Below are 72,089 nucleotides of genomic sequence, written 5' to 3'. Positions count from 1 at the left end.
ATAGTTCCTTTATGCCTCCATTAAGGAACAGTTTATTTCTCTATCTTAGCTAATTTGAATAATGCTACAAGAAAAAATGGTAGATGGCCTTGGGTAATTCCTGATGGAAAATGCTTAAGCTTATATACTTGGTATTCCTACACACCTGTTTTTATGGATGAGTCATTTATGAGAATTAAGATAATAAGAATTGGAAAAACAGAAAACTAGAAGTAAACTAGACCTTAATATGAAATTGAGCCTATTTATTAAATATTTACCATGTCCAGACATCACAATCTAAAATAGAAGGAAATACTATTATTTGTGAAAACATGGATGAACCTAGAAGATGTTATGCTAAGTGAAATAAGCCAGGCACAGAGGGACAAATGTTACATGATTCCAGGTATAAGAGACATCTAAAATAGTGAAAATTACAGAAGTGGGAAATTGAATGGTGGTTGCCAGGAGATAGGGGAGGAGAAAATGGCAATATGTTATTCAATTAATATAGAGTTGCCGTTATACAAGATGAATAAGTTTAGATATCTGCTATATAATATCGTTTTTATAGTTAACAATATAGTGTGCATTTAAAAATGTTTCGAGGGAACATCTCATGTTAAATATTGCTATAGCAAAAATATTAAAAAACAAAGAAGCACAAGAAAATGTTCAGAGGTGATGGATATGTTATCTTGATTGTGGTGATGACATCACGGATATATGCATATATCCAATTTCATCAAATTGTACAGATTAAACATGTGCAAGTTTTTATATATTAATCATACCACAATAAAGGTATGAGATCTATATATATATAAAAATATATATAATATATAAATATGCAACATATAAATATATAATATATATTAACATATATTTATAAATATATACATATAATATATAAGTTTATACATACATAATATATAAATATACATATAATATATAAATATATAATATAATATAAATATATAATATATAAATATATTATATATAACAAATATATTATAAATATATATTATATAAATACATAATATAAAATATAAAAATATATTATATATGATATATAAAATACATTATATATAATATATAAAATATATATACATATAAGGATATATAAATATATATATAAATAAATATATCTCACCTGGCTAATTTTTTGAATTTTTGTATTTTCATAGAGATGGGGTTTCACTATGTTGCCCAGCCTGGTCTCAAACTCCTGGATTCAAGCAATTCACCCTCCTCAGCCTCCCAAAGTACTGGGATTACAAGCATGAGCAACTATGCCCAGCCAATAATTATAGATAATATTAATAAAATACCATTACAAATATTTAAGGCAGAAACATTATCCTCATTTTATAGAAAATGAAACTAAAGTAACAGTAACATCATCATCAAAAATCCCAGTGAATACTAAAAAACACTTTTCAAGCACTTAGCCTAATTTTATTTGCAAGGTTACCTTAAAATGGTTAAGCCGCATATTTTGAAGTCATAGAACTATTATGTGACAGACTGAGATTCAAACTCAGATTGTTCTTACACAGAAACCCTTACTTATAACCACTGTTCTGTAAACACAATCTGAGGTTTTCCTGCATATTCCCGATATTTTATCAACCAGATTGTAAAAATGTCTCTGTTCCACTAGAGAACAAGAATTTAGGAATATATAAATGAAAACTATCAAGGAAACAATCTTATCATGATATCTGAAAGTTTATGAACAACCCATTGCTCCAGGCTGGAGAGGATGAGCCAACACTCATCACTGAAGCCCAAGTCCTGCTTTACAACATTTCTCTCTACTGCATCCTGGGCAGCATGAAACAATGCAATTGACCTGAAAAGACTAGAATTGGCAACAAAAATTCCCAAGTGGCCAGGTTACATGGAGAGGAAGAGAATTAGAATTTCTGGATTCATTGTTTCAAACAAGTATCCCTACTAGAAAAATGACAGAGGACAACTAAGACAACTGTTTAATCAAGAGAAAGTGCGGACAACATTTCCGCACAGGATGAATGTCAACTCTGAGAGTGAATGAATAATTATGAGGTATTACAATGAATCAGAGTGAAAGCTTCCCATGTGCCTACTGTGAGAAGCCTTGAAATAAAATGCTGTCTTCTTCTATATGTGCACTTCAATTCTTTCCAGTTGTCAGCAGTGGAAACTTAGAACATGAGAAATTCTCTCTTCCATTTGCCCAGTCCAAGTATGCACATGTTTTGATTAAATAAACTTGTATTTTATGCACCTACTTGGTGTCAAGCACTATGAGAGATGAATAGGTGTACAAAAATATAAGAGGAACACATGACTACTCAAAAAAACTACTAAACTGGCAGCCTGTACAGCTGAGAAAAGAATTCAGAAAGTATAGGAAAAGTCACATAGGTGATGAAATACAATCAGTGCTGTAATGAAGGTCTATATAAATCATCCACAAAACAAAACAAACAAGGAATTAGATGTCATTTTATTAAACTCAAAGTGCTTCCATTTTTATGGAATACTAATACTAACCTAGGCCTCAATGAACTTGGTTTCTCTTATTTTCATGTTTTCCTGTTGCTGAGTAAGCTTAAAGTATTAAGTGGTTGGTTATCTGTTTCATGTGTGTACTATGTTTTTTCCATAAGGTCATAAACTAGAAAGAAAAAGGCAATGAGTTCATGTGAAATCAAAGTAAGTTAGGGGATGGGGGAGATAAGTATGATGGGGATCAACAAGCAGTGATTGCCAGATCAGGACCAGAATGCCTTGGGCTCATTTGGATTGACTGTATTCCAGACTGACGGGAGTCTGATTCATGTAAAAGCTGAGGGTAGAATTAGATACGGAGGATCAAGGTTCTGAGAAGCCTTTAACAAGCCACAGAAAAGTGATTGAGTTCTGCTGTTCTGATAAATCATTGGTAAATGTGTCTTATCTTTCAATATAGATACTTGCATATCAAAATTGGAGTGGGACAAATCAAGGAATGAAGCCAAAAGGCAGTAATAGAGGCAGGCGACAGCCAAATGCCTAGGCAGATAGGAAAGTGTCCCTGGAGAACCTCTGACCTGTCCAGGTCATTATCCACAGGGAGCTCGCCTAAACATGCCCATGGTGAAAAATTCTGTCCCTTAACACATTGGCAGCAACGGAAACAAATCAATGTGGAGTGGTTCAGACTAAGCCCACATGCACACTGGGAGACCTGGGTGCAGCCACCAGGAATTCATACTGTGTGCTGGGGAGGATCCTAGCCTCTTCAGCTCATGTGTGGGAGCACTGGTATTCAATTGTGAGGTGGAAACCTACCCGCAGGACCCCTCTCTTTGCTGAGAGCTTTCCTTTTGCTTAATAAATTCCACCCTCCTCACCCTGCAATGTGCCTGTATGCCTATTTTTTCCCAATCATGAGACAAGAACCCAGATTTAGCTGAACGAAGGAGCAAAAAATCCTTCATCAGTAGGATTACAGACACTAATTTAGGCTATGTTGGAAGATATTTTTAAAAATTCTTTGTTTGTATCTCCCTCTTTGCCTTACATCAAACAGTGTTGGCTCATCTAACACTCAAATTACACATCCTCCTGCTTTGCTTGGGCCATTCTCTTATGTGAAGAACTATGTGGTTCTATGTCTTATTGTGATATGGAATGCTAGGGTGTAGAAATAGTTTTGAATTCAATACAGGTCTTAAAAGTACTTTTCATTTGGTAACAGTCCTTACAATGTTCAAACTGTTTTTGAGATAGCCAACAGAGGTAGCTATAAGAATCAAGGTAACATTATTTCACATCTTATTTTCCCTAAGTACGATGATAGTATCTGTTCAGAAACCTTCCACCTCACCCTACCTGCCCACTCCCCTACCACAACCAATGAGAAAGAAGAAAAGAGAGCAACTCTGTCCCTGCACATTACTTGGGTCGCCTTGGAAATGACTGCAGTCCCTGACAGGAAGAGTTTTACCTTTAGAGAGTAATACCATCTCTCAATATAGTGGCTATAATTTCTGAAGAGGAAGGGGCAAGGCAGAAGAATGAACTTGGTTTTACATTCTGGAAATAAGGTAATGTTTGGATTGCAAAATTCAGTTTCAGAAAGAAAAATAGATGATTCTCTAAGCATATTTCTTGAAAATATGCTCAGCAGACATCTCAGGCGAAGGGAACCTCAGAGTATTTTTTGAAGTCAAAGTTTTTTTTGTTTGTTTGTTTTTTTGTTTTTTTGTTTTGAGACGGAGTCTTGCTCTGTCGCCCAGGCTGGAGTGCAATGGCCGGATCTCAGCTCACTGCAAGCTCCACCTCCCAGGTTTACGCCATTCTCCTGCCTCAGCCTCCCGAGTAGCTGGGACTACAGGCGCGCGCCACCTCGCCCGGCTAGTTTTGTTGTGTTTTTTTTTGTTTTGTTTTTCTTTTTTGTATTTTTTAGTAGAGACGGGGTTTCACCATGTTAGCCAGGATGGTCTCGATCTCCTGACCTCGTGATCCGCCCATCTCGGCCTCCCAAAGTGCTGGGATTACAGGCTTGAGCCACCGCACCCGGCCTGAAGTCAAAGTTTTAATCTCCCCTGGGTACAAGGGGTATGGAAGATTTTGCTGCATTACAGGTACACGTTTAATAGGCAAGAATTCTACTTTTTGAGAATCCAAGACACATTCATGAGTATGAAAAAAGTTATGAGTATAGCAGGGACTCCTCTTAGAGTTCAGCTGGGCCCAGCCAAGCATGAAAATAAAGGAAAATCTTGATTTTCTTCAAGAAAGATTTGAGGCACTTGTGTAGCTTTGAAAAGTAAATGAGAAACCTGATAAGCAAGAAGGTAGTAATCACTTAAAATCATTGCCAAGGAAGTTAGAGACACAAAATGTTTGTTTCCTTGTAGAAACCAAAGTTAACATCTTAACATATGTTCCTGAGTTTTCAGAGACCTGGACCCCCTCCAATTGGAAAATGCCATCTGCTGACCCAATGTTCTAAATTTCTTCCTGAGAGGGCTGGAGGAAGTAATATCCATAAGCCAGAACTTAACATTATTTCTGCTGACTCCAAGTTTTTAGACAAAGCTTTACTTCCTTAACCAATTATAAATCAGAGACTCTTTATATCTCCCTATTACCTGTGATGTTCTGCTTCAAGATGTCCCATATTTTTAGGTCAAATCCATAAATGGCCTCCATGTGTTGGTTTATAACTTTGCCCATAACCTCTGCCTCCCATCTTTTAACAATCATTACATTTAAACCATTGCGGGGAATTAGAATCTTAAGCATTAGCTACCGTATTCTCATTGCTTGATGCCCTACAAGAAATACCTCACTTTCTCTCAGTGCAAAATCTCGATGTCAGCATGCGGCTTTGCTGCACTGGGCGGGCAGGCCCACATTAGGTTCAGTAGCAGTTATTCAGTAGCAGTTATGGGTCCTCTCTCTAGGAAAAAAAAAATTATATGCACCTACCTGTAGAAACTATAATATAGCAACAAAAACTAATATGCAAATATTAACATTGGTTTAACATTCACAATTCTAAGGTGTAGCTTTATGAGACACAGAAAGTTAAAGTAACTTGTTCTGCTCCAACACACGGTTGGAAGAGAGCAGTGCCAGGATTCCGCCTAAATCAGTTTGGCTAAAGAGATCAAGCTCTCAATCCAATAATAATCTATGGCCTTGTTAATAAAATGTGCAGGTGATAATATTTTTCTCAATATAATGGAAGTGTTTATTATAATTTAGCTGTTTCACCATAGAAGGAACACTTCATTCAGAAGTAAATTCAACATTGGAAGCAGTTCAATAAGAGTATGATGTTCTACAGAAGGAGTTGGCAAGCTTTCTCTGTGAAGAGATAGATAGTATTTATTTTATGTTTTACAGACTCTGTTGCAACAGCTTCACTATATAGTTATTAGGGTAAAACCAGCCATAGACAATCCATAAATGAATGAATGTGACTATTTCAATGAAACTTTATTTATGGGCACTGAAATTTGAGTTTCCTATAATTTTCATGCATCACAACATATCATTCTTCTGATTTCTTTAAACCATTTAAAAATATGAAGGCAATTTTTAGCTAGAGAGACATGCAAAAGTAGACAGCTAAATTTCTAGATTTGTGAATTGATGCTTTCATATTGTCACAGAACCTCTTCTAGAAGCTATGATTTTCATTTTATTTGAACCACAAGTTAAAAAAGGAAATTACAGTATGGAGTCAGTGAGTAAAGAATTTCAAAACTATTGTACTGTAAATCTATAAATAATTATATCAGTTGCCAATTAAATATGTTACACATTCTTTCAAAATATATTCTATAAAATACCTACTATGAGGTTAGGGACTAAAAATAGGAAGTTGACATGTGTTGGTGAGTTGAAAATAATTCGTATTTCTTGGACTTTACAGTCTGGTGAGGAGTGTGTGTAGATGGGTATAGACATTAAACCATGAACACACACACACACAATTACACATAGTGTTAATTTCAACAAAGTAATACTACAAGTTTCAGTTAAGCAAGATAAATATGCTCTGGAGACCTGCTATGTAATATTGTACCAATGGTCAACAAAAATATATTGTGTCCTTAAAAATTTGTCATGAGAGGAGATCTCATCTTAAACATTCTTTCCACAGTTACAGAGAAGAAGAAAAGGCCAAAAAACACAGTGCATTGGAAAGAGATTGTTCTCTCTGCCTTACGTTGGTTTGTTCCTGTTGCCATTCTCAGGTGCTATGTCAATGTCCATGGTGAGTGTGCTGATAAGCCAGCTACTGGGAGAGAGGAAACACGTTGCAAATTTCCCTGGTGTAAATATTCCCACTACAGCTGATTTAAAGTCCCCCAAATGGCATCACTAAATGCGAGAGAACAACACTCAAAGTCTTATTTTATAGGTGGCAAATCTGAGATTCAAAATTTGATTTTTCTTTCTTTAAGGCTTGTGTCCATTCTCTATGAAATAAGACTGTGTGTTTCCAGATGGACAGATTCTTCCATTTAAATAATTGTTTCCCTACATGTCAGTTAAAGAATATAGAGCTGTTGTCACCCTGTTGCTTTTTATTCCTAGCCCTGATCATTATGTTTTAACATCCAATTTTTTGCCCTTGTTTCTTGTGCATTCATTATTATTATTTTTTTAACAGCCATCTCAGGGTTTAGATAATCTATGAATACAAATTTGATGGTATATGCCACCTATTTACCCAGTCCTTAAACTATATCCTCGTGTTCTTGAATAATTATCTCCTGTTCAAGTAAGTCTAGAGTCATCCCAGTGATTTATGTTGTCAAACCAAAAATTCCTTTTTAAAAGTATTACTTAATAAAAAAGTATCTGATAATTTATGTGTTCTATGCATACTTAGTGTACACACACACAGGCATAAAAGATAAGAATTTGAAAACAAACTACCAGAAATTCATACTATATATAAGAAAAGTAGGCATGGGAGTAGAAAAGGAGAGGAAAATAGATATATACTTTAAAAACTGAACAAATGAAACACAGCATACAGCAAATTTGTATTCATGGATTGTCTGAACACTGAGACAGCTGTTAAAAGACCATCAATAATAAATGACACATGGAATGAGGACAAAAATCAGATATTAAGAGGTAACGATCAGACTATGAATAAAAGTATCAGGATGACAACAGCTCTACATTCTGTAAATGACATGTGGGAAAACAATGACTCATACATTATACAGATGCAAATTAAGTCGAAGGAAGGGTAATGTAAAACACTGAGGAATTTTAATTCTACCTGCCATTTTTGGACATATCAAAGGCTTTTGAAGATCTTTTCTTCTTTTTTAAGCAATTTCAAACATATGGAAATAGTAACAAGAATCATACCAAGAAAGTGCTTTTTTTGTTTTTTTTGATGAATAGCTTGAGAGTAAAGGCTCTCGTTACCCCCAAAGACTTTAGTGGGGATTTCCTACTAACAGTGGCATTCACTGAGAGAAATTTGATTGATCTTTGCTTTAATATCTTATACGTCTTGAAGTTAAAGTTCTTCAGGGGCAGAGATATACATGTTTTGTCTACTTATTGATACGTTCAACAAATATGTATTTAGCACATGTATGTTGGGGCAGAAATCTGGGGTGCTGTTAATGCACAGTTACTTGATGTGAGTCCTGCTTACACGACTGTGTGCAGTCGATGAATTATCAAGCTATATGCTTATTCTATATGGACTTTTCTATATGCATTTAAACACCAAAAAAAAAAAAAAATCTGAAAATGTGATGCAGCTACACCTAAAATAAAGCTTTTGTGACAGCTGCACAACAATGTGAATGCATTTAATGCCACTGAGCAATACACTTAAATGTTGTTGCAATGGTAAATTTTATGTTGTGTAAGTTTTACAATAGAAAAAAATAAATTTTATGAGTGTTGTACAAAACAGACAGCGAGAGAGAACAATTTCAGTTATTTCTGTGGGCTTATTGAAAGGATGTACAGGCTTTTTGAAAGGATGTGTAATAAAGGATACATAGTAATAAGTTCAGTTTCTACTGTAGAACTAAATGAGCTCTTTGTTTAGAGGCTTGCCTGCTATTCTCAAATTCTGCATTATGTTCTATCTTAAAAGACAGTCATTTGATTACTTGAAAAACATCTGGAATGATTAAGATCGTACACAATATGTAAAAGTAATTTTTTTTTGGGGGGGTCAAGGTATCTCTTATGTTTATCATACCTTTATTCACAATATCCCCAGATGGTGAAAGAAATGAGACACATCCCCCATATATCTCCCAACTTCCTGAGCCCAGCACAAACACATTCCTCCATATTTCTTTCAAACTTCAGAAAAACACCACCTGGGAAATCTCCGATAAGGACGCAGCGGGAACCAATAAAAAATGCTAAATGTATAATATTAACCAATTATAATGCTGTAACCGAGAGAATTACCTTGTTCCCCTGTAACTTTACATATCCTGTTTACATTGGGCTATAAAAAGCAAGCACTCGCATTGTTCGGGGCCCTCCTGTATGCTGTGGAATGGAGGGACCAAGTTTGAACTTGTAGTAAAGATCCTTGCCACTTGGCTTTGACTCTGGACTCTGGTGGTCTTCTTTGGGGAACAAACGGTCTGGGCATAACATCTGGGGGCTCGTCCTGGATTCCCCAAGCCCACCAGACCCCTGGTCAAGGGATCTACTAGGATCGATCTACTGATAGGTGAGCCGGCTCATCTCCGTTTGTCTGTCTGTGTCTGTTCTGAACCTGAATCTGTGACTCGCGAGGTCTGAAACTGAAGCTGGTGCAGTCCTGGCGGACGCACTATAGGACGGCCAGCGGAGACCGGTGGGAGACGTCCTCTGGCTCTTGTCTGATTTTTATCCGAGCGGCTGACTCTGACCCGGGTTACTGGAGCGCGCTTGCGATCTGAGCTGCCGGAGCGCGTTTGCGATCTGGGCAGCGGCTGACTCTGACCCGGGTTACCGGAGCACACTTGTGATCTGAGCTGCCGGAGTGCGTTTGCGATCTGGGCAGCGGCTGAGTCTGACCCAGGTTACCAGAGCGCGCTTGCGATCCGAGCAGCTGACTCTGACCTGGGCTACCGGAGCGTGCTTGCGATCTGTGCTGCCAGAGCGCATTTGCGATCTGGGCAGCAGCTGTTTCTGACCCAGGCTGCCAGGGCGCGCTTGCGATCTGAGCTGCCGGAGCGCATTTGCAATCTGGGCAGCAGCTGTTTCTGACCCGGGCTGCCGGGGCGTGCTTGCGATCTGAGCTGCCGGAGCACGTTTGCGATCTGAGCAGCAGCCGTTTCTGACCCGGGCTGCCAAAGCGCACTTGCGACTAGATATCATTAATAAGTCAGATTTCCTTCACAGGGATTCTAACCCACATTCCTTTACAGGAAGAAACTACAAATTATTACAGGATGGGTAATAACCAGAGCACTCCCCTGTCTCTCAAGTAATTTCAAAGATATAAGAACAAGGGGCCATGATCTTAGTTTGGAAATCAGGAGGGGAAACTCATTACCCTATGCCACTCCAAATGGCCTGCCTTTGATGTGGGGTGGCCACCCGAAGGGACATTCTGACTTGCTGTCATCACTAAAGTTCAAGATTTTCCTACCTGGGCGTGCAGGCCACTTAGATCAAATCCCATATATCCTCATATGGCAGGACCTTGTTGAGAACCCGCCTCCTTGGCTGTCACCTTTCCAATTAGCCCCTGAACCTTGTAAGGCACTGGTTGCTCGGCCGCTAAAATCCAAGCAACCAACTGCCCCCCCCATCCTGTTCTACCTGATAGCAGGGACCCACTGTTCACAGAACCCCCTCCGTACCCCTCCGGGCCCCAGGACCCAGCCCCCCGGGCTGAGCTGCGGGAAGGAGCAGGTGGATGGGAGGCGGACAATGCACCCGGACCCACCCCCTGGGCTGAGCCGTGGGAGGGAGCAGGCGGACGGCAGGCGGCTGACACACACGAGCCCGCTGAAAGGGAAAGTAACTTTGAAGGGCCGCGGGGCGGACGCGAGGGCGCACTTTGCAGGCTAGCCCCCCCCCCCAGCCGCCTGACTCCACGGTGGCTTTACCCCTTCGGGAAATAGGACCCCCAGATGACACGGGAATCCCCAGGCTCCAGTACTGGCCATTCTCTACCAATGATCTGTATAACTGGAAGACCCAGAGTGCTCGGTTTTCAGACAACCCCAAAGATTTAATGGCTTTACTGGATAGTGTCATGTTCACCCACCAGCCCACTTGGGATGATTGTCAGCAGCTCCTCCGAATCTTGTTCACAACAGAGGAGCACGAGAGAATACAGGTAGAAGCTAGAAAGCTGGTCCCGGGGGACGACGGTCAACCGACTGCCAACCCCGACCTCATAAATGCGACTTTTCCTCTGACCAGGCCAGCGTGGGACTACAACACGGCAGAAGGTAGGGGACGGCTACGCCTTTATCGCCAGACTCTAATGGCGGGTCTCCGGGCAGCTGCTCGCAAGCCCACTAATTTGGCTAAAGTATACTCTGTTCTTCAGGGAAAGACAGAGAGCCCAGCTACCTACTTAGAAAGATTAATGGAAGCTTTTAGACAGTACACCCCCATAGACCCAGAGGCTCCAGGAAGTCAGGCAGCTGTTGTAATGTCTTTCGTAAATCAGGCAGTCCCAGACATTAAAAGGAGGGCAGCGCTGGTTAACTGACGCCCGGAAGCAGACTGTTCTGCAGATCACCAGGCCACAATCTACCCGACAAGTGAGGGAATTCCTGGGGTCAGCGGGATTTTGTAACTATGGATACCTGGCTTCGCAGAACTGGCTAAACCCTTGTATCAGGCAACACGGAGGCAGCAGCCATTTAATTGGACAGACGAAGCCGAGTCAGCTTTCCAACAGATCAAAACCGCCCTACTCTCTGCGCCTGCACTGGGACTACCTGATGTCACCAAGCCCTTCCACTTATACGTGGACGAGAGTAAGGGTGTCGCCAAGGCGGTAATAACTCAGAACTTAGGTCCCTGGTGGAGGCCGGTTGCCTACCTGTCAAAGAAGTTAGACCCAGTGGCTGCCGGGTGGCCCCCTTGTCTCCGAATGATTGCGGCCACGGCTCTGATGGTGCAAGATGCTGATAAACTTGTCATGGGTCAAGAATTGCGGGTTGTTACTCCACATGCCATCGAAGGTGTACTCAAACAGCCACCTAATCGATGGATAAGTAACGCCCGGCTCACCCACTACCAAGGAAATCCTATCAGGATAACCTTCCTGCCCCCAAAGACCTTAAACCCTGCCTCGCTGCTGCCCAACCCGGACCTGGACGTGCCACTCCATGATTGCACCAAGATACTGGCTCAGGTGCACAGAGTTCGAGAGGACCTGCAGGACCGCCCACTCCCTGACGCTGACCTCGTCTGGTTCACTGATAGGAGCAGCTTCATGCATCAGGGCCAGAGGTACGCTGGAGCGGCAGTGACTTCAGAGACTGAGGTAATCTGGGCGGAACCCCTGCCCCTGGGGACATCGGCCCAGAAGACCGAACTGATAGCGCTCACTCAAGCTCTTACCTTAGGGGCAGGGAAGAAGCTGACAGTATATACAGACAGCCGATATGCTTTTGCTATGGCGCACATACATGGGGCCATTTACAGGGAGCGAGGGTTACTAACGGCTGAAGGAAAAGAGATAAAAAACAAGCAAGAGATCCTAGCCCTGTTAACAGCGCTATGGAAGCCAGAAAAGTTAGCCATTGTGCATTGCCCAGGGCATCAGAAACCAACCACTCCAACTGCTCAAGGCAACTTTCTGGCAGACCAAACTGCAAGAAATGTGGCAAAGCCTCCCAGCCAACTCCTTGCACTCCAGCTCCCTGACCTGGGCCCCCGGGACTTGCCATATTTCCCTGATTATTCAGAACAAGATCTCCAGTGGATTGACAAGCTTCCCCTGAAACAGATTCAGAATGGGTGGTGGACTGATACTAATGACCAAACCATCCTACCAGAAAAATTAGGACAACAAGTGTTAGAACACATCCACCGAACCACCCACCTGGGTGCTCGGCGGATGATAGACCTGATCAGACGCTCCAAGCTCAAATTCAGACATACAGCTGAGATGGCCAGCAGCACCGTGACAAGTTGCAAAGTCTGCCAGCTCAACAACGCCTACCCCCAGTCCCAGGCTGCAGCGGGAACAAGGCTTAGGGGAACCAGGCCCGGTATCTACTGGGAAGTAGATTTTACTGAAATAAAGCCAGGAAAGTACGGGTATTGGTACTTACTTGTCTTTGTAGATACTTTTTCAGGGTGGACTGAAGCATTCCCAACCAAAAGAGAAACTGCTCAGGTCGTAGCAAAGAAAATTCTGGAAGATATCTTTCCCAGGTATGGCTTCCCCGTCCAGATAGGGTCAGATAATGGGCCCGCCTTCGTTGCTAAGGTAAGTCAGGATTTGGCTTCCAAACTTGGGGCAAATTGGAAACTACATTGCGCTTACAGGCCCCAGAGTTCAGGACAGGTAGAAAGGATGAATCGGACCTTAAAAGAGACCTTAACTAAATTGACTATGGAGACTGGTGCTAATTGGGTAGTCCTTCTCCCCTACGCTCTGTTCCGGGCCCGTAATACCCCTTACAGACTGGGGCTTACCCCTTACGAAATCATGTATGGCAGACCCCCACCCCTGGTTCCCAGTCTAAAAGATGATCTGCTCAAATCTGAAACAGAAAATGTCTCTGAATTCTTATTTTCCCTACAAGCCTTGCAGAAAATTCATCAAGAAATCTGGCCCAAGCTGAAGGAACTATATGAGACCGGTCCCCCACCGACACCCCATCCGTACCAGCCGGGAGACTGGGTCCTGGTTAAGCGACACCGACAAGAGACCCTAGAACCCAGGTGGAAGGGACCACTCCAGGTACTCCTGACCACACCCACCGCCCTGAAGGTAGAAGACATTGCGTCGTGGATCCACTACACCCACGTCAAGCCAGTGGACCCAACCTCCGACCTTCTGGGACCAATCACGGCAGCGGCTGAAGCACCGGCCACGTGGACTGTGGACAGAGCTAAGAACAACCCCTTAAAACTCACCCTGCACCGGCAACATAGCTCTCTGCAAACATGCAGTTAGGTAGTCTAGCCCTAACGCTAGCCGCCCTAGTGGCCGCTGGGGAAAACACCAAACCAGCATCTAATCCCTTTGTCTGGAGATTCTGGCTTTATGAAAACCGAACCCACCCTGGACAACCTCATAAGCCCGAGAAATTATTGGCCAGTGCTGATTGCCCCTCCTCAGGGTGCAATAGCCCAATCTTACTAAATTTTACTGACTTTCAAATAGCCAAACCAGTGACACCAATAATATGTTTTGAGTTTGATCAGACTGAATATAATTGTAAACACTATTGGTGGCACCAAAATGCCGGCTGTCCTTATAACCATTGTAACATCCATAGGTCCCGTTATTGGGGAGAGGAAGAACAGTTGGACCCTAAGTGGCCCTTCCATCATAGACGGGATGGAGACTTTTCATATACGTGGATAGTTAGAGACCCCTGGAACTCCCGCTGGACCACGCCTCAACATGGGGCTGTATACTACTCCCCCTCCTCCACATGGCCTAGTAGTCACCTCTATCTGTGGCGAGGCCTAGTGCAGGTACTGCCCCCGGTCCATGGGAATATCCAACGGCAGGAAAACAGACTAACACAAGACTTACGTCCTTTCTCCCGGTTAAAATTATTACAGGAAGGACTAGAGCTTGCTAACCTTACAGGACTTCACAGCCTGTCTGGCTGCTTTCTGTGTGCCACCCTAGGGCGTCCACCGCTAACCGCTGTCCCTCTGCCATGGGGATCCTCTACCTCTGCCCAAGCTAACAACCTCCGAAACCTCTCATATGCCCCTATCCTAAACGTGCCCCTATACCTAAACCCCAGTCAGGAGAAGTTTCCCTACTGTTTCTCAGGAACCAATTCCAGCCTCTGCAGCATCACTGCAGTGCCCCCTAATATCACCCTAAGGGCTCCGCCGGGCATATTCTTCTCGTGTAATGGGACATTATCCAAGGACCTATCTAGTCCCTCTGTTACCAACCTACTGTGTCTTCCTGTCACATTAGTTCCCCGGTTAACTCTACTAACTGCTGGCGAGTTCCTAGGGTACACCGGTAACTGGACTAGTACTGCTATTCACCCAGTCCCTAGACCGAGACCTGCACGAGCCATATTTCTCCCCCTCATTGCAGGAATCTCCCTCACCGCATCCCTCATTGCGGCCGGGATGGCGGGGGGAGCCCTAGGTCACACCCTCATAGAAAGCAACAAGTTGTACCAACAATTTGCCATTGCTATGGAGGAGTCAGCTGAGTCCCTTGCCTCCCTTCAGCGGCAGCTCACGTCCCTAGCCCAGGTAACCTTGCAGAACCAGAGGGCCCTAGACCTACTCACTGCTGAAAAAGGTGGTACATGTATGTTTCTGAAAGAGGACTGTTGTTTCTACATAAATGAATCAGGGCTTGTAGAAGACCGGGTCCAACAGTTATGCAAGTTAAGCACTGAAGTAAAAACACGGCAGTTTGCTTCAGCTGCAGATCAATGGTGGAATTCCTCTATGTTTTCTCTGTTAGCCCCCTTCCTTGGACCCCTGCTAAGTCTACTATTTCTGCTAACCGTAGGACCTTGTGTTGTTAACAGAATTTTGCAGTTTGTCAGAGAAAGGTTTGACACCGTTCAGCTCATGGTCCTCAGAGCCCAATACCAACCTGTAAACGCTGAAACAGAGTCAGACTTATAAGACCCAAGATTGGCTCTAGAGTTACCTGAAAAGAAGGGGGGAATGAAAGGAATGAGACACATCCCCCATATATCTCCCAACTTCCTGAGCCCAGCACAAACACATTCCTCCATATTTCTTTCAAACTTCAGAAAAACACCACCTGGGAAATCTCCGATAAGGACGCAGCGGGAACCAATAAAAAATGCTAAATGTATAATATTTACCAATTATAATGCTGTAACCGAGAGAATTACCTTGTTCCCCTGTAACTTTACATATCCTGTTTACATTGGGCTATAAAAAGCAAGCACTCGCATTGTTCGGGGCCCTCCTGTATGCTGTGGAATGGAGGGACCAAGTTTGAACTTGTAGTAAAGATCCTTGCCACTTGGCTTTGACTCTGGACTCTGGTGGTCTTCTTTGGGGAACAAACGGTCTGGGCATAACAATGGAAGGCGCCTTGTGTTAGTAATTATTTTCAAGCAAGGATTTGAGGATATTTCAAAGTTTCTTCGGCAGTTAAGAGCTTAATTATTCTCATGAAGGATACCTACAGAATTCACTGTTTACATGAATCTCCTGCCATTTTTAGATCCAATTTCTCTATGTATTTCTGCCTTGTAAGACATGAGATTCTGGGCATGTTACTAAACTCTAGTTTCTTCATCCCTAAAAGGGGCAACAAATTTTACCTAATTTATAAAATTATTGTGAAAAGTAATGTAATGCAAGTAGAGTTATTGTATCTGGCAATAATACACATTCCATAATGCTTATTATTATTCATTAAATACTTTCTATGTATTTTCTATATATCCTTGATTGTACCAAATCAAGATACAGTGACAAAATCATCATGGTTGTGGCCCAAACAGGGATTATAAACAGTAAGTTTTCTGTTGCAATCTAGGAGAATTACAGGAACAATGCAAATATATAAGAAGGAAACTCAACTTCGAAGTGAGAAGGGGTGCTATCAATAAAATTTCTGTCAAGAAAGTTACATCAAGGTTAAAAAGTATGAATAAAAAGTAGTTAATTTTGAAATTCATTGCTTTGCATTGAGAAATGCATGTTGATTACAACATGAATTTATATATTACATAAATAAATATATTGCCAATTATAACAACTATGAAAGTTTTTTTTTTTTTTTTGAGACGGAGTCTTGCTTTGTCGCCCAGGCTGGAGTGCAGTGGCCGGATCTCAGCTCACTGCAAGCTCCGCCTCCTGGGTTTACGCCATTCTCCTGCCTCAGCCTCCCGAGTAGCTGGGACTACAGGCGCCCACCACCTCGCCCGGCTAGTTTTTTGTATTTTTAGTAGAGATGGGGTTTCACCATATTAGCCAGGATGGTCTCGATCTCCTGACCTCGTGATCCACCCGTCTCGGCCTCCCAAAGTGCTGGGATTACAGGCTTGAGCCACCGCGCCCGGCCGAAAGTTTTTAATACAAAGTTATTTTTTTTTCTTTAGAGATTGTATATTTGAATTATTTGCCATTTGGGAGGAAGTTCCAGTAGTCCATTTACAATTCATTTTTTTTCTTTTTCTCCTGCTTTTTTATTAACTACATTACTGATTTTTGAAAACATTCTTTTAAACATGATGATTTCCCTGTTCCCCATAAAAACATCATTATCTAAAACAGAAACCAGGACATACCTTAGTGAAAAATACCCAATATTTTACATAAGTATTGGCTATCCAGAAATTAATCTTAACCCATTTATGCCTGAGGTTGCAATTTTTTGAACTTTTGCAATCAGACCTTGACGATGACCTCGAGTGGTAGGATATAAATAACTCCCACATGCTTAGCATTCCAATAATGGAACAATAAGCTTAAATTGGTTTAAAGAAGCTGGTGTCAGCTATTAACTCCAGGTTGCTTAAACAGCAGCCATCTAGTACATTAGGTCATTTTATCTGTACAAAGTCAGCCATCAGGACCAACTCGATTCAAATAAAATAATCGAATATTGTCTAAAAACACACAACACAACTTCCTTTCTCTCCAAAAAGTTTATCAAATCTCTTTCAACATCCAGAATTCTTTAGCCAAAGCATATTTCTTATTTCAGTCTCCTTTTGCGGTTACTGTCACTATTCCTTTGTTACTTCTTATTTGTTTGATCTTTGAAACATACCTCTCAGGCATGGCTATCTCTCTGTTTTTTCTATTTATGTGTAATACAAGAGTTAGTAATGGAAGTTTTCTCTCTTAGTAGTCAGCTACTTCTTTCCAAAGGAAATTAATGGAGATCCATCATGTCAGGAACATTCTTTAGAAAGGTAAAGAAGGGCGTATCAACTTCACTCTAATGGTGGGACTTGAAATTAAAAGCCAGGGTCACCCACTGTCAATCCTATGACCTACTACACTGACCTTATGAGTTTCATTTTCCTCCTACTTCTTGAATGTTAATAAATCTAATTTTTTAAAATGCACATGGTAAACTAAAAATACGAAAAGAACAAATTGATTTTTCTCTCGGGCCCCTTTGACCCAGATGTCCGTCCATGGTTTTACGAGCCTAACTTAAAGAGCCCTGGGCAGCTACCTCCCCTCCACCTGTGGCTTATGGGAAATAAATGCTGGGCTGATACTGACACACCAGAGTTTTGAATAGTGCTCTGTTTTTCACCGAGGTTATGACCCATCACTCAGAAGCTGATAAAAATTCACCAATCCACTAAGCCAGATAGTTAACATTAGGAGACATGTTTTTCTGCTACAAGTATGGTAATTGTGAAAAGCACCTGCTGGGCAGATCAATAGCTGAGATGCCAATAACTATTATTTTTTTGCCCAGATATTAGGTAGCTGCTTTATTATGAGAGAGTTTTTCCACTCTAAAACTTTATACATAGAAATTGTTATTATTGATTTTATATAGAACCAATATCTTATAACTTTTTTTCAGCATTACTGAGTAAAGTGAAAAAACAAAATTTATATATATTTGAGGTGTACAATGTGATGCATTGGTATATGTATATGTTGTGAAATGATTTCAACAATCAAGCTAGTTAACATATTTATCATTTCACATAATTACCTTTTCTTATTCTTTGTTGTAAGAGTACGTAGAATCCACTCTCTTAGCAAATTTGCAGTATATAATGCATTACTATTAAGTGTAGTCACCATGCTGTACATTGAGTCTTCAGAACTTATTCGTCTTATAACTGACAGTTTGTACCTTTTGACAAGCATTTCCCCATTTCCCCCACCCTGAGCCCATGGTAACATTCTATGAGGTCTGACATAAAAACACAGACACACAGGTTAATGGAACAAAATAGAAAGCTCAGAAATGAACTCACATGTATATAATCAATTAATCTTTGACAAAGGCACCAAGAATATATAATGGGAAAAGAAAAGTCTCTTTAAAAAATTGTATTAGAAAAACTGAATATTCATATGCAAAAAAGTAAAATAGAATCCTTATCTTATATCATTCACAAAAATCAACTCAGCTGGGCGTGATGGCTCATGCCTGTAATCCCAGCACTTTGGGAGGCCGAGGCGGGCAGATCACAAGGTCAGGAGATTGAGACCATCCTGGCTAACACAGTGAAACCCCATAAAGCCCAGGAAATAATTAGCTGGGCATGGTGGCGAGTGCCTGTAGTCCCAGCAACACGGGAGGCTGAGGCAGGAGAATGGCGTGAACCCCGGAAGCGGAGTTTGCAGTGAGTCGAGATTGTGCCACTGCACTCCAGCCTGGGTGACAGAGTGAGACTCCATCTCAAAATAAATAAATAAATAAATCTACTCAAATGGATTCAAGACTTAAACCTGAAATCATAAAATTCCTAGAAGAAAATATGGGAGAAATGTTCCGTGACAACTGTCTTGGCAATGAATTTTTAGATATAACATCAAAAGCACAGGCAACAAAATAAAACATAAGTAGGACTACATCAAACTAAAAAGTTCCTACACAACAAAAGAAAGAAGCAATAAAAAAGGCAACCTAGAGAATGGGAGAAAATACTTGTAAACCATACATGCAATAAAGGGTTACTATTCAAAATATATAAGAAACTTACACAACTCAGTGACACAAATAAAAATAGCCTGATTTTAAAAATAAGCAAAGAACCTGAATAGACATATTCCAAAGAAGACATACAAATAGCCAACAGGTATATTAAAATGTGCTCATTATCACTGATCATCAGGTAAATGCAAATCCAATACAAGCTGAGCTATCTGTTCATACCTGTTAGAATAGCTATTACCGAAATGTCAAAAGGTAGCAAGTGTTGGTGAAGATGTGAATGAAAAAGGGAACACTGTTGGTGGGAACAACCATATGGAAAACAGTATAGAAGTTCTCCAAGAAATTAAAAAAGAAAACTACCATATGATCCAGTAATCCCACTACTGAGTATACATCCAAAGGACATTAATTCCTCATCCCAAAGAGAACTGCACTCCCTTGTCCACTGCAGGATTATTCATAATAGCCAAGATATGGAAACAACCTAAGTTTGATGAATAAATATAGAAAATATGACACATGTGCATATATAGGAATATATGAATAATATTCAGCCAAAAAAAGAAGGAAATCCTGCCATTTGCAACAACACAGAGAAACATGAAGGACATTATGCCAAATGAAATAAGCTAGATACAGAGACAAAAACTACATGAGCACAATTATATGTAAAATCTATAAAAGTCTAACTCATAAAAGTAATTTTGATAAGTAATCTAAAGCTATCTACAGCAGGAGCTCAGAGTAGGAAGTCTTGATCAGAAAAAAATTCATCAATGATTTCAATTGTATGTATTCTTGGGAGATAGACAACAAATGCTATCTTCAGAAAGAAATCAAGAGGAAAAAAAAAAAAAGCAGGCTTCTAGAACCAGCCACATCTAAGAGATAAATCACCTTTATGGTCTGAAATGTGGCCATCATCACTCATATGTATCCCTCTACAATTGTCCCTAATATTAATGGATTAGGTACAAAACCTGTGTCTCTAATAACAGTTACAGAATAATGTACGAAATGCTCATAGGATTTTGAGGCCAGATTTCTCAAATTTTAATTAATATAAATAAGAACTATTGGAATATTTGTTATAAACGCAGCATCCCAGACACCATTCTCAGATTGCTGATTCACAGACAGAGTTCATGCTATGATCCATAAGACCTTGCACTATCTAGTCTCTGTTTGTCACTTCCACCTCAAGTTGCACCAGACGTTCCCCTTCTCTTTCTGTACCAGCTACTCTTGTCTTTTGGCCCAAAATGCAATTGTATGTGCTGTTCTTTGTTTCTGAAAATACCTTACTTTTCTTGCTTGCTTTAGCTAGCAAACTTTAAATTCTATTCTATGTATTAATTAAAACTTTGACTTCTAAGGACAGCAATCAGTGACCTTCTGGGATTAAATATTTCAATTAGAGTTCTCACATCGTGTAGCTTTCTCTCTGTAGTAATCATATGTATGTTTATATACTTAATATCTGATTTCTCTTTTAGAATGTAAGCTCGCTGAGAGAAAGAAGTTTCTCTTCTCCATTTTTTTTACCAGTGCCTACAACAGAGCATAAAACACAGTAAATGTTCAATATATATTAGTGTGATGAGTTAATTTGTATCGTTTTCTTATAGACTCCGTGAAAGTAGTCTATAAATAAAACTGAGAAATATTGATGTCGGGAAGTAGGTATCTACTTCACTCCTCAAAAAACAACCAACAAGGAAAAACTCACTATATTTTGGCAAATAATTCTGTTTCCTGAGCAAATTTAGACTTTGTGGACAGTTAAATAATACAAGTACAACATGTCTGACCTGAATAAGTTACACAACATAAATTTAGAAATTTGTCACCCATCATTCTGTTTTATTCTGTATCATGTGTTCTTGTTTTACAAGTCAAACAAGATTATACACTCTTTCCCCTTCAGTTTATTTTTCATTGGATATTTTTATCAATCTTCTCTTCATTTTACTTAAAAAACAAAGCTGGTGTAATTTTTAATAGAAGAATCCACGTGCTCTGCAATCTCGATGACTTTAATGGTACTATCAGGCATCTTCAGGGCTCCTCGCATACGCGTCTTAACTGTGCCAAGATGAGACAATATGTCAGCTTCCTTAAGCAATATTTTATTTATTTATAAATATTTACTCCCTATGCAAGACTTTATTCTTATGTTATTACTTAAGTACTAAATGTCAGGCCTCTGAGCCAAAGCCAAGCCATCATATCCCCTGTGACTTGCACGTATACATCCAGATGGCCTGAAGTAACTGAAGAATCACAAAAGAAGTGAAAATGCCCTGCCCTACCTTAACTGACGACATTCCACCACAAAAGAAGTGAAAATGGCAGTCCTTGCCTTAAGTGATGACATTACCTTGTGAAAGTCCTTCTCCTGGCTCATCCTGGCTCAAAAAGCTCCCCCGCTGAGCACCTTGTGACCCCCACTCCTGCCTGCCAGAGAACAATCCCCTTTTGACTGCAATTTTCCTTTACCTACCCAAATCCTATAAAACGGCCCCACCCTTATCTCCCTTTTCTGACTCTCTTTTCGGACTCAGCCCGCCTGCACCCAGGTGATTAAAAAGCTTCATTGCTCACACAAAGCCTGTCTGGTGGTCTTTTCATACGGAAGCGCATGACACTAAACAGGATCACTTGCTCAAAAGGCATAATATCTAATTGTTTTAGAAGGACTTTCAGTATTCAATAGTTTCATAGGTAGGGCATTTTGTCAAGATATAGAGACCAAGGAATATCAACAGCAAAATCTCAGACTCATCTAGTGCTGGCTACATAATTCAGAGGACCTAGTACAAAATAAAAATGTGGGACCACTTTTCCACTGTTCAAAAAGCAGTGGAAAACTGCCATTCAATCAGGAACTGCCTTTCTTCATGGTCTGTCTCTCAATGTGTCATGGTGTTTTTATTTACCATTTAATTTTTCAAGAAGAATTAAATTATAAATTATTAGCATAATTTTTACCATTCATCTAAATTTTGCAAGGCCAGTTTTAAATGTCAATGCTCAGAATATTTAACCTGCATGTGGAAACAGTATAACTACACAATTTCTATTTTGTGTCTTGCCAGGGGACAAGAACTGTCCAAAGCAACAAACACAATCACACTGAGAAAGACAGTAAGGAGAAAGAGAGCACAGCCCAACTCACAAAGCTGGTTAAGGGATTACTCCTCAGCAAGCAATACTCATGGGATGAGTTCAGACACTCAGGCACCAGAGGGATTTGCTCTGCCACAAGACTGAGGGCTCTGGGTCAACCATTCAGCCACCTGCCAGACTTTTTGCTATGTCCTGACTGGGGAAGCCATGTGTCTCTTTTATGAATGGACCCAATACCATAACTCATGATAGGTGGGTATCCTTCAAAGTTTTTTAAACCTCTGTGCCAGGAGACACTCAATAACTAAATCAGGGATGGAGGAGAAACTCACCACCACCAACAGGAAACCTCAGGCTGGTCACCTACCATATATGCCTTGATGCTTTCAACACAGGGCAAAGATGGGCCTCTCCATGTCCTGCCTGAGATACAGTGTGACACAGGCATCAAACCTGACACCTCTCAAGTTTACTTCCAGGACCTTACCAGGAGCAAAAGGTGGCAGGGCTCACCTTGGCTCAGGGTGCTGAAGTGTGAGGCTGTGAGCAGCCCAGAACTCATTCAAACAGATGCAAGATGGAGGCAGAACAATATGGGAGCTCAATCTCCAATTCAAACCTCCTATTCATGGTCCACCGACCTGTCAAATTTCACTTTCAAAACAGAAATTCAAACTGTGGGGAAAAGAAAGAGAGATCAGACTGTTACTGTGTTTATGTAGAACGAAGTAGACATAAGAGACTCCGTTTTGTTCTGTACTGAGAAAAATTCTTCTGCCTTGAGATACTGTTAATCTGTAACCCTACCCCCAACCCTATCCTTGCAGAGACATGTGCTGTATCTACTCAAGGTTTAATGGGTTTGGGGCTGTGCAGGATGTGCTTTGTTAAACAAGTGCCTGAAGGCAGTATGCTTGTTAAAAGTCATCACCATTCTCTAATCTCAAGTACCCAGTGACACAAATACTGCAGAAAGCCGCAGGGACCTCTGCCTAGGAAAGCTAGGTATTGTCCAAGCTTTCTCCCCATGTGATAATCTGAAATATGGCCTCATGGGAAGGGAAATACCTGATTGTCCCCCAGCCGGACACCCGTGAAGGGTCTGTGCTGAGAAAGATTAGTAAAAGAGCAAAGAAGGCCTCTTGGCAGTTGAGATAGAGAAAGGCATCTGTCTCCTGCCCGTCCCTGGGCAATGGAATATGGTGGTGTAAAACCCGATTGTATGTTCTATCTACTGAGATAGGAGAAAATCACCTTAGGGCTGGAGGTGGGATATGCTAGCGGCAATGCTGCTCTTTATGCACTCAAAATGTTTATGGAGATGTTTGCATATGCACATCAAAGCACAGCACTTTTCCTTAAACTTATTCATGACACAGAGATCTTTATTCATATGTCTGCTTGCTGACCTTCTCCCTACTATGACCCTATTGTCCTGCCACTTCCCCCTCTCCCAGATGGTAAAGATAATGATCAACAAATACTGAGGAAACTCAGAGACCCAGTGCTGACACAGGTCCTCCATATACTGAGCGCTGGTCCCCTGGGCCCACTTTCTTTTCTCTATACTTTGTCTCTGTGTCTCTTTCTTTTCTCAAGCCTCTCCTTCCACCTGAAGAGAAATGCCCACAGGTGTGAAGGGGCAGGCTACCCCTTCACAAACAAATTACTAACAATTACAAAACGGCAACTGTAGAGCATTAAAACCCCAAGTGCAAGGTCCTTAGGGTGAGTCACTGTGTAAACAACTCAACAGTAAACCATCTCAACAAAACACACCTATGAAGCCATCCCTGCATCTTTCAGATGCTAAAGACTTTACGTCACAAGATAACAGGAACACAGAAACAGATCTTCAGGATAAAGTACAAATATTGTCATGCCAAGCTGATATATCATGTTTTTCTTAGTAATGTTGCTGGCATGATACCACTCATCTGTATAGTTTTTACATTGTTTGGAAGGCGACTTCAATTGGGTAAAAAGAAACAAAAAGTTGAAAATTGTTGTAACAGAAAAGAAGTGGTGGTGATGGTGGTCTGTAAAGGTCTTGGTTAATAATTTACTACTCAGAGGAAGATTGGAAATATCACAGAGCTTATTTTTCTGTATGCCTTTTGCATGCAAAAGACAACAAAATTTTCAAAATTACTGGCATTCAACTTGGTGTCTGTCTTCTTTGAGCCACTCCTGGATCCCAAAGAGGTACAATTATCATCACAGATCAAGATCCATAAGACTATGATTCTACAGTATCAGACTTGAAAATTCAGTTACACGAGCTTAAGGGGATCTAAGGAAGATCAGAAAGTTCTTAAATTACTCCCTGCAATCTACAGTTCAAATACATTATTTTAAATGGCTTTGGTCGTGTTAGCGATCTGGACTAATTTTTCAGTTAATCGTGCAAGTGACATTGAGTTCAATAATGATTCCACCTAAGATGAAAACATTTGGGACCAGCCTGGGGCCTTTCTATGACATAAGTAGAAGAAGCATTAGAAGAAAAAAAAAAAAGTGTTTTAATTTCTCAACAATTGAAACAATTCTCAAGGAAAATCCTAATGTTACTTAAATATGCTATTCTAGTCACCCTATAGAAAAATAAATGACCTCATGCTTACATCATTTTGACTTCTTTTATTTTTGGAAAACATTAATATAATTTCATAGTCTATTATTTCCAATGTCAATGTCAAGGACAGTGCCTCTGTAAAGGAGAGATGTGTTCAAAGGCTCTGAAGAAGGATATAGACTTTTTTTTTTTTTAACTTGGAGGGGAGAAAAAAAGGATACGGAATGCTTGGACTTAATTTTTGGGATACTTATGTATTTATCAAAATGTTTCTAAGGAAAATTTACTTATTTTGAGCCACACACATAATCCCATCAGTTGGTGCCCTTAGTAGAAATATAATGGGAATATAACCATCCTACCTGTTTTGGCCTACTTAATAAACCTCCATAGGAATATTTTTATGTATAATATCTTTCTTATGTAAGTTTCAGTATGTCTTTTAAACTTAGAACACACATTTAGAATTTGTTTTAACATAAAAAAGTTAGATGACTTATTCTGAATAAAATGGATAAAAATATTTTGCCTTGATGTGTGTGTGTACATACATGTTTTATGTGCTTATGCGTGCATTCACAGTTATGTGCATGAAATGTTCAGATATCAAATTTATCTTTTTTACTGGGTACAACATAAATGAAAGATTAAGCTCAAATTTTTATGAAGAGATGGATAACATAATACAGATTTTTGTTTTGATATTAAAATATAAGACAATGTACGATTGTAATAGTTTGCTAATATTAAAAATTAAGACTTGATGATTAACTCCTCAATAATACATGCATGGTGTACAAAAACAGTGAGATTTAAGGAAAGCATATACCTCATGTTTTGGAAAATAAGAATATGTAATTTTAAACTGCAAGAGACATTTATGTGAAATGACTATATCGAGTGCTTTTGGAGAAAATCTACTCGAATTTATTTAATAATCATTTCATAAATTGGAAGCGAACTTTATGATCATCTGAACAAATTCACATGCATTTCACATAAGAGAAATGAAGTTAAAGAATTAAGTGGCTCATTTATTGGATCACTGTTCATTAGTACAGAGCAACAGAGATAACTCTGGTCTTCTAAATTCTAGATTCCAGGGATCTTTCTCTAACATAATTCGTTTTCCAAATAACAATATCTCCATTATTTTCTTCATCATAGTAAACAAAAACAGGAGCTGTTCAACCCAACTTTTTTTTTCAGGAAAGACATTTAAACTTTACTGAGTACCTGGTATGTACATATGTTCTTCTGTTTAAACATCTTTAAAAAAAATTACAGATAATTATAAATTCATATGCAGTTATAGAGAGATTCCCATATACTGCAGAACCACTGCACCTCACTTTTAACATCTTGTTAAACTATAATACAATCTTGCAGCCAGCATATTAGCATTGATACAGGCAAGCTGGAGAACATTCCATTACCACAAGATACCTCATATTGCCCTGATAACGCCACATCCACCACCCTTTCCTACCTCATTCCTGACCTTTTGTCAACCTCAAAGATGTTCTTCACTTCTATAATTTTGTCATTAAAAAATTCTGTATACATAAAGTATCTGGATTTTGGGGGTTGGCTTTTATTCACTCAGCTTAATTCCTTAAAGTTTCATCCAGATTTTTACATGTTTAAATAGTTCATATATTTTATTGCTGAGCAGTTATTTCATGGTGTGGATGTACTACAATTTATTTACCCAGTTGAAGGACATCTGTGTTATTTCCAGTTTATAGCTATTACAAATACATTTCCTATGAACAATTTCATGTTTGTGTTTGTGTAAACAGAAGTTTTTATTTTTCTCAAATAACCAAGAGTGCATTTCAAAGTAACACAGTAGCTCCATGTTTAGTTTTATAAGAAACTAGTAACTGCTATTTTCTAGTAGTTCTAAGAAACTGAAACTACTATTTTACATTTCCAGCAAAATGTATGAAGGATACACTTTCTCCATATTCTCACCAGCATTTGATATAATCACTATTTTTTTTATTGGTATATAACAGAATTTTTGGTGTATGTTATAAGGCATTCATATAATTTGTAAAAAATCAACTCAGTGCACTTGGAATATCCATCACTTTAAATATTTGTCTTTTCTTATTCTGCTATATGTGAGTGTCTTAATATAGTTTTAATTTGAATTCCACTGATTATAATATAATATATAGGTGTTTTGTATGTACACTATACATATATGTCATAAATATATAATGTGTATTATAGAGTGTCTATTGTATAGCTGCATATATTATATAGTCAGTATAGTGTATATTACATATATACTCAGACATGTATAAACATAGTATATGTATATATATGTGTATAATATATATTTTATAGTGTACTCGTTTTCTATTGCTACTGTAACAGGTGCTACAATATTAGTTTCTTACAACAACACAATTTTAGTGTTTTATTTGTATAAATTTAAGTGTTACAAGTGCAGTTTTGCTATATGGATATATTCCACAATGATGAATTCTGAGCTTTTAGAGTAGCCATCACCTGAATAATGTACATTGTAGCCACTACCAATTCCTCATTCCTCCCCTTCCTCTCATCCTCTCACCCTTCTGAGTTGTGCCAATTATTCCACACTCTATGTCCATGTGTACACATTATTTAGCTCCCACTTATATGTGAGAACACGTGATACTGGACTTTCTGTTTCTGAGTTATTTCATTTAAGATAATGGCCTCCAGTTTTATCTACATGGTTGCAAAAACATGATTTCATTCATTTTTTATGGCTGAGTACTCTTTCATTGTACATACATACTATATTTTCTTTATCCAATCATCCATTGAAGGAACTTAGGTTTCTTTGCTATTGTGAATAGTGCTGTGATAACCACACATGTGCGGATATGTTTTTAATATGATTTTAAAAATTTAGGCTGGGCATGGTGGCTCATGCCTGTAACCCCAGTACTTTGGGAGGCTGAGACGGGTGGATCATGAGGTCAGGAGTTCGAGACCAGCCTGACCAACATGGTGGAACCCCATCTGTACTAAAAATACAAAAATTATCCAGGCATGGTGGTGTGCACCTGTAGTCCCAGCTACTAGGGAGGCTGAGGTAGGAGAATCGCTTCACTCTGGAAGCAGAGTTTGTAGCAAGCCAAGATCAGGCCACTGAACTCCAGCCTGGGCGACAGAGCAAGACTCCATCTCCAAAACATAAATGAAAATAAATTTAAAAAAATTAAAGACAAGTTCTCATTATGTCACCTAGGCTACTCAAACTCCTGGCCTCAAGTTTTCCTCCCACCGCACCTCTCAAAGCACTGGGATTATGGCCTGAACCACCATGCCTCTCCTGATTTCTTTCCCTTTGGATAGATACCCAGTAGTGGGATTACTGTAGCTAATGGTAATTCTATTTTTAGTTCTTTTTAAAATCTCCATACTGTTTCCCATAGAGGTTGTGCTAATTTACATTCCTACCAACTGTGTATAAATGTTTCCTTTTCTCTGCATCCTTGCCAACATCTGATATTTTTGGACTTTTTAATAGTAGCCATTCTGACTGGTGGAAGATGATATCTCATTATGTGCATCCCTCTGATGATTGGTGATGTTGAACATTTTTCCATGTGCTTATTGGCCATTTGTGAGTCTTCTTTTGAAAAATATCTTACATTTCTAGATATTAGCAGTCCTAGAATCAAGGTGTCAGCAGAACTGTTTCCTTCTGGAGAATCTGAGAAGAATCTGTTTCCTCTCTTAAGGACCTCCTCACATTTCCTCACATGTCACCTTTCCCTTTTGCTATTGTCATCACATCACTTTCTTTCTAATATTGCCTGTAAGGCATTCCTCTTTTAAGAACACTTATGATCACATTGCCTCTACCTAGGTAATTCAGGACAGCTCCCTTCTCTGAAGAGCCTTACATAACTTACATCTGCAAAGAAACTTTTACCCTGCAAGGTAACAGTCACAGGCTCTGGAGGTTAGGGCATGTACATCTTTCCTAGGACATTATTCTACCTACCGTATAAAGTATAATATATATGACATATATTACACGTAATGCATTTTAATCTACAGATACAAATCTATGTTACATACAAACCTAAGCACATTTACAGAATATTACCTGTCTTGTTCACTATTATATCCCCATCTCTAGAATAGTACCACACTTACACAAAGCTTAGCCCATTCAAATATTTGATAAAGGATGAATAATGCCATTTCTCTTCCATAACTGTGGGAAAACGCTTGCTAGCAATCTTCCCTCACTAAAAAAGTGATTTTATAAAGCTTGCTTAGTGGCAAATAATAATTATGATTGGAACATTAAATATGATTGAATCTACTGCAAACATCTGTCAGCTAAATGTAGGGGTGTGAAAATGTCTTGATTGTGCTTAGACGTTTAGTTTACAGAAGGAAGGAGAGGTAGCATGGAAGATTACTGCCACAGAATTAATTTCAGTCATTGAGGAATAATGGTTGGGAAAGTAGACAGTATGAATCCTGACAGTGACTCTGGACCCACTGAGTGAATGTTGTCATTGATGACAAGACAATACTGCTGGAGTAGATATGTCTCTTGGGTCTTAAGTACCTAAAAAGTAATCAGAAGGGATGGAAGAGAATGAAAGAGATTTCTGACATTATTATTGAGATCTAACATTCTAGATCCAATCATGCATTACCTAAACAAAGAAGACAGGGATTGGGTAAACTGCCAAAGGACACAAAATTCATTGATGGTAAAACCAGGATGTGAACTTAGGTAAATATTAACTTCAAAATATATATTCTACTCTCCTATAAATATTAACTCATACAAATTTTATCCTATTAGAATACTTTTATAAAGTTTCACATATAATTTTACTGTTTACCATATTTTTCATGTGGTGAAAATGGTTTGGACACATTGCTCTCTGCTATACTTCCCTGCATCCCAACCATAGTTCTCATCTATTTCTTAAAAATTCACCTCTTATTGTACTTTCAAGTCACCCTCAAAACATGTACTCTCTCTTCTCACTAGATTGCCTTTTGCAAACTGAAAGATATGATACACATGATAAAAGAAAGACATTATAGGTACATTAGAAGAAAATATTTTTTTGAAAATCTGTTTCCAAGAAAGTCAGGCGCAGGTGTATGACAGTGAACACTTAGTGTCTTTCTACAGAAGGGCAAATCTGTAACACAAATGCTATTTAATAGGACTAGCAAAATCTGTGGTCATATAAGGTATGAAAGCAGTTTTATTATAAACTAGTGATTGTTTATGTTTACAGAGTGGTAGAGTAATCTCAAGAAAATAGGGTCACAGTATCAAACAAGCTATTGATCTGACCTTGTTTGCCTGCTTACAAATATTCATTTATTATTCACCTGACCTATGTAAGCTTTTAAAAATTATTAGTATAACTTTATAAAGTAGATATTATAGTTTCAACAATACAGAGGTAGAAACACAAACCGAGTGGTTACTTGACTGGAACCTCATCATTCAGGTTTCCAGCTCAGAAGGCATCTCCCTGAAAATGTCTTTCCCAATTGTCTTATACATCAGTGCCAACACTTCCATCAATCTCCATCATGCAAGTCTTTTATTTTCTTTTTTTAGTCTGCCTCTACCATAAGAATGCAAGTTTCCTGAGAATACAAAATGTACTTTTCTTGTTTACTTCTGTATCATCAGATTCAAGGACAATACTTGACACATAATATGCAGTCATTATTTTCAAATGATCAAACAGATTGAACAACAGTTTACTCAAAGTCAAACAATAAGTAAGTGGCAGAACCAGGCTGTATATAAACTCAGTTCTCCTGGAGACAAAGCCCACCATCTTTATTCCCTATATCGTGACCTCCTAATTAACTCCGGGATATGGATCTCCCCTCATCCTAAATCATACTGTCCAAATATTAAATCATCTTGTCCATGTAGGACAAGCCCAGTCTTTCAGGTATGAGGAATTACTGCGAATTTTCATATTTAAAGTAGAGGCACATCATATGAGTAGATTGAGCTTGGGCAAGAAAGACAAGTTCTCTGTAAACCCTGTTAATTTGCAACCCAGGTTAGATAGTATCAAACTAACAAGAGGACATCTGCCTCTTCACTGGCACACGAAACTGTGATGATCCTTGAATCTCCTGGGATAGGGCTGGGTTCAACTAGTGGAAAACATGGCCTCCAACAAAAACTCAGGGAAGACTTTTGAGACTTTTGATACAAGCTTGATATCTTAGTTTATGATGTTCATAAAATAGCTCACAGAAGGACATCTTGAACTGTAAAAAGGTTTACACAGTTCAAGAATGTGTTGAATTTAAAATACTACTGACATGTTACAGTCTGCGGATATCATTTGGAAAACTGAATTTGTTCTGTCATACAAGCACGCATGCAAATGTTTACTAAGGAACAATTATTTTCCTGGCAGTACTTCAGCTCTGGAAAAGATATACAGTAGGAAGTACTACATTTCAAAAGGAATATTGATTATTAACATGAAAGATGAATTTCATTGACCAAAACAATTTCCTGCTCCACAAGGGAAGAAACAAACATACATTTTGTTTGCTGTTTTTACTTTTCAAAGTTTCAAGGTAGAATATATATTTCTGATACATGATACACTGATTTTGACAATAATGAGCCTCACAATGCTATTAGGAAGACTGCCAAGTCTTTTTAGTACTCCAATTTGTTGATTTGAAAATTCATCAATTAAGAGCAAATGGGAAGATGAATCAAATTGCCCATATCTCTTTTCTAGGTTCAGATCTTCCACTGAATTTACTATTACTCATTCAACTTTAATAAAATCCCCTATTTCACAGACTACATGATTCCATCTGCAAGACAACCTGATAACCCCTAAGCTCTTTTTTCATATTATATTACTTCATACTCCAATTCACATCTGGTCTTCCAAATATAATACATTTCCAGTTTGAGTTCCAAACCTCAAGGTCTTTCTTGTTTTCAATTTTCATTCCTACAGCCAACCAACCCATTGCTATCGATTTGGAAATTGAGACGTTCTGACATCTCGGTTCCTTCTTTTTTCCAGTGTTCACTTTTAATGCCTTAATTATGTTTTCAGTCATATCATGCACTAATTTTTGCATACCCTCAATACATTCCCACATGAATGTTGAATTATCCTTTGTAGAACAGGTGTAAACATTTTCTTGTTTTACATCAACTCCAAGAAATAAAATCTTTGTTGTTACAAGACATTCAAGGTCCTTTGTGATCCGACCCATGGCTCCAACTTAACTTTGTAGTCCCATACTCTCTTCCTTTTCTGTGACTCCCCAGGCCTTGTAATCTTAGCTCTACCCCAACCGTACACTCAAGGTTTTCCTTAATGCAACATGTATTTTTACTTTCTTCTACATACTTCTCTTAATGTGACATGCCATTCTTTCAAGTCACTTCAGACTCAATTTTATTACTCAATACCAAGTCCTAATACTGCTTTCCTGATGCAACTTCGTATGAACTGCATAGGAAGAGCACTTTCATGACACTCTGTACCTTTGCCTATTATAACAGTTTCAATGCTTTGTTATAAAGGTGCCTTCCCTTTGTTTCTCTCACTAGGCCGAAAGGTCATTGAGGGTATATACCAGGTCTTATTTGTGATTCCATAAAAACATAAGAGAAAACCTAGGACATGTAAAATACTCAAGAAATATCAAATGAGTAAATTAGATTCTCATTCTCATTCAAATATCCACCCTCTCCAGCAAATTAAATGTATAATTTTAACATTTATTCAGAAAAGAAAATAAAACAGTGTTCATTTTCTGTGCTTAATATTCCCTTCTCAACTTTATTCACGTTTCAAAGAGGAAGTCTCCTTTGTGGGTACATTTTCACTACCGACAGATGTAAGTATAAAGCAACTCTGAAACTTAACATCGTAACAGGCATATAATAGGCATGTGGTTTCATAAAAAGTTACCATTCCAAAATAACTCATTGCAAGAAAATAAAAGTGAAAAAAGCAAATCTGGCTACAGGAAAGTGAGATGAATCAGATTAATGATAGAATCATATTATATGCCATAAAGACTTTACTGTGCTATGAAATGTAAAGGGTAATTCAACATTGTAAATCGACAAGGATAAAATATCAAAGAAACTCAGAAAAGTTTTAATCTCTACATATAAATTTACTTTTGTATAGGGATTTTCATGCATATATCTTCAAAGAGATATCTAAGTGACTAAACTGTCTAGATGTCCTAGGCATATAGTGTTTGGATGTCAGAGGCAAGAAGCAGCTGCTCACCCATCAGCTTTGACAGGAGCATGATTTTTCACCCCTTCATATAAAAATATGGCCCTATTAGTCACCTGCATAGAGTTCCTCTTTTTCTCCATTAACAAAAAATGTATAATACAAATGCCTGAGGTAGTAAGGAAGGCTTTTCAAAATGTGTTCCCATCACTGTTAGGAGGAAGGTCTCCTAAGGCACTTCTATAATCTTCTGATAGAGTCTGTTCACAAAGATATTACATAGCAAACAGCCTTGAAAACTAGAGATGGTGTTTCCCTCAAGGTCAGAATATAGACATGTTCTCTTACAGGGATAACAAAGGTAATGCCTCTCTGTTGGCAAAAGGCTGGGCAGATTTCCATTTTGTTAGTTTGGGGATTTCCTGAGTTCAAGCTCCCCAGCGGTGTCATAGATCTACTGTATGCATTATTCACCTGGGTCTGCTTCATATCATCTCTACGGGACTTGGGAATAAGGGAAACTGATAGGAACAATGAAGCTTATACTGCATGCTGAATTGTGAATATTAAGCTGCTGAAATCCATTGGCTCATTGTTTCCTTGCTGGAAAAATATATGGAAGCTTTGATGGTGATGTAGCAGCTGCAGTCAGCACGGCTGCTGAAGAACTCTTTGACTACTAGACAACTTTTCTCCCCTGGATTCATTTCCTGATGATCTCTACCTCACAGTCTATGCTCCAATTTGAAGTTTTGGTAACATGCTATTGTTATACACTTTTTTTTCTGTTCCACCTGCTTAGCCTTGGTTAACTTCCCCCCAAGAGTAAGTTTTATCATATTGTCTACTCCCGGTGAAAATTTTCCCTGACATTTCCAGACACCAGGATTTACTTAAGTCATGGGATTACACTGTCTCTTTTAGAAGATCTTCATTTTATGTATTCTTTTATTATTTGCATTTAGGTATCATGCATATATCAAAATGATTGAGCGACTGTTATGTGACAATAATAGTCACTGTAGATAGAGATGGGTTGATAAAAAGTACAGATATGGTACATGATCTCTGGAATCTTACTGAGTATTTGGAAAGACAATTATAAGTGAGCAATGAAAATAAAATTTATGATCAATTCATAAGGTAAATGAAGGAATGTATGTCAGGTAGACCACACTGAGTACAATGCCCACTCTTGAAAGTCTTCTCTGTGGAAAGGATGCTTCATTTGAAGTCTGAAGAGAAAGTAGCAGTAATTCATAGAAAGACCGGATAGATAGCCACTCACTGTAGCTCACTCATTAACAAAGCATGGTATCTAGTTGACGCAGTAAGTATCTGAGGAATTACTACTTCTCATAAAGACAGAAGAAATTCTTCCATCTGCACCTGTCTGATAGCAAACCACTTGTGGTGTCTGCTTACTAGACATAAAGAACACGAACCTCACTCACTTGTAAGATTGATCATCTACCTTGTCATCTCATATGACTTTTTGAAAAATTTCCCACTGACAGGTAGGTTTCTTATGTCAATCTCTTGAGGAAAATTTATCAAATACTGTTGAATAGAACTGAAATACAGTCATGGAAAGTACATGAGGAATTATCTAGCCTAGTGTCAAATGATTTTATTTGATTACAACCTGGCCTATGCCTGAAATTTGTTAAAGTACCATTCTGTAAATCTAGAACAAAATATATATAATCTTCTAGAAAAAAATTAATTTTATTATTTGCATTTGCAAAAATGACCTGGAAGTTATGTTCATATTACTTGAAGATATTGTGCAGTGTATGAAGGGTAGTCATTTTGGAACATAATAAATAACCAGATAAAGAAACTGTAATGTAATTGCTAATTTCCTTTCCAGAACAATGGTTTTAACTGCATTTCAGTCTTCAATTAGACAAAGCTGTCATGTCTTAACTTTGCTGCAGATGAAGATATATACCACATGCTACAGAATTGGAAAATTACCCATCTCTCACTTCCTAGCTTTCTTTGGCAAGTCTAACTCATTAAATTTAAGGTAAATACAAGCACAGAAAAATGGCAGTATTTAAATGTTTTATTTATCTAATTCAGTCAAAATTCTTTTATTTTTATACTATTTTATCTAAATGTAACATGTTTTCCATAAATGAAATATCAAGCAAAAATGAAATGCCTGACTCTCTACTTATGTATGTTTCTGAATTGTTCTACTTAGTATGAGACACAGCTCTGAGGTCCAAAGGACATCATCAAATTCCCTTAGGGCAACACAGAAAATGGAATACATTACAAAAAAGGCAATTTAAGACTCAACTTCAAGCATCTTTTGGTTTTATTAGCAGCAACGCATTCAGTGGACACACCAGTGTCCAGCACTCTCTTGGTATTTGCCTCACTGGGAATTTGTTCCAAATATCAAAATCTTAGGATGCTCAAGTACCTCATATACAATGTCATAGTACTTGCATATAATCTATGCATATTCTCTGTATACTTTAAATCATCTCTAGATTACTTATAATACCTAATAGTATGTAAACGCTATATAAATTTACAATGTAAATGCTATGCTGTATTATTTATATTATTTTGATTGCCTTTTTATCCCAAATATTTTCCATCTGCAGTTGGTTGACTCCATGGATGTAGAACTCAAGAATACAAAGGGCTTAGTATATTGTGTATCATAAACAATGAGGCTAGGGAGCCATCTTCTAGCAAAGGGTTGCTCTGATAATGTGAGGTTTGCTAGAGACCAAAGATAAAATAAGAATGGAGTCAAATTGATGAGAGTATAGGTTAATGTTTATTGTACGCTCTTTTTCTTCAGTTGTGAACATATGTGCAAGACATTTCTGACTTACTTAGAGAACGCAACCTTGTGTTTGGACAGGACCTCCTATATTATACTAAAAGGAATTACCTGAATATCTTATCAGAAGCCACAGGCACATGCTTTGATGGAAAGTTATTTTTTCCATGAATGGGAGGGTAGGAGAATGGTTTCAGGATGATTTAAGTGCATTACATTTATTGCACACTTTATTTTTATTATTACATTGTAATATATATTGATCCAAGAGTGAGATCTCCTCCCTGCTTGGCCACTGCCCAAGCCAGCAAGTTCCACTCAGCTAGGATCTGCGTGCATAGATGGGGTCACCAACTTGCTGTCCTGGGTGCTTCCTGGGGAAACACTGGCTTGTACCTGCCCAGAGTTCAGACAGAAGTGGGACGCTGGGCTGTAAGCTCCAGCAGGCATTGCTCACCTGGCTTCCAGTGGTGAGGGCGGGTGAGGTAGCCCACTCTGCTATCTGGGTGTTGCCCGGGACAACATAAGGCTGTGGCTGCTGACTGAGTTTAGACAGAGTGCGACCACTGGGTAAGAAGCTCCAGTGGTCACTGAACATCAGGCTACCAGTGGCAGACGTGTGTGAGGTTCCTCACCCTGCCATCTGGGTGTTTTCTAAGACAATAGGGGACTGTAGCCACCAGCTGAATTCAGATAGAAGCTGGCTGTTTGAGCCAAAAGCTGGCACTGAGCCTTGTCTCGTGAGGGGGTTGAAGTAGTCTTACCGCTCCCAGGTATCGTGACTGTGGCCTCTACCGGGGCTATTACAGTGGTGCTGGTATGTTCTGGGGTCCAAGGTTTGCAGAAGTCCCCTTGGACTTGAAAGTTACCTCCAAAATATGTGCAAGTGGCTCTCTGCCTCAGTGTGGACATGCAGTGACAGAGTGTGAGGGAGGAGCAGGAGGATTCTCTTGTTCCCAGTCTTGCACAGGTCACTGAGGAGACTGTGAATCTCCCTGAAGAGTCTCACGCATTCGCCCTTTGCCATACTGGGGGGCTTCTCCTGGCTCCACGTTTATCCCAAATAAGCCTTGGTGCCCCACTTCACTCCTGTCTGCTGTCCGTGTCCCCTTGTTGCCTGGATAGACCCTGATGTGGTTTCTTAGATGATCAGCATTTAGGGTCTGTGTTTACTCTCCCCTTTGCTTCCTCTCTGTGAGAGCATATGAGCTGCTTTTAGTCTACCATCTTGAGCCCACCCCTCCTAGGAATATTTTTAATTACACACACACACACACACACACACACACACACACACACACACACACACACACAGAGTTAAATGAGATAAATAAATATTCTGCAAATACTGCTACATTTTCTTCAAATTCTATTCTTGGGATTAAACATGACTAGATAATTCACGTCTTTTAAAATATATTATAATTGGTTTTAAAAACATTTTCTATTTCATTAACTGTTCATTAGCAGAATCTTCACATTTTATCTTAAAGGAGTCACAGTCTCAGAGATAGAGAACGTTAAGACGCTGAACAATAACCTAGACTTAAAGAGGTTCAATCACCATAATAAGTAAAACTGCAGATAATATAATGATTTGTTCCAATAATTATAATTTTCATTTGGATTTTATTTACTACGGCTTGCGTATGATGCTAGGGGCTTCACAAATTTACCTCTAATATTCACAGAAAATCTACTGGCTAAGTGAATAAGATTAAGAAATTTAAAAATCTGTTAATCAAGGCTCAGAAAATTTAAGTAATTTATCAACTATGAGCCAGTTGGTGATGGCAAAATAAGGTCCATAATTGTATTTCATCATTACACAGACTGTGGGGGATGGACAAATATATCAGCACAAATCCAATGCCATTTTGGAATACAGAAATCGGCATGTTCACCATCCTATTTATAAGAAACAAATGTCTGCTTTTTATATAGGATATATTATAGCACTTAGCTATTAAAAAACTTATATAAACTCACCTATTTCCTGGTTCTGTTTAATACTCAGTCTGGGACTGAAACGGATGTGTTACTTTTTCTTGCCTATTTTGCCAACCTATTTGAAAGTGCACATTGAAATTTATTAAATAGCAATTTTGATGATTGTGGGCCGAGTGGAGATTGAACTGTCTGGAGACTGAAGACAAACCTGTATGTCCATGACTTAGGAGAACAAGTTTTAACTTGTTCAAAGCTAATCTGCAAAAAGCAATAATCTTCCAGAAACCATCAGAGAAAATGTCCTCTAAAATAACTGCTTATGCACTTGATAACTTGCATTGGACAGTGTATATTGTGAAGCAAATAATAAAGATAATTTGTTAGACCTACACATTAAGTTCAAAAGAAGACAGTAAGAAATCTAATTCTATTTTCTTCCAAATGCCTAAAGCTAAACTCATGATTTAATCATTTTATTATCAATTCCTAAGATAATTTTTGAATTTATTTCAAAATACACAAATGATAGTAAAGAAAATGTTTTCAGAAAAATAAATTAACATTGGCTGTGAGAACTAAACATTGATGCCTATTTATAATTCTTTTATTTGAAATCATAGAATTGATTTTGTAATGAAATGATAAAAATAATAGAGATCACTAATATTGTCATTTTAAAGGGAAATTTATGTTTTGTGATCTAATCGTGAAAATATGACATGTCCAATCTAAAGTATTAAAAACAAAAGTTTTACTCTATTCTCATTATGAAATCAATATGGTTCAGAAAATAATGCTGAATAATCATTAATGTGCTCCCAAAATTGTAGCTATGAGAACAGTGTGAAAAATCTGATATATTTTAATATAAATCTCTCCTATTGAGAGTGCTGAGCTGTAACTGCCAAAAGATACCTGAGATTTCTAGCTGAATAAATCATTCTAGCTTTTTAGGTCAATAAAAAGTTAGAAGTGGGAGAGAAATTTCCCCAAAGGTAAAACTGAAAGCAAATGGACTCTTCTCTATTGAATATTCATTTATAATACTGGGGAAGAAAGCATTGAAATGTTTGAGGAAAACAATTATCCCGTCAGGCTCTTGGAGTCCAGTCTCCCAAGTTCAAGAACAATAGTTCCTATTGCACTTCCCAGAGACAGTTTTCTGACAAAGCCAACTTAACTCTAATTTTTATTCATATATTTAATAGATTTATTAGCCATCTATCAAATGTCATGTTCTATAACCAAAAAGTAGGAATTGAAAAATAAAATCTGGGCCCTAGCCTCATGAAAGGCTCATAGTCCAATGGGCAAGATAGCTATGTAATACCAATCATTTGGAAGTGCTATCATATAGGATTATAAACAGAAGATAAAAGACTGGTACAAAAAAAGGAGTGACTAGTTCTTCTGGTAGTAGAGAAAGCAAAGTGGCACGTGTCTAGCTCACATTTATGACAGCTTCAGTTAGTCATCAGAGAGTTCTCTGACTCAGACAGGCCATCACTGACCACCAGACATCACTTGATTTCTTTCTGCAGGGAAAAAAGTCTCTTCATTCTGAATGCAGGTAATGCTGCAGGAGTAATTCAATTTCTTGGATTTGTACTTCAGACTGGAAAAATCCAATAGGTGGCTTTAAAATCATTTGGAAACTACTTTGGTGAGATAATCAAATTGTTTCACAGAAATAATCTCTTCAATAGTCACCTCATCTCTTTGAGGTAGACTAAAAAAAATCCTATTTTTTTTTATTATACTTTAAGTTCTAGGGTACATGTGCACAACATGCAGGTTTGTTATATGTGTACACATGTGCCTATTTTAAAAGTAACAAGAAATTAAGTGACCCACCTGAAGACACTGTCTGTGGAGTTAGTGCTGTGCACGAGCAACTGCCCAAGGACTTCTGAGAGGGTAGAGTCTGAAGAACCCTCATAGTTTACACCAGTTACATAATTTACACTTATTAGTATAAAATGGGGCTAGGATAAATTTCAATTGACAAGCCCTTTTCTTCAAGATAGTTTATTCTTATTTTCTTGTCATCTTCCTCACTTAACTGTGGGGTTCAGTAAACAAATATATCAAGGTAACATTAAATATCAATAAAACCACCACAGAATCTGAAGAGAAACGTTCATGTTGAAATTTAGTTTTTATACTAATTTCATCCTCCACAACATTAAAATATAATGATATTAAAAATGTATTTCCTGGGTTACTGGTGATATTCTGAAGGGCTTGCTGCTCTCTGTGTGGGTAGAGGGTAGTCACAGTACAGCCAGGGAAGTTGCCCAAGGAACAGAAGCTGAAGCTGCAGAATGATCGTGGGTGAGAGGTTTTAGAATCTGCTCACATTTGCCTAACAAATGTAACAGCCACAGCGAATGAAATTCTTAAAATCTTAGCATTAACAGGTATTGATTTATTTACTATTATTGATGAAAATCAGGTCAGCACAAAAGGTGGTGGATACATTACTTTTTCCTTCAAATGAGCAGTATCACAAGAACTGAGCTTGAGTTACCATGGAATTCTTATAAACTAATTAAAGATGCGTCTACTAGCTTTGTGAGAGTTCAGAAAACCTTCCAGTGATCTTTTGTTTTCATATATTTTCACCACTGTGGTTGCAATTTGGCTTCCTGATAGTACACTATGATGCTTCCTGATGTCCTCAGGAATTCTCAAATCCCTCTTTTAAACTTTAGGACATATGGACCACTTGGTCATAGAAGGATCATTATAAAAGAATATACAATAATAGAATTTCATCCAGATAGTGCATTCAAGATCTGTGACCGGATAGATTGTTTTCTGAGCTGACAGAATATTTCAGTCTTCTGTTTTAGATCATATGTTAAAAACAAAAAAAAAAAAACAAAAAAACCCCAAACAAACCATAGCCATACCCCAAGGATTGTGATCATAGATAAATATTTAGCACAGTAGAATAGTGAAACAAATGGGTGAATATCCAAAATGCATGAAGAAAAAGGGCGCCTAAGGATTTGATTATACGAAAGATTCTAAATAATACAAATAGGACTTCAGAAGATGAAAAGAATTCTGAAGAAACTATTAAAATATGAACATGGCAATAAATACTACTTACATACCAAATATTTAAGATATATTTAATAATAATTTCTGAATAAATATCAGCAAACAAACTTCATCCTTTGGGGTTTATGCCTTAAAGGAATTTGTGGCCAAGGAAGGTCAAGGAAATTTACCTATTCAAGGACAATTTCTGACACAATTGCCGACTTGAAAAAATACATAAATACGGCCGGGCGCGGTGGCTCACGCCTGTAATCCCTGCACTTTGGGAGGCCGAGGGGGGCGGATCACGAGGTCTGGAGATCGAGACCATCCTGGCTAACACAGTGAAACTCCGTCTCTACTAAAATACAAAAAATTAGCCGGGCGAGGTGGCGGGCGCCTGTAGTCCCAGCTACTGGGGAGGCTGAGGCAGGAGAATGGCGCGAACCCGGGAGGCGGAGCTTGCAGTGAGCTGAGATGGTGCCACTGCACTCCAGCCTGGGTGACAGAGTGAAGACCCCGCCTCAAAAAAAAAAAAATACATAAATACACAAAACATTTACTGTGTGAAAGCAAATGAGTATGGTTCTCCTGTGAATAACCATGTCGACAAAATGCTGCAGTCCATAGACCAGGTGAATGATGACATTGCAAAGAAAGAATTAAAATTACCCTGTAGCAATTCTTTATTTCTTAGAGTCGTAAGATGCGAATCCTTTACTGAAGAATATGGTTTGGATACAATTAACAAGAATAAAATCTTTTCCACCATGGACATTACCAGGTAATGAAATAGTATTGTACTTAATATTATGGACTATTGTACTTAATATTTATATGCAACAATATAGATGTCCATGGATATCTAACTATTAAGTTGAAGAACATTTATGAAAATTAAAGTCTTGTTTTACTGCTTTCCCTCAGGTCTATAGATTCTCTATTCACAAATTTTGTAAAACTGGAGCTGCTGAAAACACACTATTGATTCCTGAGAGATGTTGCTACTCAAAAGATTATCGAGATAGTCACTAAACCATTAGTAATTGTTAATAACACATTAATTTTGGAATGTCACAAACTTCAGCAGCTTCTCAGTTGTGGAATAATAGTGTGTTAATGAATCAAACTGTAATTGCTCCAGGTAGTGCTCTAGTCTATAAAATTCTGCTGAGAGAGCTGTTAAATTATTTCCTTATTAACATTTTTCTCCCTTGTAAAAATAAAATTTATTTCAGATGATTCTCTTACCCAGTAATACTGCAAGGACTGGCACTGTCCTGTCATTTTTAATTATGTCTCCATCAGCATTTTGGATGAAAACCTGAAACCTGCTTTCCCAGAATGGAAATTCAATTGTGGGATAAACAACAACAACAAAAAAAGCCATCTTTTCTCCCCTCCATTTAATCACTATGTCTTTGCTTGAGTTCCTGGATCTGATCATCACTAGATTTCCATTTTATACTTCTGTTTCTTCTCAGTGTCCTTGGCTAGTTCCTCCCATATTCTTGACATTTAAAAATTGGAGTGGCCCAGAGCTTAATTCCTGAACACTTTTCTCTCTTTTAGGTACATTAATACCTTTGATGGTATAATCCAATTGCTTTGAGTATCAACTTTAAACAAATAAATGCAGATGTGTACTTTAAGCCCATTCCTCCTCCCTGGATTCTACACACACTATGCAATTACCTACTTTTAGTGATTTTGTACTGTGTCAACTTGGCTAAGCTGGGGTATGACTTCCCCTAATTCTTTTCCCTGTGCACTTCCAAGTTATGGTTGATCACACAAAAAAATTGAGATTTGGAAACAAAGCAGGGGTCATTAAGCATGGAATGTTGATGCAGGGTGCCAGGGGCTGCTGCAGTTCACACACATTTTCACTAATCTCCTGGCTCGCCTTGCTAATGAGGAAGGTCACAGTATTCGGTCTCTCTGGCTGCCATTGCATGTTCTCATTCGGCTTCTCTGGTTTGGAGCCAAGTACATTGTGTGTCTGTGGCAACACAATTTGGCTTCTTCAGCAGGCCAGTCCTCATCATTGAGGATAGAGGGAATAAGAGAAAAAGTTCCACTTTGCCATGGTAGGTTATTCCGTATTGTTTTTGTGGATTCATTTTCTATTGCTAACTCGGTGTTCACTATCTTTCTTCTTTCCAGCTGCCAGTCCTGCTGTCTAAGAGTGATTCCAAGATCACCACCAGAGGCAAATGTAATAGCCTTCCAAAGAAATCTTCACCAGTTCCAACAATTTTGGAAGGTCTAATCTCTGTAATAAGCCGCTCCTACCATATCCTTCTTAGTGGTCCTGCTTCCTTGATTAAATCCTAATGGATGTGCTACATGTTACTCGATGCCTATTTGGCCTCTCAAATGTAGCACATTCACAACTGAATTCCTGATATTACTTCTACCACAAACTTGCCCTTCTCATGTTCTCCAGCACATTAAAAGCAACTTTTTTCTTCCTCTTATTCAAGCCAAACATCTTGGAGTCATCCTTGATGCCTTTCACTGGCATTCATATTATTTATTTCAGTGACATCTTTAAAATATATTCTTCCATCTTCTACCTGGCACTTCACTCTGTCCTAAGTAGGTGATGTCTCACTGGCATAATTACATTAGTTTTGCTGTGTGTCTTCTCGTTTCTGATCCTGCTCCTAAATCTATTACCCATTCACCTGACAGACTGAGTCTGTTACAAAATAAATAAGGTAATATTACTTCTTTGTTCAGGAATTTTCAAGGTTTTCAATCTCAGTTGGAGTAACAGCTTAAGTTCTTATGCTGATTCAAAAGGCCCTAATTCACCTGGTGCCACTATGACCTTTTCTTATTGTCTCTCCTTCTCTTTCTCTTTCTTTCTCTCTCTGGATCACCTCTATTCTATCTACATTGACCTCCTCCTCAAGCCAGGGATTCTCCTGCCTCCAGATGTTCATGCTTGCTTTTTCCTCTGCCAGAGGTGCTTTTCTACAAGAAATCACATGACTCGTCTTTCCCTTTCTTCCAGATTTGTTTTTATTTTTTATCCTTCCAGAAAACCAGCTTTAAAATTACAACCCTACTCACTCACAAAATATCTTCCTTCCTTGCTAAAGACTTTTGTCCTTACCACTTAGCTCTCATTATAATACTATATATGTTTTATTTATTTCTTTTGTATGTCATCTACTAGGCTATTAATTTGATTAGGGTAATTATATTGGCTGTTCTATCCAATAGATCCAATAGTGTAACCCAAATCCACGGTGCCATGTCTGGCAAATAGCAGGCTCTTAATAAATATTTCTTGGATAAGGAATGAATGCCAATGTGAAAATTAATACAGTGGCTAAAATCAAAAGGAGTAAAACCTTAGAAATTTCATGTGATTCAATGTGACTGATAAAATGACACAGGTCTAGTATAGGAACTATGCTACAATAGCAGCCATTATTTCAGGACCTAATGAATGTAACACGAGTGGCCTAATCAAATTAAACCTCTCAAATCAAGTCCTTCCTCAGGCCTCTCTATTCCCTGAGACACAATAATATTGAAATTTGGGCAACTAAGAACTCTACAGTGACTTCTAAGTGTTCAAGTGAAAGGAAGAGTCACATTTGTCTCACCTTAAATCAAAAGCTAGAAATGGGCTGAGCATGGTGGCCCACATCTGTAATTCCAGCATTTTGGGACACCAAAGCAGGAGTATCACTTGAGGCCAAAAGTTTGATATCAGCCTGGGCAATATAGCCAGATGGTGTCTTTAGTAAAAAATAAAAAATAGCTGGCATGGTGACACATGCCTTTCATCCTAGCTACTCTGGAGGCTGAGGTTGGAGGATCACTTGACCACAGGTGGTCAAGGCTGCAGTGAGCCAAGACTGTGCCACTGCACTCTGGCCTGGGTGAAAAAGCAAGACCCTGTCCCTAAATAAATACTTAAATTAAAAATTAAATTTTTAAACAGCTAGAAATGATTAAGGTATGTTAAAAGTTAAGATCGACTGAAAACTGGACCTCTTGCACCAAACAGTAGCGAAGTTATAAATGCAAAATAAAAGTTTTTGATGGAAATTAAACATATAATTTCAATAAACACATGAATGATAAGAAAGCCAGACAACCTTACACCAATATAGGGAAAGTTTGAGTGGTCTAAATAGAAAATCAAACCATCTACAACCTTCCTTTAAGCGAAAGCACAATCCAAACCAAGGTCCTAACTCTCTTCAACTCTAAGGAGGCTGAGAAAGGTGAGGAAGCTACAGAAGAATTGAAAGCTAGCACAGAGATGGGCTCATAAAGTTTAAGAAAAGAGGCCATCTCCATGACATAAAAGTGCAAGATGAAGCATCAAGTGCTGATGTAGAAACTGCAGCAAGTTATCCAAAAGAACTTGCTAAAATAGTAATGAAAGCAGTTATGCTTAGCAAATTTTCAGTGTAAGTGAAACAGGCTTTTATTGGAAGAGGGTGTCATCTAGGACATTCATAGCTACAGAGAAAAATCCAATGTCTGGCTTCAAATCTTCAAAGGACCGGCTGATTCACTTATTAGGGGCTAAGGCACCTGATAACTTCAAGTTAAGCCGATGCTTGCTTGTCATCTCAGAAATCCTAGGGCCCTTAAGAATTATGCTAAATCTGCCCTGCCTGTGCTCTAGAATTGAAACAACAAAGCCTGGATAATTGCATGTCTGTTTATAGCATGGTTTACTCGGTATTTTAAGCCCAGTATTGAGACCTACTGCTCAAATATATATTTTTTTAATTTTACTGCTAATTGGCAATGCACCTGGTCACCCAAGAGTTTTGATGGAGATATACAAGGAGATTAATGTTGTTTACTTGCTTGCTAAAACAACACCCATTCTACAGCCTATGGATCAAGGAGTAATTTTGGCTTTCAAGTCTTATTATTTAAGAAATACATTTCATAAAACTGTAGCTTCCATAAATAGCGATTCCACTGACGGATCTGGGCAAAGTAAGCTAAAAATCTTCTAGAGAAGATTCACCATTCCAAACTTTATTAAGAACATTCCTGATTCATGAGAGAAGGTCAAAATATCAACATTAGCAGGGGTTTGGAAGAAATTGATTCCAGCCCTTGTGGATGACTTTGCAGGGTTCAAGATTTCAGTAACTTCAGGAGGAAGTTACTGCAATGTGGTGGAAATAGCAAAAGAATTAGAACTGAAAGTGAGCCTGAAGATGTGATTGAAATGCTGCAATATCATAAAGTTTTAATGAAGGAGAACTTGCTTCTTATGAACGAGCAAAGAAAGTTGTTTCTTGAGATAGAAGCTATTCTTTGTGAAGATGTAGCGAAAGCTTTTGAAATGACAACAAAGGCTTTAGAATATTACATAAACTTGGTAAAGCAGTGGCAGGATTCAAGAGAATTGACTTTGTATTAGTCTGTTCTTGCACTGCTATAAAGAGATACCTGAGGCCGGGTACTTTATAAAGGAAAGAGTTTCATAGGCTCATGGTCTCATACGCTGTACAGGAAGCAGAGTGGCTTCTGCTTCTGGGGAGGCCTTAGGAAGTTTCCAATCATGGTGAAAGGCAAAGGGAAGCAAGACATCTGTCATGGTTGGAATAGGAGGAAAGTTGGGGAGAGGTGCCACACACTTTTAAACAACCAGATCTTATGACATCTCTCTCATTATCACCAGAACGGCACCCTGGGAAAAATCCACCCACATAATCCAATCACCTCCCATGAAGCCCCACCTCCAACTTTGGGGATTAAAAGTGAACATGAGATTTCAGTGGGGACACAGATCCAAACAGTATCAGACTTTAATTTTCAAAAAGCTTTGCTGTTTGCTATCAAACAGCATCATGTGCAACAGAGAAATATTTGGTGAAAGAAGAGTAAATAAATGCAGAAAACTTAATTGTGGTCTTATTTTAAGAAACTGCCATAGCCATCTCAACCTTCAGCAACAACCACCTTGATCAGTCAGCAGCCATCAATATTAAGCCAAGACTCTCTAGCAGCAAAAAGATTATGCCTCACTGAAGGCTTAGATGATCCTCAGCATTTCTTGCAATAATTAAGGTATGTAAATTTCTTAGGCATAATGTTAATGCACACTTAACATTATGGAGTTAAGTGTTAGCAACGTAACTTCTACCGTTAGTCTTTTCTCACACTACTATAAAGAAATACCTGCGAGGTATGTCTTTACCTTAGCAACTCTGTGAAATCAGCTTTTCATATCTCCATTGTTTACTCCATAATGGTCTGTAGTATGGTATAAATATAACTTTTATATGCACTGGGAAACAAAAAAAATTGTGTGACTTACCATATTGCAATATTCAATTCATTCTGGTGGTCTGCAGCCAAACCCACCATATCTCCTAAGTATGCCTGTGTCAAACAGTTCTCATTTTTCCTTTATAATTCACTGTGAAGTAATTGTCTACTGAGCAAATGTTACTATTTTATACTAAACAAAGCTCTATAGCTTGTCTCTTTCATGAGTAAAAAAGAAATGTAAAGAAGTTATCTCTTTTGATCTTCAGTTTACAATAATTATGTTTTTTCTCATAAAAATATTTTAATAATAGACTAACACTCAACCTACGTCTTTTTCATTATTTATTTTTAGCCCACCTTAATAACGGAATGTTGCTGTTGTTGGTGAAGAAAAGCCAAACTCAGAAAATATTTGAAGAGTTTTATTCTGAGACAAATTTGAGGATCATGTCCCTTGATACAGCCTCAGGAGGTCCTGAGAACATGTGCCCAAGGTGGTTGGCCTACGGGTTGGTTCTACACATGTTACAGAGACAGAAGTTACAGGCAAAGACATAAATCAATGCATGTAAAATATACATTGGTTTGGTCAGGAAAGGTGGGACATCTTGAGTAGTGGGGCTCCCAGCCAGGTCACGAGTGAATTAAAAAGATTTTCTGGCCAACAATTGGTTGAAAGAGTTAAGCTATACCTGAATAATTGAAGTCAGTATAAATACTTGAGTTAAGATAAGGCAGGTTCTGGAAGTCAAGATTCTTGTTATTTAGATGAAGCCTCCAGGTAGCAGGCTTTGGATCAAATAGATAATTAATGTCTCTTATCAGGCCTAAAAATGTGTCAGACTCTCTGGAAAAGGTAGTTCTGGATAGAATATTAAATTGATAAGGAATGAAGATTCTCTACAGAATGTAAACTTCTCCCTCAAGAGACAGCTTTACAGGGCCATTTCAAAATATGCAAAAGAAAATATACATGGGGATAAAATATTCTGATTTCCTTCAGGGCTACCATCTGTCATGTGATGCTATACTAAACTCGGGTTGGAATTTGCCATCATCTTATTGCTACAAAGAGTCTGTTTTGTCAGTCTTATGATCTCTATTTTAATGTTAATACTGGCCAGCTGTGCCTAAATTCCAAAAGGAGGAGAGTATAAGAAGGTATATACAACCTCTCTTCCTGTCATGGCCTGAACTAGTTTTTAGGTTTTCTTTCAGATCCCCTTGGCCAAGAGGGAGGATCCATTCAGTCAGTCGGGGGGCTTAGAATTTTATTTTTATTTTACAGCTATTATATCCAGTCTATGTCTACTAGGGGAGAAAAAGCCTTCAAGTAAGATAAAAGTAAGACAAAACAAAACATCCACTCCACTTAATGAGGTATCAGACAGGAGGAAAAGTATCCTTGTAATTTGGGGAGGCATTTCTAGATGGGAGGTTAAATTCATAATGGGTAAGAGATGCTAAAGCAACATATTGATTGCCTCTGATGTGGTCAGACAAGTGTTTATCTGTGTTTTATTTTTCCTTAGCAACTCTGTATGGTCAGCTTTTTCTATCACCATTGTTTGCTTGAATAAATTAAAGATAATAATAAAATTATACAAGCTGGAATGCATTAATTACACTTAGCTTGTCTCAAAAATAATTGAATAATTTTAAGATCTTACAACTAATAAGCAAATTTGGAACATGCATCTGTCTGATGTCGAGCTTTTGCCCTGTCAACAAAACTATCCCATGATTCCCTGGGCAGATGTATGTATAATAACTAGGCAAATTGTTTTTATGGATTCTTTTTTTCTCTACCTAAAATAGTTTAAGGTTATTGGTTTTAATGAAGCTTAGGATACTAAGGCTGATTTTATCTATCCTCTAAGAGTAATTTAAATTTATGTAGGTCATTAAAAACCTGTTTTTACATCTAAGAAAAATCATCACAATTCTAGGATGACTCAAGTACTTAAAAAACACTTGACTTCATAAGGAAACATGTCTCTTCAGCATTATAATTCCTTCAGTCGTCATTTTTGTAGCTTGTACACTTGAGACTGTTTCATTAATACTTTGGAAAATTTTTGTTGTTGTTGTTAGTCTTGCTCTATAGCCCAAACTGGAGTGCAGTCTCACAATCTCGGCTCACTGCAATCTCCACCTTCCGGGTCCCCATTCAAGCAATTCTCCTGCCTCAGCCTCATGAGTAGCTAGGATTACAGATGAGCGTCAACACACCCAGCTAAGTTTTGTATTTTCAGTAAAGACAGGGTTTCACTATGTTGGCCAGGCTGGCCTTAAACTCCTGACCTCATGATCCGCCCACCTCGGCCTCCCAAAGTGCTGGGATTACAGGCGTAAGCCACTGCGCCCAGCCTTGGTGAGAATTTGACCCCCGACTTGATTCAGTCACTCCCAATGAAACCACCTTTGCAAAAATAACTAAGACAATTATTGCAGTGAAAGAGACCTGACCTAAATGACTCCATCTTGCTTCTAACCTGCAAGCTGTCCTCCTTCATTCCTGGGCCTCGGCTGAACTAACTTTAGGAGGAACATAGGTAATGGTTTAGCATTGAAACAAAGATGATAACAGCCCTTTCCCAACAAACCCTCTTCATATCTGGGGACTAGACTGCCTCTGCAGGACTAACAAATTAAGCCACAAGATTAGAACTTATGGGTTAGGAGTCACGCGGCTGGAGGTTGCAAGATTCTAAACCTCCCCAAATTGCTACTGGGGATAACATCACTATTGTAAAACATAAGATCAGTGCTTGAGATATTTTGCAGACCTTGCACTGAATGGATCAGCTGGCACAACCCAGAATGATAAACTGGCTTATGTGGTCTTGTGGTCCCCACTCAGGAAGCAACGTAGCACAAAAGGACAGCTTTGACTCCTTAAGATTACATCTTTGACGCAACCAATGAGAACTCCTGACTCACTGGCCCCCTACCCACCAAATTATTATTAAAAACTCTGATCCCCGAAGTCTCATGGAGACTGATTTGAGTAATAATAAAACTCCAGTCTCCCGCATAGCCAGTTCTGCATGAATTACTTTTTCTCTATTGCAATTCTCCTGTCCTGATAAATCGACTTTTTCTAGGCAACAGGAAAAGTGAGCTCATTGGATATTTACACAAAGACATTGCAAAGTCAAATCTGACAGAAAGTCATCTTCTCTCAAGTTTTACCTACCATGTTCCAAGGTTGTCAGGCATTTAAAAAAAAAATATCTTTCTTCACACTTACAAGTTCATATACTCGCTTTGTATCTATGTTTTAAAAATAAACCAAAACTTCAAATTTCTTCTTTAAATTTAAAATAGAGTCTTCTAAATATGAGAATATTTATCATATGGAAAATTATCTGTACAATTATAGCTACTTATAACATATTAAATATGACTTTGACTATCAACACACCAAACATAGGTTTTTACATGCTAAAAGGGTCTAATGCATCAGTTATATAATAGCTGTAAAAATACAATGCACTACTCTAACACATGTGTCTATCTCATAAAATAAAACATTACTCTTAAGTTTTGCATTGATGGTTGATTAGTGTTATAGCTGTGGATATTTGGCAAAATAGTGGTTTAAGAATATAGACTTTCAGGCCGGGTGTGGTGGTTCACGCTTGTAATCCCAGCTCTTTGGGAGGCTGAGGTGGGTGGATCATGAGGTCAGGAGTTTGAGACCATCCTAACCAACATGGTGAAACCCTGTCTCTACTAAAAATACAAAAATTAGCAGGGTGTGGTGGTGCACACCTGTAATCCCAGCTATTTAGGAGGCTGAGGCAGAAGAATCGCTTAAACCCAGGAAGCGGAGGTTGCTGTGAGCCGAGATCGTGCAACTGCCCTCCAGCCTGGGCAACAAGAGTAAGATCCTGACTCAAAATATATATATATATATATATATTTTAAATATTTTATATATATAATATATATATTTTATATGTATATATATTTTTGAAAGTATATATATATCCTTTCAAATTCTTGTTGTATGGTAGTAAAAACTGACCTGACCTGCATGGCAAAATGAGGGAAATTTCAAACTACTTCATGGACCACTTTTGCCAGCATCTGTTATTTTCTGTCTTTGTGATAATAGCCATTTCAGCTACATATGACGATATCTCGTTTTGGCTTTCATTTGCATTTCCCTTATGATTATTGATGTTTAGCATTGTTTCATGTACTTATTAGCCATTTGTATATCTTTTTTTGATAAATGTCTGTCTGGATCCTTTGTCCATTTTTAAATCAGATTTGTTTCCTTGCTATTGAGTTGTATCTATTGTATATATTTTATGTTAAACTCTTATCAGATGTATGTTTTACAAATATTTAGTATCTGTAAGTTGTCTCTCTTCACTGTGTTCATTTTGCTGTGCAGATTTTTAATTTGATATAATTCCATTTGTCTATTTTTGCTTTTTTGTCCCAACAGCATTTATCGAAGAGACTGTCTTTTTCCACTGTGTATTCGTGACATCTTTGTTGAAAATCAGTTGACCATGAATGCACTGATTTATTCCTGAGACTCTATTCTGTTCCATTGGGTTATGTGTTTGTTTTTATGCTGTTACTATGTTGTTCTGATTATTATGCTTTCTAAATGTATTATAAATTCAGGTTTTGTGATGGCTTTAGCTTTGTTCTTTTTGCTCAAGATTGCTTTGGCTATTTAGGTTTTTTGGCTATCCCCCTAAGAATTTTTTGATATTTTAAAATTTGTATGAAAAAAGTCATAGGAATTTTGAAAGGAATTGCATTGCAGTTGAATATCATTTTAGGTAGTATGAACGTCTTAACAATATTAATTCTTCCAATCTGCATGGATATCTTTCCACTTATTTGTGCCTTCTTCCATTTGTTTCATCAATGTTTCATAGTTTTATATGTAAAGGTCTTTCACTTCCTTGGTTAAATGCATTCTAAGTTTTTTTTTTCTGTAGCTATTGTAAATGTGATTGTTTTCATTATTTCATTTTTGGATAGTTCACTGTTAGTATACAGAAATGCTAATTATATTTATCTGTTGATTTTGTATTCTTCAACTTTACTTCTCTTTTAGTTCTAATCGTTTTTTGGTGGAGTCCATATATATGTGTGTGTGTGTGTGTGTGTATATATGATTATGTCATCTGCAAATTGAGACAATTTAACTTCTTCCATTACCATTTGGATATCTTTATTTATCTTGCCTAATTGCTCCGTCTAGGACTTCATGTAGTACTTTGTTGATTAGCAGTGGCAAAAGGGAATCCTGGTTTTTACCCTGATCTTAGAGGAAAAACATTCAAATTTTATCATTGAATATCTTAACTGTGGATTTGTCATATGGCCTTTAATTGTGTTGAGGTACATTCCTTCTATACATTATTTGTTGAGAGTGTTTAATCATGACAGAATGTTGAATTTTGTTAATAACAGATGCAGAAAAAAACATTTAACAAAATTTTAGTTCATTTTGTTAATGTGATCTATCACATTTATTGATGTGTAAATCTTGAATCATTTAAAAATCGATAAATGTGACAAACCATATGAATCATCTTTGCACTTCTGGAATAACTTCCACTTGGTCCTGGTGAGTGATCTATTTAATGCACTCTTGAATTCAGTTGGCTAGAATTTTGTTGAGAATTTTTCACACCTATGTGTATGAAGGATATTGGCTGATAATTTTCTTGTAGTGTTCTTGTCTGGCTTTTGATATCAGGATAATATTGGCCCTGTAAAATGAGCTATAAAATGCTTATTCTTTTCCAATTTTTGGAAGAGTTTGAGAAGGATTTGTATTAGTTTTATTGTTTAAATGTTCAGTCGAATTCAGCAGTGAAGCTATCAGGTCCTGGGCTTGTCTTTGATGGGAGATCTTTTATTACTGATTCAATCACCTTAACCATTATTAGTCTGTTTATATTTCCTATTCCTTCATGATTTATTCTTGGTAGTTTTCAGGCGTCTAAGAATGTATCCATTTGATCTTCTATGTTTTTCAATTTGTTGGCATGTAATTGTCCATAGTAGTCTCTTATGACCATTTGTATTTCTTTTATATGAGTTATAATGTCTCCTGTTTCATTTCTGATTTTGAATATTCTTTTTGATTAGCCAGATGAAGGTTTGTTAATTTTATCTTTTCAAAAAACAAACTCAGTTTTGCTGACCCTTTTTAGTGTTTTTCTAGCATATTATTCTTTTTCCAGGTCCTTAAGGTATAAAATTAGGTTGTTTATTTGTAACATTTTCTTTCATTTTTCATATAATTTATTGCTATAAACTTCACTTTAATAACTAGTTTTGTTGCCTGCTATAAATTTTGGTATGTTTTGTGTTCGTTTAATTTTTCTCAATATTTCTTTCAAATTCTTGATTTCTTTTTTGACCCATTTGTTTTTCAGGAGTATGCTTAATTTCGATGTTTTTTATGTTTTCTGAAATCCTCCTGTTACAGATTTCTACTTTCATATCATCGTGGTCAGAAAAGATACTTTATATTATTTCAATCTCCTTAAACATGTTAAACTATTTTTGCAGCCTAACGTATGCTCTATACTGAAAAAAGTCCCATTTGTGCTTGAGAAAAATATGCATTGTACAGCTGTTGAGTAAAATATTCTGTATGTCTCTTAGGTCCGTTTGATCTAAAGTATAGTTTAATATTTCTTTATTGATTTTCTGTCATTCTATTGCTAAAGGTAAGTTGTGTTCCCTACTATTATTGTATTAATTATTGTGTCAAAAGCCTATCTCTCTATTCATATCTATTAATATTTGCTTTATATATTTAAGTGCTTCAATGCTGGATGCAGATTTTTAAATGTTATATCCTCTTGATGAACTGACCTCTTTGTCATTACATGACTGTCTCTTTTTACAATTTTTGACTTGTAGTATAATTTTTTTTTCTGATATAAAGACAGGTATCTCTGCTCTACTTTGGTTTCTAATTGTATGGAATATATTTTCCCATCCCTTAACTTTCAGTCTATGTGTGATGTGATCTTAAAGATGATGTTACCCTCTTATAGATTTCTAGTTGCATCTTGTTTTTAATGCATTCATTCGCTCTGTGCTTTTTGATTGAACAATTAAATCTATTTATATTTAAGGTAATTTTTGCTAGGTAAGAACTTATCTTTGCCATTTTAACTACTGTTGTTTTGTAGGTTCTTTGTTCCTTTCTTTCTCTCTTATTTTCTTCCTGTGTGATTACATTTTCTCCAGTAGCATGCTTTGATTCCTTACTTTTAATCTCTGAGGTATCCATTATACGTCCTTGCTTTGTGATTACCATATGGTTTAAATCAAACATTGTAGAGTTATTTCAGTAATTTGATAATCCAGCATCCCAGCTTTTGGGAAAATGTTTCCCCAAAGTATTTCTGATGTGACTTAAGTTTCATGTGATTTATGTACTTTTATTTCTGTTCTCGCCTCAGCTAAATCTTGTAGGGCCACCACTGTGGCCACTTGGTTTTATAGTCTATTACCAGCATCAACTGTGAAAGGAGCCATAACTACAATAAGCGAGGCTATTATGTCCCCAGAAGAAGCCTTAAACCATTATCTACGCTAAACTGGGATATAAATATTCCAGATCACTCACATCTTGGTGGCTTTCATTTTTCTTTTGTAGAATTAAGCTTCATTTGCTTTCATTGTTTGCATAAATACATGTCATTTATTGGTTATTATTCTTTCCTTCTCTCATTTTGTTATTTATTGGAATTTTCTCTGCTTCCCTTATATATTACTTGCACTCAAAGCTTTCTCAGTGTCTGTTCTGGGAGAACTCTAAACAAGATACATATTTGGTTAGGTGATCTCAATGGCCATATCCAGAACTCCTTGTAAATGGCCTAAATATCTCAAGATAATATGTCTGATAACCACAGGCCATAAGTTTTTATCAGTCTGTTTGACTTAAAATAATCATCTACAAATGTTTTTCTGCACTAAATTAATTTTCCTAGAGAACTATACCAATAGATGTTTGAAAACAAAAATAAAGCCTGCAATCTTCATATTTGGAAAAGACACTGGAAATTTAGACTTTAACCAAACATCCTGGTTGTGTGTCCGCTGCCTTCTTGATTGGCCAGTTGCTGCTCTTTGTCTCCTCCATGGCACTTGCTTTCAGTAACTTAACTTCTCAATACTGTTCTCTGTCCTTTTGAGTTTAAACAATACTTATAAAATATTAATTCCTTAAATTCTTGAGCTTCACCTGCAATGCTGATAATTAAAAGCTCTCTACCTTTAATAATACTGTCAATTTTAAGATTTTGCTTACCACTGTGATAAAAATTTTATATTTTCATTTCATATTTATTTAAAAAATATGATAGTATTTCATTCTGCATATTAGGTAACAGGCTCAAATAAAGTAAGTAGTATTTCCTCAAATCACCTGGCTATATGTGATAGAGTCAGGTTTCAAACTGAAACATATATAATTCTAAAACCTAGTGTATTTATTATATTACACCTCTTCTCCCTAAAAGTGAATATACTCATGCACGTATAAACAGAGTCAAGAAAAACATGTAACACTTCATTGTAAGTACTTGTATCTTTGTAAGTTTATGAGTACACCCCACTGGAGGGATGTCCCAGTTTTCCTGTCAAAAATTCATTTTTTATGAATTATGTTTAATTGGGCCACTTATTTAACTTCTGTAGATTTCAAAACTATAAAACAAAATGGAGGGTAAAATATTACCCAATTAATGCTATAGTTCTAAAGATCCAATGAAATAGTAAACCTAAAGGACTTGACATGATTTCTAAAGCACATTATGTCATCCAAACTAGAAAAGTTTATTTATAATGTGAATAAAATGTTTTTTAAAGGTAAAATCACAGAGGCTTTGAAAAGATAGGCAGAGCGAGATATAAAGCTAGATAATTCTATTTCTAGAATATGGAATACTAATCTCCTATTTTCCTTGTTTAAGAAAATGTAAAGTTTCTTGGAGATATTTTCAGCAATTCTTTCATGAATGCCTTTGAAGGATAGGTCATATGCTGTTTCTGTGGGAACAACATTCCCTTGGGATACATAAACCCTCAGAGAATAGTGTATTATAAATAAACTGAAATGTTTGAGCCAATTAAAATCAGAAACTAAAATAGTATTCATGACATTGCATGAAACAAAGGACAGTTTTTAAGACCAGATCTACTCCACACTTTTGCTGAAAATCATTTTGGTTCTAGTGGCAAATGCAGTAAGAATTAATAATAGTTTTTTGGTGATGCATTTGACACTGAAAGCATAACCATAAGAAAGTGTAAATAAGGTAAAAATACCCACTTGCAAAATTGTTCTTCCAGGGGAGAGTTTGGGGAAGTATTTAAGAAAATCAAACTTGACCTCAAATAGAAAATGGTTTAGGGAAGGCATTGTATTTTTTATCTTATACTTCGGAAACATCGTAACTGTGCCCTTCATAAATTTGCTTACATTTTGCATCTGTCTAAAATTTCAGAGTACTGTCCTGTCAGATTCTACTCATTCTCCCAACATGAGCACTGAATTGGGGATAACTATCATCTGGAAAGCAAATGACACATTACTTTTCCCAGAGTCACTGCTAGATTGAAGGTAAATATAACATGGGTAGGTTGAACAGGCAAGAATTTCATTTCTGACTATTTAGTGCCCGTGATTGAATTGTGGTCTTGTATCTCATCCATTCAGCAGATTTTGATTGTAAAATAAGGTCACAGATCTGGTATTTTTTTTTTTTTTTTAACTCAACTGAATTAAGTTAGTGTATGGCAAATATCGCAGTGTAGTACAATGTGACCTCAGGTCAAGAACCCCAGCTCTGTTTATTGTATAAGAGAGGAGGGTGCTTCCAAGCTCCTTCACAAAGATTCCCTAAGAAATACCTGCTGTGAAGTCTGCAATATGGAGAAAATTTTCAGTCTTCTTACTCTCAGGGCTTTAAGTGTGTATATGGAGAAGAATGGATGAGTAAAGTTAAGAGTTGTTCTCTTATTCCTAGATAACCACACTAAGCAAATTTTCTAACTTCTACTAGAAAAGTGGAGGGGGTGGGATAGGGAGAGAGTAAGTTATGAAGAAGTAAGACAAAAAGGAAGAGATAGGGTGCACTGAGGTAGAATCAAGGCATCCCAAACCTGCATAAATCCCCTCCTCAATTCCATGGTTTCTAGTATTGTTATATATTAGCTAAATTAATTGGACACTGAGAGATTAATTATCAAAGGAACAATGACCAGCAATGATCAGACCATATAGAAATATAGAACACTGACCTAAAACCTGCAGTAGCAAACAACCCAAAAAGCCAAACCACAACCTTTGAAGAAATCTACCCCAAATAAACAAAACTTAGTAACTGTCAACTTCCCTAAATTGTCCCCCTGCTACTTAGAACTAAGCAAATATGCTCCCCTAAACAATTATATATCATTGATGCATCCAGTTAGCCAGGTTCCCAACTTCACCATACTAAAAACCTCTCATGACTGCATACATGAAGCATTCCTTTTTTTCCACTATAAACTTTTGCAATTCCCCCGCCTGCCTTTGAGCTCCTGCTGAGTCATGGTGGCTGACACCCTTGCTAATCAAACTCTGAATAAATATCCTTTGCTGCCATTTACTCCTACACTTGGGAGGTATCTATTTCTGCAACTTTCATTTGGGTGATATTCATTTCATTTTTATAGTACCTTTGCTGAAAAGTATCCTTGATTGTAGCTATCAACACAATTTTACCAGGGACTAACCTTCACTGTAAAAGAAAATGAAATTTTATTAATTTGTTTGGAAACAAAAACAAAGTTTTGCAAAATTTTACTTTGGGATTTGATGTCCCACTGCCAGTTACTACGATAATTCTTTAATACTTAAGACCTGTCTAGAAGATAGATGTTACTTACTTCATTTTATGGAACTGAGGAATGCTAAGTATTTACTATGATTGGCTTATGTTTTAAAAAGTTGATATTTGGCAGAGCTAATAATTGATCTCACTTCAAATTAACTCTAGAGCCCAGGGCTAAATTACTTAAGAAGGCAATATAGCACAGTGATCAGGAGATAAATTCTGCAGGCCTGGATTGAGTTTACTAGCTGTAGATACTTGCACAAGTCAATCCCCCTCTTTCCACCTCAGTTTTCTTATCTGTAAAGTGGGAATAAAATAATTTCTACCATATAGAATGTTGTGCTAATTAACATATCATATTTAAAGCACTTAGAATAATGTAAGAATGCAGAAACTACTCAGTATTGGCAATTGTAAAGAAGAGGGAGGAGAAATCTGAAGAGGAGAGTGAGTAGAGGAAGAGGAAATAATATTCTGCTTTTATTGTCTTCTCATGGGTTAAGTTTTTACCTCTTGGTACTAGTTGTACCTCAAACACAAAAAAATGAATAGCATTTTTTAAACATCTGAGAAACAAGGTTATATTCATGGTGGGAAAGCTAGTGTCATTCTAAATAAGCCTTACTTTTGATTTGTGTTTCATGCACTGGTCCTAATGCCTCCACTATCCTTGATTACTGTAATCAGCTTTGTTTCTATGGAACATGTGTTGTAAAGTCTATTACAAAAGCTGAAGATGCATTTTCAACTCTCTTCTAGATCTAGGGAATTTCTTTATTTTTTTCCTAGGGGAGTGCTGATGGGATTTGGGACATTACCCAGCACAGGTACAATAGTTCTTTGCATTCTTAAACAGTTTGTTAAAAGGGTAGAAGAAAAGCTGTGCTTTTTATCCTAGTTTTCCAAATCGATTCCCCCATATGTATTCTGCTACCTTGCACACAAACTGGGTGAAAATTTAGAGGTTTCAACTCTAGCACACTGTTGTGGTTCAGATTCTGTGAAAATTAAATTACGTCTCTCAATTTAGAGTAAGAATAGTTGAGCTTCAAAGAAATAATCAAAGAAAATACTTCATCAAAATGTGTTTTATTTCAAAACCCTTCTGTATTTCAGAGTATGAGTGTGAAGAAACAATAACAAAAATATTCTTTATATTGTTATCTCTTGTCATGTTTAGGAAATTTGCCCTTTTATCTTCCTGAATTTGTTTCCGTTTTAATATCATGTCAGATGACCCTCAGAGATTTGCTTTCACAAGTAATGAAAGCTTTAAAATGTCTTTAAACAAATGAAAAATGTATAATTCAGAAGCATGCTTTAATTATTAATTCAAAACCCTCCTAGTGTCTTGCCAGCAGATGTTTTAAGAGAACTTAGTCAATAAATTTGCTCATAATATCATGTTTCATAGATTTTCTGTGATAACTTCTGAGAACAGTTGTTACCTTGGCAACTGAAAATTAGAACAGTGGTGAACAATTATTTTGATCTCAAGTGATCAAAACTGAAGTAAACTGAGTAGACAGGTAGCCACCTCACTGTATATAGAGGCTTCCTAGAAAAGGGAAAGAATTGGATAATTAAATTTTGGTAATGCTGCTTGCTTGCTTTGTGACTTTAAAGGAAATATTTAAACTTCCCCCCATTTTAAATGAGGAAAAGTAATAATTAACTTGAAATATTGTTTTTATAATTATAGGATATAAAGAACACATCATACTCATATGGTATATGCCAAACATGTCATCTAAGAACACATTATAGCCATTCTCATATTTATTATCTTCATTATTAATTTTGATTCTTAGAATATCCAACTGCCTTGGGGTGACACATCTAATTACAACTACTAAGACAAATCTGATTCTAGTGTAAAAGGAAAACAAAATCTTGGGATCCCAAGCTCACTATGTCCAAAGGAAAAGTTAAGCCTGTAAACTGAGGCACACACACAAAAAATCTTTGCCTTTCTTTTTGTTCTCAAACAGGTATCTCCCCAGGTAGACTCCCTCACCCTGACAGTGTAAATTAACAGTTTATCTAGCCAGGTGTGGTGGCTCACGCCTGTAATCCCGCACTTTGGGAGGCTGAGGCAGGCAGATCACAAAGTCAGGAGTTCAAGACCAGCCTGGCCAACATGGTGAAACCCCGTATCTACTAAAAGTACAAAAATTAGTTGGGTGTGGTGGTGTGCACCTGTAGTCCCAGCTACTCAGGAAGCTCAGGCAGGAGAATTGCTTGAACCTGGGAGGCAGAGGTTTCAGTGAGGCAAGACCATGCCATTGAACTCCAGCCTAGGCAACACAGTGAGACTCTGTCTCAAAAAAAAGTTTATCTTCATGCATATGGGACAAGAGGAGACTAGAAATCATCCCACCGCCCACCCCAAGGTGAATACATATTTGCTCTCTTCCTCTACTGTTTACATTATCTTAGGTGAAGTGCAGATTTAGTCAACATAAGATGAACATATAATTGACTGTTCCTCTACCCCCTCCTCCTCCTCACATGCAACATGTGGATTCAGTGAATGCTAATCAAAGCCTCAAAATATTGTAATCACTTGCCTCATTTGTCTACCCCGTCTGCCTTTTGTCCTACTTCCCCTCCTTCCCACATGCATTTTCTCCTTTATATATAAAAGCCCTCAAAATCCTCTTTGGAAAAATGGTGGGCTATGCATTCTATGTGAGTTGTGTCTTCTTTTTTTTACTGGACACAACTTCAACCTTGGCAAAATAAACCTCTAAATTGATTGAGACCTGTCTCAGACACTCCTTTTGGTTTATCCTAGTTAGACTGTAGGATTAGAAATCTCTGATAAAAAGAATTGTACTTTTATAATTTGCATTACAGAAATCTACTCAGAGAAAAGGAGTTAGCATTTATCAAGGCTTCTTTGTCAGGAAGTGTCATGAGGAGGTGTTATGATGTCCTTTGGGAGTCTTTAGTTCTCCCAGTAGTCTGATGTCAGTCCACTCCCAAAGTAATACACAATCAAAGATGATAAAAGAAAAACTTCAGCCAAATTTAAAGGAGTTTAATTGAGCAATGAATGATTTGCAAATCAGGCAGCCCCCAGAATCAGCAGATTCACAGAGACTCCAGTGCAGCCACGTGTCGGAAGAAGATTTATAGGAAAAAAAAGGGGAAATGATGTATAAAAATTGGCAGTGAGGTACAGAAACAGCTGGGTTGGTTACAGGTTGGCATTTGCCTTATTTGAACACAGTTTGAACACTCAGCAGTCTGTGAGTGGTTGAAGTATGGCAGCTGGGAGTGGCCAAGACTCAATTATTGTTACAGGCACATACTCCTAAGTTAGGTTTTCAATCTTGTCTGACTATTAAGCTAGCTTACAGTTCATCCACACGACTCACATTTAGAAACACAGAGTCCTCAGGCCATTTTTAGTTTGTTTTAACAAGAGTGTAACAGCAATTCTGAGAAAACAATGCACAGTCCATGTTCCAACAGATTGATTTAGACACATCTCACACATTTAGAAATTGAGTTCATCGTGTCAGGTACTAAATATGCATCCGCATTATTTAATTTAATCCTCACAACACTCCCATAAGTAGATAATACTCTATAGAAGAGAAAATTACATTAGAAGTTAATAACTAGCTTTCCAAGAGCTATCAAGCTAAAAAGCTGTTAGACAATGACAACTGATTAAACCAATGAAGATAAGTGCTATGGTTTGAATGTATTCCCCAAAAGTTTGTGTGTTAGAAATGTGTTTGTTCTTCTGGCAGTGTTAAGACATGGGGTCTTTGGGAGTAATTGACTCATGAAATCTCCACCTTCCTGAATGATTTCAGGAGTGAGTTAGTTATCTTGGGAGTTTGGCTCCTTTGTCCTCTGTCTCCTTTCACTTTCACCCCTCAGCCATGGGATGACCCTTATCAGATGCCAGTACCTTGCTGTTAGACTTCTCAGCTTCCAGAATTGTGAACCAAATAAACTATCATTTATCATTAACTCAGTCTGTGGTATTATAGCAGAAGATGGACAAGGACAATAAGAAAAAACTGTTTTAGTTGTAGAGCTATGTGCATGGTACAATTATAATGGAATAATATTAGATTTTCAGCGAGATCATCAGAAAGTCTAAACAACAATGAATTTTCGATCACAGGCTACAAGGAAACTTTTCTAGAGCCAGTATGAAAACTCAAAATCCTTCATTGACATGTGTTCAATTATCAGTGTGTGCTGGGCACTGCTAAGTGTTTCAAAGATATTAATTCACTTTTCACACTGAGTGAAAGTAGGAATATTGTCATCTCCCACTTTATTCATGAGTAAACTGAAGCAGAGAAAGAAACTTGCCCAAAGGAACACAGCTAGTGAGAGATGGAGCTTGATTTGAAAACAGATGATTGAATTCATCCTGCAACCCTATCTACCATGCAGTGTTACTTCCAAACATCTCCCTGCTGCACAGAATAATAGTTTGCCTTAGGGGATGTGACATGAATATGGAGATAGTTTCAGCTGTTTAGTAAGTGGTACTTTATACATCCACACAATTAATTTGAGCTTTCCTAGATAGGTACTTAGGACAAACAAAAACCTCCCATCCAAAATACAATATATAGGGAACAATACTTCCTTGCAAGAGCTGTTCTTCTATAAGAATAGAAGAGATCTGAACTTCTATAATCGTTAATGACTCAAGTTTAGATCAATTTGAACATGAGCAAATCCAACCCATCACATCTAACCAATGCCCTGGTGACTGATATTCCAGTTAGGGCTTACTGATATTGTCCTATTGCAAAAGATTTGGCATTATTTTCCTCTGTCTTTTTTTCCTTCACAGCACATAAAGACCCGGACATACATATACATACATTAACATATGTTATTCCAAAATTAAATTATTATAGTTTGTTACTTTTTATAAACAATTGATTTTTTAAATCATTTTAGAAGTAAATTATTAATGGTCAATGGTTGTGTTAAAATTAAAAAAAAAGTATCTTATTTTTGTTCTAGGTTCCTGGCTTCAAAAACCTTTGGAAATTTCTCATTTTTTTCTGAATGATAAGTGTCTTTTGTTAAAGGAGTCCCTTTTGACCACAAATGAAATGATACTAATTAGGGGACTCAAGAGGGGCCCTTAGATCATTTTAAGGGATGGGCTGGCCACACCAAAAAGACCAAGTACATGACTAAAGGGTTGGAACTTTTATCCTTACTTCACTTCTGTCCACACCTCTGAGAAGGGAGAGGAATGAAAACTGAGCTCACCTGATGAATCACATAGTAAGAACTCAGTAAAACTCTGGCCAACCAAAGCTCAAAGAGCATTCCTGTTGGTGAACATATCAATGTGCAGAGAGGGTGATACACTGACCCCATGGGGAGAGGGCACAGAAGCTCATCTGGAATCCTCTCAGTCCTCAGCCTATGCCTCTCTTCAATTTGGCTATTTCTTAGTTTTATACTTTATAATAAAACTGGAATTATCAGCATAGAGTTCTGTGAGTCATTCTAGCGTATTATTGAAATTGATTGTGTCATGAGAACTCCTGAATTTATAGCTGGTTGATCAGAAATGCAGGTGCCCTTAAGACTTGAAACTGGCCCCTGAAATGAGGGTAGTCTTGTAGATGGCTGAGCTCTTAAACTTGTGGAGTCTGATGCTAACTCTGGGTAGTGCCAGAATTGAATTAAATAACAGGACACCCAGTTTCACAACCTTGTCAAAGTATTAGTCAATAACAAAATAATGTGATACTCATGACAGACCCTCCCAAAATAAGTTTGTGACTAAAGGAGAATATTTGAATTAGGTTACTCAAAAAGACAAGTCAAGGTGACTTTGGAAGAATGCATTTGCTTACAATTAAAACTCTTTTTACACCTAAGAAATGTGACTCTACTTAGTCATTAATTTTATTCTCCAGACTTGACTAAAAATGAATTGTGATTGTTTCCAAAATGAAACTTGTACTTTAAATATAAAATTGTGCTATGTTTGAGAAAATTCCAAAAGTTTTAGAAAATTACAATAATTTCGAAGGGAAAGAAGTTTAGGGACGAAAATGAATCTCCTGAATACCTCAAAGCCAGCAGAAAACGCATCATGGATCATTAAGTACTCACAGATAATGAGAACAAAGCCACAGTCACTGCATTCAAATGCACTTTGCAGCTACCAGGGTCCTGCTGGCACATGTGTGGCATATGGAGAGGTTGTACCTCTTAGTGGAGGTAATGGAGGTGAAGGGTTGACAATGAGTTCATTTAATCTCAATATAATCCAGTTCATTGCACTTAAAAAAAAATATCTCTCCAGTCTTAAGGTCCTAAATCTAAATTACCCAAACAAGTATACAAGTAGAGGAGGGAAATGGCAGTTTACTCAGATGCTGAGAAAGCAACGCCTTGTAACTCTGGTAAGTACTCAGGCCACAGAAGAAGAAGATGTGGTTACAAGTCACTACCACATATTAGTAGTGAGATTTGTGCTGTCACTAAAATTCTAAAACTTCCAGCTTCTAATTGATGGGCATAATGGCTCACGCTTACAATCCCAACACTTTGGAAGGCTGACACGGGGGGATTGCTTGAGCCCATGAGTTTCAGACTAACCTAGGCAACAGAGTGAGACCTCGTCTTTACAAAAAAATTAAAAAATTAGCTAGACATGGCAGTGCACTCTTGTAGTCCCAGCTACTCAGGAGACTGAGTCTGAAGAAAGGCTTGAGCCAGGAAATTGAGGCTGTAGTGAACCGTAATTATGCCACTGCACTCCAGCCTGGGCAACAGAACAAGACCCTGTCTCAAAAAAAAAAAAAAAAAAAAAAAAGGTTAGTTGATAAAATGAGGGTAAAAATTATACCTCACATGGTTTCAGGAGAATCAAATGTAAGCAGCTCATAAAAGTGCTCTGTGAGATGCAAAGCTCTCTACACAATTTTGACATTTGTTATTTTTTTATCCTGTTAATCACAAAATATTTTATGCTATACCTATCAGATAGAATCAGGTAATAATAAACTTTCCAAGTCGAAAATAAGTTTATCACTGACTTTGTACCAATTTGCAGGGAAAAAAAGCAAAAAAAAAAAAAAAAAAAAAAAAAAATCCAGAGATGAGAACAAAAATATTCCACCATCTCTGAAAATCTGACATCGTTTTTATATAACAAGAGAAAAATATTAATAGGAAAACTATTTTAATCATTAAAAAAGTAAACATTAATAGTAAAAAAGTAATATCTTATTCAAAATTGTAGTTTTTAAAGTGTGAATGTTATCTGTGTCACTATATTTGTACCACATAGCGATCCAGTATCAAAATTTATCAATATCTATAAAGAAACCCTTTGGAGAATAAATTAGGTTAGGAATTCAACGAAATATATTTCATCACTACCTTTGAGGTTAGTTTTGATAACACTTCATTTTTTTCTACCCAATTATTCAACTAAAATATAAGATAATCATCTATGGTCAAATGATCTCAAACCCATTAAATCTTTAAAATTCTGTGATATTTAGAATTTGTTTCTACAATCTAGATAATCACAAGGTTAATATAATTGACATATTTATTCTGTGTTATTAACATCATAACATTTTATATCACTTTAACTCAAAAGCTGCATTCATGTCCATTTGATCCTTGAAATCAAGCCATTTTATTCCAAAATGGTATCTTTCTGAATTTATGTGAGCATTGAGTTCGAGGAAGTAGAACACAATGGCCAGGAATCCAAAATTGGGGTTGTGAATTTTTACTAAATCTGGTCATTTATTTTAAATTCTTGACTATGGACCCTAGTCTCAGCCAATCTGAATAAATAAACTATTGGGCACCATCAGGATCCTGTGCATTTCTGAAAATAAGTGTCCCCTCATCACTCATTTTTTGAAACTAAACTCAAAATGCACATCGTAGAGGATTAGAAGAGCCATTTGTACACGTAAGTAATGCAGGCATCTATGCATATCACTTTGCCTTCTGCTGAGTTTGATTTAAGGTACTTTATTCTCAAGATCTCAGTACAATGGCTAAAGGGAATCCTAAAATGCTCAGAGGGCTACACTCCTGGTTAGACTCTTAACCTTCTGCCTAGGATCTGATGGACAAGTTGACATTTTAAAAGCATCCTTTTCAGTTCACATTACTTGAAGCGAGATGTTCAAGGCCAGAGTAAATGAAAATAGATTCTACTCCTCTCTCAGATTCAATGTTGGAAAGACTATGTTTCTCTCCCTTCTAGCAATAAATGATTAATGATCATCTGAGCACAAAAGAGAAAGGAAAAATGTTAGCAAATGTAACTCACTATGACAATGTTTGAATCAGCTACGGCATCTCAAGAGAGCTAGTAAAAGCACATTTGAACACCTGCTGCTATTTTTCTATTTTTTCGGGGGACAAATTAGAGTTACAGCAATCCATAAAACTATTCTCACCACAGCCAATCCATAGGCATTTGTAGGCAGTCAACATCAGCAGCTCATATTTTCTTGTTAGAGCTGTAGGCCAAAGCACACATATACCAGCTAGGGTTACTATTACTGTTAACTGTATTGCTAAAATTGTTTAGCAACAAATCAGAACAGGAAATTATAAAGTAAATCAATATAAAGTAAGATGCTATAAAGCAGAATTTCTGTAACTTAAAAGTTGACCTATGAACAAAGAACAAATTCTCAAAAGTTAATATGTTAACAATGATATAAATAAAACAAAACAGTCTGACCTGACTCACTAAAACATTGCAGGATTTCGATTAACATAGGAACACAAAGCCTATTCAGAATAAAGCAAAATAAAATAACTCATTCACCACATGTTATAGAGATAAAATTCAAACTTAGGTTCTCTGACTGCAATGTCAAAACTATTACTGCTACAGCAATTTGCTTTCATCCAGGTATTAAGGAGATAACAGGATGATCATATTTAAAGCACTGGAATTAGACAAAGGGCACAGCAGGGACAGGAATTCACAGAAAATAAAGAAAAAAATCCAGAAGTCACTGCAAGGGAAACAATGAATCCAAAGTGGACACAGCCATACTGACAGATGGTAGCTTTCCAGTTCAAAAACTACATGAAATGAATCTGAAATAGAGGCTATAGTTGTTGATTCTAGGACAGGTTGGTATCCCATCTGGGCCACATCTTTTGCTGGATAAGGTACTAATCCCAAGGCTGTCACTGGAGTCCAGGCAGGTAGGGCAGAATGTGGGTTAAGATGAGCAGTGATAAGACCATAGTAGCACTGGGAGATGAGCTACATAGAAACAAAGGCAGAACCTGACAAAAGGAGATTGCTGCTTAAATGAAAATAATACGTCTCTAGAGACAGACATAACTTGGTTCAAAGTCTCTGTGACTTTTTATGTGAACTTGGGAAAGCGATTGTCTCTTATCTTCCTTATGTATATTTTCTGTGATTCAGAGACCATAATACTTACTTTGTTGGATTGTCATTAGGATTAAAGATAATAGAAGGAAAATGCTTAATTCAGTAGCTCACACACAATAGGTACTCAATGAATGGTAGGAATAGCTGTTTTTATTATATTATTAGTGTCACATAAATTTGCATTATCTAGAAAATAGAGAAGCATAAAACATTATGTTCTGATAGCTAAATAAACATTTGTATGCTGAGGGGAGGGAACTGGATCAAGTTAAAAAATGTATGGATCAATAAAAGCAGATTTTATTTCATAACTCTTAGACGAGGGTAAGAAATTCCATTTTGTTTGGAGAATAAAGACCACTAACTTGGAAAGAGATCCTGCATTAAGTGATGACCTGTTATTTACAATACCACAGATTCTGTTGTTTCCACATTTAAAAATTTGGATCAAAGAGAAGTAAGGACACTCAAATTGAATCTACGTCATCTGTAAGCTCAAGTTTCCCTAAGTACAAAAAATACAGTTTGGAAACCCTAAAATGAAAATTCACAAATCTCTTTATAAAAAAGAGACTGACCAGTACAATTCTTAAGTAAATCAGAGTAACCCGATTGATGACTAATAGAAATTTAATTGGCAATTACATTAATTTCAAGGATTATGAGTTTCTGAAAGTCAGAAACCCGATTTACCAGTTGTTCTTTGTTTCTCATACACCACAGAGCACAGTGTATTCAGATTTACTTGACAAATCAGGTACTGAGTAGACTGTTGAGTTCATCATGAAAAAGTTATTAAAAAGTACACATGTTCTAAAAATTAAAAGGTGATCATATATTTATTTTTCCTATGATAGGCTAAAAACAGCTGTGGAAGTTAAAAGAAGTCCATAGTAAAAAGTTTATGCATTTTATCTTAATTTTACCTAGATAAATCAATATGATAGGTAATTGATAGATTGAATATGATAGAGACATTGACATTGCTCTTTGAATGGTAGAAGATGAATTTAAGTATCTGAATATCATGTAAAAATATAGCTTAAATGTATTTACCAGACTATCCTTGCTATTGTTTTATATATTTTGCATAGAAACCACATTAGAGCTCTCGTCAACAACCTCATTATGGTCTACCAAAATATGTGGTTTTAAAAGTTAAATTTGAATTAAAAATGAAAAACAAGGTCCTCGATTTATGGTAGACTGTACCATAAAATAGATTAATTTAATTTTGAAAAAAATTGCCTAGGTAACCAAAAGTGATTAATTGAATACCCTATGCATTAGTTATAATGGAAAGATATCAAAAAAGTACACAGAAAGATATCAAAAAAGTACATGCAAAGATAGATATCCTTAAACAAAAATACATTAGCTATGGAATATTGAAGTAGTGAAGGCCCTTTAGGACCCAATTAGGAGTGTGCTTAGTTGGAAATCCACTAGAAGATGTAATCATAACATAGAGATAAAAGAATTAAGAAATTGCTAGGGTCGAATGTTTGTATGTTGAAACCTAGCCTTCAATGGATGGTATTAAGAGGTGGTGCTTTCAAAAGGCAATTAGGTCACAAGTGAGGATAATATGTATGAGGAATAAAGACATTTGGTGAGAACTTAATTTCTGAGTTTTGACTAATGACGTCTACTTGAATAGTGGCACATTAAGGTACAGGCAATTGTTTTGTTCCGTTTACCATTACCTGAAACTATATATGTGGCCAAATGGTTATCTCCCCTTGTACATTCTAAGTGTGATAACTAACTTGTAGTCTGAGCTCTAACATGACATTTGATTTCTGGCCCAAAATAATTTCTACATCAGTTCACATCTCCAAGATTTCTCCAATTCCTTATTTTAAGGCGTGGACATAGAATTTTCCCTAGGGAATAAGGATTGTGGAGCATGAATAACCATGGTGGACTGAATTCTAATCTCATCAAATAGGATTGCAAGGATTCAGAGTCAAAAACATTATTACCATTAAAAAATAATCTATGAAGTTAGCGATATATAGCATACATATTATATATAAATGTATAATGTACACATATAAAATGTGTATGTTTGTAGATATATAAAATTATCAAAATATAAACTAATTTAAAAGAATATCTGATTTTTTTCCAATCCAAAAGCAATTTGTTTCCAGAGTACAGTAGAATGGGATAAGCACAGAGCTATAATGGAGGAATAAATCATAGAGGGCATTCTCAGACTTTGCAACTATTTTGACTTTCACCCTAAATGATAAGGAAAGCCACCATGCATTTTTGAGTGAGGTGAGACATATGCAACTCCTATTGCAATAGAATTCCTCTGGTTCCAATGCTAAGGAGGAATAGGGTAGATTCAGGGAGACCAATTAAGACGTTAATCCAGAAAAGAGGATAGTAATAGTGTTGAACTTAGAACAGACAGGATTGGGCTGATTGGTGCACTCACCGCAGAGTATGAGAGAAAGAAGCATCAAAGATGATTCCAATTTTAATTTGGTCTGCGCAACTTTCACAGATGAGGAAACTTGTGGGACTATGTTAGAGGAGTGTAATTGATTTCGGTGGTTCAGATGTAATTGTGGAAAGTGGCTTTGAGCAAGGAAGATGAATGAATAAATGCAACATATTGTTCCACTGAAGTGGGGTTCTAGTCACAGGATCTTCCTGTGAACTGGGCTTTGTACACGCAGCATGTATAGGCAGTGATGATAGTGTTTATACAAATACCCCAGGGGTACCACCTTCAAATGTGTTGTGCTGAGGAACGAATTTTATGAGCAGTGAGGGCAATTATTACATGTAAAGTCCTACTTTTTCTGTCTCATAACATTTAAAAATCTAACATCTTGCATAAAATAGAAAAAGATGAAAGATAGGGAGGGAAGAAGATCAGTAAACTTTAGGAACAAGTAAATTAGAACCACTAATTAATAACTCTACCCTAGCAAAATGACCCTAGCACTTCTCACTGGTTCTTTGAATATATATAAATGAAAAACCCACTTGATGACAAGATGCAATTTTTTTCACAATTTCACATTTGGTGAAAATAGTAACTGTGAAGGTAGCTAACAAAAATGAATGTTAATCATATCCTCAGTCTTTTCCACACATAGACTTCTTCCTTCTTCCCAATAAACCCATGAGGCAGAGAGTATGATTTTACAGATGAAAGAAATGACGCAAATAATTCCCCATAAACTGAAGTATTGAATCTATTAGAATCAACAGACATTCAGCTCAGTCTCCTTGAACCATAGAAGTTGAGTCCATCGTGATGAGAACTGATCCTCAAAATAAACTCAAAACCCTAGAAAAATCATAAATTTTCAGAGTTTAATATTGAAGAAAACAAATCATCTAGGGTTTCAGATGGATTACAACCTTTAACTATTAAGAGAATAAAAATATTTTATTTGTACAGGATAAGGAAGAAAGGAAGTGGGCTAAACTTGTGAATTTGTATTAATCAGAATATTTGATTGACACAAATATTTGTTTTAAAATATCTAATTGGGTAAGCAAGCCTGCAACCTAGTCATATTTTAGTGACAAGTAGGTTTGTTTGAGTATTTAAATTCTCTCAAGAAGTATTAAAAAAACCCTTTTAGGTGTTTTTACCAATATTGTGTATACATTTTAGAAATTCACTTTATCACAAAAAAATAACTATAAGAAGATGTAGGTAAACATTTAGTACATAAATGAGTTAAAGATGATTTTTCTAATCATTAGTCACAGAAAAAAAATTAGTTTTAACTTTTTTGGCAATAGAAATATTTACATGACGCCTGCCTGCCCCCACCCCCCAAAAATGACTATAAACTAAACTAAAATAAAATAAACAGTAAACTTGAGGGAAGGATCCAGTGATACAAATAAGCAGCTATTTATAGGATATTTACAAAAAGTATTTGGTTGGAGAACATTTGCATGTTATGTTAAGTGGAACAAAATAGAAACACATGTGTTTATGGTGGGATTCCAATCACATTTTTAAAATATATTATGTAAAATGTGCCAATATCTTCTAAGTACTTATTTGTTTAAGAAAAAGAAATATGTTTGTAATTTTCTTTCTTTCTACATTTTCTTCCTGTACAAACATGTTTTGCAATTTCAATTTGAAAACTAAGTTACTCTTTAAAATGTCTTAATGAACATTTAAAAGTAATATAGAATAAAATATATAGCATGCTACTCTCTTGGAGTTTCCACAAGTGAGTCATACATTACAATCTCTTCACAGCCCTGAGAAATTTGTGAGAGCTTAGACTGAAAATAAAATCATATCCAAAGTATTAGTTTGTAACAAATGTTTCCTGCAATCAAATACTAATATGTGAAGGTGTGTTCCTTTATACAAGTCACTTTAAGAACCAAAACTTAAAGTATTTAAGCACCAACTCAAGTAACTATATTTGGTGACTACTTAAACGAAGCCATAAGTATAGTTTCTGTAGTGTACAGCTAGTG

Source organism: Macaca mulatta, chromosome 14 (genome assembly GCF_049350105.2).
Source record: "Macaca mulatta isolate MMU2019108-1 chromosome 14, T2T-MMU8v2.0, whole genome shotgun sequence".
Classification (NCBI taxonomy): domain Eukaryota; kingdom Metazoa; phylum Chordata; class Mammalia; order Primates; family Cercopithecidae; genus Macaca; species Macaca mulatta.
Note: the sequence above shows the minus strand (reverse complement) of the source record.